This window comes from Cinclus cinclus, chromosome 3 (genome assembly GCF_963662255.1).
Source record: "Cinclus cinclus chromosome 3, bCinCin1.1, whole genome shotgun sequence".
Lineage (NCBI taxonomy): Eukaryota > Metazoa > Chordata > Aves > Passeriformes > Cinclidae > Cinclus > Cinclus cinclus.
In genome coordinates, this window is record NC_085048.1 from 80389516 (window position 1) to 80461604 (window position 72089).

Genomic DNA, 72089 nt, shown 5'->3' on the forward strand with positions numbered 1-72089 from the left:
CCAAGTGAAGGACATCTGGGATACAGTAACTACTGAAAAAAAAATGGAGTACTTTTTCAGATCACAGGGCAGATCAATGACCTGTCTCACCTGCTGCTTGTGCTGACAGCCACAGGTCCATGAGAGCAAGGTACAAGAATTCCATTTGGGCAATTTTTGGGAAATATATGGCTCACAGGGGACATTTCCCCCCGAGGTTTAGTTGGCTTACTTACAAAAGCATGATTTATAGCCTATTATACATACAAATATGTATTTTTTTCTAGATTCTGTAACCCTTATATGCTCTTCCAAGAACAGGTATCTTGTGCCACAAGATATGGGTATATTACCCATGCTTGGAGAAAATTTTCTAGTGTTTATGTGTCAGTACATAGAAGTTACAGTCTCTCTCAGAGTGAACAGAAGCACTAGCTTATCTCTGCTGTGATATTCACTGCCTTATATACCTCTAATGTGCCCCTCTTCCTTATCCTATTTCTAAATTAAACAGTCATTCTGTTTTCTACATCTCTCATTATATATAGAGGTCTTTCCATATGTCTAACATTTGTTTGAGTCTCGATACATCAGACCATGTAACATGCTGATTCACAGAAATCTCACGTTCTGTAATGACCCAGCCTTTGAAATCTGCCTGCATTTAAAAAATCTGGATCAGATTTTGACTTATCAAATTTTATCTGACCACCTCTTAATCAGAAATTGTTAGGACTGCTTTCAAGTAAGATTTGACCTCAAGCTTTCTCATTTGATTCAAATTCAAGTTTATTAAAACCAGCAACTTTGTTCAGCTCTTTAAATGGAAGATAAACACTGATGTGTTTGCAACATGGAAATGTCTTGACATTTCCCTTGATCACAGCTCATTTAAAAGCAGGCAAACTGGCCACTGCCCCTTTCAAAACACCACCTTCATATTCAAGAGCCGCTTTGCCTTCAAATGTTTACAAAGCTGCTTCAGCCTCAAAGACATCACACTTCTAAAAAAAAAACCAAAACAAACCACCTCATGGTGTTAGAAGAGCTCTTGGTAGACCCCCACTGGGAGCCTCCCACTTGCAGATGCTGAGGTGGGCAGCTGTGGTGTCCCTACTGGTATTGGGTCCACTAATTCCATCTCCAGTGCAGTTGCAGATAAGGCATTTCTGGTCCCATGCACAAACACAGCTCTCTGGAGAACTGGCCAAGAAAAATGGCATCTGTCTTGCTTAGTGTTTGCAACTGGAGAGATGCAAAAGCCGTCTGGACCTGGTTCTGGGCAGACTTCTCTGGGGAACCCTGCTTGAGCAGGGAATTGGGCCAGCTGACCTCCAGAAGCGTCTTTCAACCCTTCTGTGATCTCTGACACTGTGGTAACACATCAGCCTCCCCTCCTTGGCTGGTCACAGCATCTTAATCATCAAGCAGCACTGCAGAGCCATGGATGCTGCAGAGCCAATGTGGGTCTGCAGCACAGGTTCCCTGCAGGGAGGAGAGCTGTGGCACAGGTCCTGCTGTGGGCTCAGGCTCTGCCCCAACTGGGGCACCTCTGGCTCCTCAGGATTTACTGCAGGTCAGCATGTCTTGGCCAGAAACAACACATCTGTCACAACCTCAGCTGAAAATCAGCTACTGCTGAACCTGACACACTTTGGAGTTGCACACAGGTGAAAAAGTTGAACTGCTCTAAGGGTAGTTTGCCCGTGTCCACACATAATGAGGTGCCATGCTCGGGCATTGTTTGTACTGGGGCCACAGAGGCATTTCAGTGACACGTTCCTGCTCACCATAATGAGTGACCCCATCTCCTTCAGCATGTTGGAGTTGTAGAGGACACTGACTCACAGGCCACTCCCATCTTTTTCATTGTGCAATTCATTGAAAAATGTTACATCTCATCATCTTTACTTGTAACATTAACCATGAGGGGATGTTCCTTCCCTGAACATTCACCACCCTCTGTTCCCTGCGACCCCAGTGTTCAGATCAGCCTATGACAAAAACTATCCACACCTAGGAGGTCTCCTATGTGCTAATCTTCCAGCTACTCTGCAGTGCAACGTACCTTGACTTTCATGCTCCTTTGATGTAAAAAATGCCTTGGATCATTCCATCTTTAAGACCTGTTGGCTCTTCTTACATTTTGCATATCTATGGATTTATTTCCTGCTTGTCTTGGCCCAACATCCTACTCATACCAATAATTTCAATCTTCCTCGCACACCAGTTATCCATCCCCATTGTAGAAACCCAGTTGCTCTTTTAGAAAAAATAAATAAACTGCTTTCACTTTTACTGGTCCCAGATTGCCACAGTCACTGTCTTAGATTAGTCTTTATATTCAGGCAACTGATCTGTATGGTATTCAAAGGTTTTGATCTCTTTTCTGAGGGGCTGACCATTGAGCTCTAACACAAAGGTCTGGTTCAACACCATCCCTTTACTGTTTTTAAACAGAGCTAGGACTAGAGATGGGATGGTTCAGTGCTTGGGACACCGAGAGGCAACACAAGGGACTGTGCTGCAGTCTCTTTTCTGGCACCAGCTTCCCACAAGGTTTGGAATGATCACTTGATCTCTTTGGCTCTGAGTGCCCCAGGAAGGGCTTGCCAGCACAGTTCCACCACCCAAACACAGTTACAGACCACTGTAGCATGCAACTGCTTGTTCTCGGACATCCTCAAAAAAAAAAAAAAAACCAACAAAAAAAAAGCAAACAAAAAAAACCAACGCACCCTGCTCCCTGAGTGCAATGATCTAACCCAAGGAAGGAACGTTATACTCCTCTAAATGCCACCCCCAATTATGCTGCGATCAGGAGAGGTACTGCGACAAGGGACACACACCATTTCAAAGCTTTTCTACTGCTGTGGCTTGCCAGGTTTGCCTGGAGAAGTTTTGCTGGTGTAGCCTGGGCCAATGCATCTCCGAACCTTATGTACAGGGGACAATAGGCAATCCAGGCCTCACAGACTATTTAAGAATAAACTCCAGACTGTGAGCTGCTCAGACATCTTGGTTGTCGACTGCATATAGGTGCCATCCTAAAACTGTGAAACTGAATACCCTTAATTTAAAAATTCATGCCCAGATCTGTGCTTTGCCCTTCATCCTTGCATTTACAGAAGGCTAAATTGAGATCCCAGATTTTACATCCAAACGCCGAAATGTTCACAATTCAGGCTCCTGTGAAGGCTTACAGACAAGCACATTTTAAAACTGCATCGTGTAAACTGTTTATGTGCTGAAAGAAAGCCAGGGATTTTGCTAATGACAAAGAAATTGTTCTCTCCTCTGATAGCTGAAAGAATTCCTCTAATGACAATAAAACCCCTCTTTTGCAAATTTGCTTTGGGTAGATGGCAAGATTAAAGAACAACCAGCCCAGCTATGATTTTTCAGATTGCATAAGTACCTTAAAAAGATGTTCATTATCTAAAGTGACGCCTCTTCCCTAATTGCAATGCCACTATTATGTGAGATTAATTTTTTTCCCCCAAACCCTCGTAGACAGTAAAACCACGTTTTAGCCTCAGGAGCGAGCTTTGCTTGGAGAGGTAGTGCTTGCTAACAGAGATGGGGGCAGGTGTGGGTCCCCCCCGATGGCTGCTGCGCTGTGCTGCGAGGACCGCGCTGCTCCTGTCCTCACCTCACCCCGTCACATCCAATCTGCTGCCCCGAATCGCAAATGGGAATAAAAAGGAGTGCAAAACCCTCGACTGGGAGGCGGCTGCAGAAAAAGCTGAGGCTGACACCGAAAACCAACATCTCCGGCAACCTGCACACACCAAGAAATATTTGTTTGTTTGCCTAGACTCCCGCTCCTCGAGTCCATTCAGCCCCTGGTACCGTGCCAGGGCCTGGCCGCATGTCCCATCCCGGTGGGATAGGGCACCCCGCCGGAGGGGAGCGGCCGTGGCTCCTGCTCGCCCGTAGCCAGGCGCTGCGATAGGTCCCGGGCTGGGAAAAGCCGGGAGCTTTGCCGTCCCCGTGAGGAGTCAGGCACAAGGGAGGCTGGCAGCATCCCTGCCCCGCCACCGCGGTAGGCAGGGGAGCAGCCTGCCCGCACCGAGGCTTTTCTTCCTGGAGGGATAAAGGTGCAGACAAAGCGTCTTTCATGGCCGGGTGCGTCAGGAGGAGTTATTGCCTGGGCCAAAAGGGCACCCATCAAATCGCTGTGGGCCGGGTGGCCGCAGCGCCCCAGGGCCGCTCCCATCTCCGCGGGCGGTGCGCGGCACGGGCGAAGCCGGCACCGAGCCCCGCCGGCGGTCGTGCCTGCCCTTACCCAGGCTCCCGGCTGCCACCACCGTCAGCAAACCGGCTCCTCGGTGCCCCACAACTCACCCACATTTGCAAGCGGCCCTCTCTGGAAAGAGGCTGTAACCACCCCCCCCCCCCCCCCCCCCCCTCCAGCTTTCAGAGAACTGGTGTTATCGGCGCAATAATTTATTAAGGTTTCTGTTTCTCTTTGAAATACCAAAATATAACATATGCATCCATACATACGCTTGAAATTGCTGGGAACTCTGCAAACCTTGTCATTTTGATCCTGTTAGTTGGTTTATATTTAATTGGTTGCTAGTGAGAGAGGAAAAATTAACAGATCTCCTAAAGGAATGAATATTGTTAATCAGCTCATTTAGCAAGGGAAAAGGATGCGCGCCCGCTCTCGAAAACAGCATTTCACAGCGCTGCACAGGTTCCAGTTACTGCAGGAGTCAGTTACCCCTCAAAAGAAAGTTGAAAATTAATCCAAAGATAAATCAGTGACATGATTGTATTCCCATTACATTCCACTTAAATGCATATGTTTACAATATCCTTTAATAATAATAATTATTAAACATAGTAAAATACTTCCAAACTTGGCTTATGGCATCGTTGTACTTCTAGTGGAAAAAAAATTATTTGAAGCCCTGTCAATATGCCACTTCCTCCTCCCCCATCTTTTAACAGAAGCAGCCTCCAGTGAAATAATCCAAGCTGTGTTCAAGAAGTTGGCAAGTGGGTCCAATTAAATGTGGTTTTAGTGTATTCTGGCATTTGCATATCTAGTTTGCCAAGAAGTAATGTTTTTGAAAAAAAAAAAAAACACACCATAAAAAAACCACACAAAAACCCCCTGCGTTGGTCCAGACAGAGAGTGGATGGTGTGATGCATCAATGAACTTTGTCCCACGAATCAGTGGTTTAAATGAAATGAATAAATAAATAATTTTTGTCTCATCTATTGCCCCTTTTTGGCTAACAGGCTTTACAATAATCTGAATGTCCTGTAAAAGAAAACACGCAGAGGGAATATTAGAAAATTAATGCAGCAGAAGAAAAACCAGCTTTAATATTTAGTGAATCATTAAAAAACTTAAATCACAATGACCTTTATTTAACGGAAATATTTAATGCCTTAGCTGAGCCGTTCTCCAGATAAACAGTGATTAAATAAAGCAGTCCATCAAAACAGCGCCTGTTCTCCAGGACGCCGAACTGAGAAGTCAATCGTTGTTTGTGAATGATCGCTCACCGCTGCTGCGAGCGGCGCCTCGTTTTTTGTGGCTCCTTGTCCTCCCCTCACGAGAATAGCTACAGTCACCTCCCTGGTCTCCCAGCCCCTCTTTGTCCCTCTGCCCCTGGGTTATGTGCAGACCCTTGGGCGTGGGAGCTCTAACGTCCCTGTGCCCCCAGGCCACACCTTTGCCATCATCGTGGGATGCCATCGAGGGGCCACAGGTGCAATCCCTCACCTTATTCATCGTTTCAACCCAGAGAAAAACCTCAGCAGAGGAAGGATATCTGGAAAATAAAAACCCCACTCCAAACCCCTCGCGAACCCTAATTCTCCACAAGGCAAAGCGTAAAATGATGTTTAATGTATACTGGCCATTCCTTTCACTCATTTATTCCATAGCCAGGACAACCTTGACACAAAGCAAGGAGAGTTAATTAATAAAACGAGGCAGCGTGGGGTTATATGGAATCTTTAAAGCCTTTATCAGTTTGCCAGTCCATTAGCGGGGCTGCATTCTCCACAAACTCCCTGCTCCAATATGTGCAGCAGAGCAGTTAATTTCTTTTGGACTCAGTCTATGGCACCAAGCTGCTTTTTTTTTTTTCCATCTTTATCCAAACAAACTATTAAATAATCAACAAATAAGAATATTTAACCCAAAATAATGAGAGGAACCATCGCTCGCCTAAAAACTATAAATTAAAGCTATCCAGTCACAAAAGAAAGTTGAGTCATCCATTAAACAACAAAGGAGAAGGAAAAAATAGATCTCACTCGGATGTTTTTGTGGCATTGGTTGGCTCACAAATGTGCCCAAGCCGAGGCCCCAGGAGAATGGACGGCTGGAGATTGAAATTGCTCTGAGACCAACATCAGGCAAGAGCTTCCAAAATATTAAAGTATGTCCCAAGAACCGAGTGAACAAAAAGACAAGGGCCACTGTGTCCCTCACTCTGACCAAAGTGTAAGGTAGGACCCGTTGTTTGGAGCCAGCTGCGGAGGGAGAGCCTTCATCCAGGAGCAGCACACGACCTGGAGAAGTGCACTGTGAGGCTGTGATATGGCAAAACCCAGCTGCACTGAAGAGTCAGGCCACCCTGCATTGGTGCCACAGCATCCTCACCCTTCACCAAAAGGCTGGGGAAGGGGATGATGAAAGTACCTCCCTGCATTGCTGCCACCCCTTGGGGCCAGGAGTGCTTCCCCCTCCTTCCCCATTAGGAGAGCAGCAGAGCCATGATGCTGCCTCCAGCCTCTGTACTGGCTTGCCTGGCCTTGCTGACCTCACTGCCCTGTGTGGCTGCTGCAAGCTCAGACAGCAGCACTTTTCCAAAGGACTGCGATGCAAAGCAAACCCCAATTTTAGGAGCAAACTCTCCTCCCTGTTCCCTCCTTCTCTTCACCACCCCCCACCAGTCATGCTCAAGAGCTGTGTTTAAAAATGGGGGGGGGGGGGGGGAAAGAGATTTTGCAGTGATTTCCAACCCCCCAGCTGTGTTTCTCAGAGTAGTTTTCTTGTGGATGCTGTGCTAACAAGATGCTTGACAGGCACCAGGCTGCGCACTCACAGCCACGCTGCCGACTGCCGAAATTCACAGCCCGCTTCCACACGGCACAACGGGAGAAAGCCTCTGTCACGGTGTGTGCCCGGGATGGCTAAATGGTCTCCCAGGGAAAATGAGGCTGGGGAGGTGGGAAGGAAATGGGACAGTCACAGGACTATGCAGATAACCTGGAAAAATGCTACAGCTGAAGTAATTAGCCCTTCCTTATTTTTCTAAATAAATAGCGTAGACACAAAAGAGGGGTTGCAACCAGTTCCTACTGAAGACCAGCAAGTACCTCAGAAGGGTCTGTGGTGGAACAAACACTTCCATAATTAGCTTAATTTTTGCCCAGAACCCAGGGAGGAACTTTTGTTTAACCATACTCCTCCAGTGTTCTCCAGAGGACTTGAAAATTGTTTTCTCTTAGCAACAAATAACTCTGGGAGAACGCGTTCAAATCGGATCCGCAGACAGCAGAAAGGCGCGGAGCCAAGCCTAACATCAGGCATCAAACATGGTGCACAGAGGGGCTGGAGAGGTAGTACAGAAGATATGATGAAAACACTCTGAAATATCAAACCCTGCATCCAGCCTAAGGAAAAACATGACTTTCACTGATGACTTTCATTATCTTTTTTTTTTTTCATTCTTCTTTAATACATTCGGTGGCTTTGAATTAGCCACATCATTTCACCAAGCAGCATTGGCCACGGACTTCCCACTCCCAGTGCCTTATTCAGCAGGAGAGCAGGAGAAAACCAGGGACCTCTGCTCTAGGGATGGGGTCTTGCACTGCCCTAATGAGACTTCAAGTGTGGGCTTCAAAACAGTGATTCTGACATCTGTAAAGTTACAAGGAGGAGATTTGCCTTTCTTTGTTCAAAATAAAAAAAAAAAAAGTAGAAGGTTTTGAGATGAATTAAAAATGCTTCATCCTCCAGGACTGCACCAGGAGCAAGGCTCCCAGCCTTGCCATAGTATATTGCTTCCTTCCTAAGAGCCAGAATAAAAAAAAGGGAAAATACTCATAATGCTTTTGTCCTTAATAAGAATCAAAGTGGTGTAGAAAACAGTCTTTATACCTCCCATTCCCATAGCCTGATTAATGTGCTCTGTCTTTCAACATGTGCTTTCCCTTAAACCTCATTTTTCTGTAATTTCCTTCATTCTTTTAACAATGTGCTTATCCCTCTTCTAAAAAAAAAGAAAAAAAAGAAAAAGCCATTCTTTACAGATGTTGCCTCTCTTCTCACCACCAGTCCAAAGCACAGGCTCATCCTCCTTCTAAATAAAAGGAGATAAGATTGTTTCAAAAGGTGAGCATCAATATTAAATTTTACCAATACATGGTAAAGTGGTGCTTTTGTAAAATAATTTTTTTCTGCCCCAGACATATTCCTACCTTGTTCTGGAAGTAACAATAGCTACTCAAAGTAGCTGGGTATTTCCAAAACAAAATTTTGCCTGCCATTAACGCAGGCAGTTTTGGACTGAAAGGATCTAGCTCAGCTGTGAACAACTGTAGAACCTATCAAAGGCTCTTTGATAAAAAAAAATAAATTCTAAAACACTAAATGGTCGTGCTTTCATGTGGGGGAGCCCTGAATCTGAAGAGCGTCAACCTAAAATAGAAGGCTAACATTAGGACGAGTGCTAGTCATCTACTCACTGTCTTGAAGGTGACTCATATGTAGCTCACATCAGGTAGGTCCCAAATCTTTACACCTCCGCTCGCCCTCAGGCTCACATTCCACGAAGAAGGGTTGAGAGACCAAACCCTTACATTTGTCATACTTCTTTTTAAATAGCATTGCAGTACAGCACCAGGTATCCAGCTCCAGACCATCCAGCAGCACTCCTAGTTCAGAGTACAACACTTTAAAATCAGTTTATACTATCAAGTACTTCTGAGAATTGCACATCCATGGGCCCAGGGCAGGCAGGGAGCACTCCCGTTCTCCATTCTCTGCTGAGAAAGTGTGAGCACAGTTGTTTCAATGCCTTGTCTGAATCCACGTTATCCAGCGTCTTCCCTGAAGCAACGCTTCAGACATTTTCAATCCCTCCAGCAGAAGCGTGCCCACAAACCTGCTGGTGTTTGGGGATGAAGGTGCCATTTGCCACAAGATGCTGACCCCTGGCCCTTCTTGCTGGTGGGATCAGGGAACCCTCTGGCTCAGCCCCACAAATGACCCCAGAGTCTGCCTCAAGCCCTCACCCCGACACAACACCCTCAGGCTGCAAGGTGAATACGGCTCTGCTGTGTTTTCTCTGCTCAGCAGGAATCCCACCTTTGCTTTCACGCTGCAAACTTCATGTTACAGATTAGAGAGAATAATAGAACACATTAAAATTAGCAGTCTTCAAGGAAAAAAAAAGAAAAGAAAAAGAAACAAAGCTTGATCTACTCTCATTTTTAACTACTGGCTATGAGCATAAAAGGTTTCTTCACTGAGATTTTAAAATGCATGGGTTTCTTAATTCAAATTTAGCCTAAGAATAACAAATTTCCTGAGTGAAATACTGCTATATACCATTTGTTTCCTCACTTCTTAAGAAGTTTTATTTTTGCAGGACTTTTCCAATCATTAATGAAAAATAGTTAATGTTTATAGCAATTAATTGGGCAAAATACAACTTTGGGCTCATCTTGTGCTTCAGAAGCCTTTCCTTTTAAGTATTGAGTAGCAGTCTTGAGATAATCTTGGAAATATGTTGCAATGAGTTATCCAACACTTGCAGAGGTATGTTGGTCTTTCTGTCAACAGGGAGCCCAGTGTTCCTGTGTTCATTAAATGATATCCTCATAATTAACACAGAGACGTACAACACTTCACTTCTCCAAAAATTAAGAATTGCCTGGTTAGTCTCAGATTGTTAAACCACAGATTTTTCTTAAAAGTCACTCAGTCATTTGAAAATAATGAAATACTGGTATTTATAATGTTTTCAAGCTGTCATGTATTTAAGCCTGAAAATCATCTATGAACAGAAATCATATCCTGGATAAATGGTGCCAGTCAAACTACTTTAAAAAAGAGAGAAGAAGCTACAGAAAATTAAGACCTGGTAGCTATAGCCTATGAAGACAGAATATGTTTCATTAAGATTTTAACTATATTTTTTATCTTGGTATGAATTTCCAAAATTATCTCAACATGAATCCTCACTAAGTGTGAATACATGGCAAATGTAGTTGAAAATAAATTTTATCTTGTATGATAAACCTCTATCAGTTTCAAGGAGTTTTATTTATAGATAAAGTACATTTTTAAAATGGTAAAAAAATTGTAAAATGTATATTGGGATCACATCCAAAAGTTAAAAAAAGTAGCTTTATTGCTAAAATTGAAGACTATTTGACAAAAGCATAAAATACAGCATCGAGACTAGTTTTTATTTTCTTAATAGATATAAATAAGACTTAACCAAACTATATTTTGGGAAAGTTGTGAAAGAAATATTTAAATCCCTATCTAGATTTACATCCAGATACAGTGCATACCATGCTGTGGAGCTGTTTTGAGACAGATAATCCTTTTCATATACCTCCTATAGTACTGAGGCAGTAACATATTTCTTTACCAGTTAAATCCTTTCGGAAATCATGATGCACATGTAACTTGCTCTTTAAATACTTCACTAATTTAAAGCTGGGTTTCATGCACTAGGTTGTTATGGCTGGGGATGTGCTGTGTAAATCCCTATCTGGCATGTTCTGGACGTGGCATAAAAAATCCTTCTTGGTGCTCAGATTAGCACTGGTAACTGCAGGAATCACAAGCAAGGTTGCACAAGACCATGTCGTGTCGGCTGCTATGTAGGAACACTAAACACATCTTCTAAAGATCTTTAAGGAATTGCTCAGGCTATGATTTTGATGCACACCTAAATAAAAATTAGCAAGTTATTTTAAACTACTTCCTCACATGCACACACATATGTTCATACACAATATGCATTTTAAAGCACAACACTGAATTTAAGGATGGTGCACACTAAAATGCCCCCCAAAAATACTTGTCAGCTGTATTTTGCATTCAAACATTTACTTGTTTCCTGCAATCCCTAAAATACCCAATCACACATTAATTTCAATTCTGAGGCTAGACTGCATACCTTCCTTCTCCTTTGCAACCCCAAGCAAAATCTCACTAAAGCCAGGCTGTAATGCCTCAAAAATAAAAGAAGATTTGGCCCCCTGGAAAGAGCTGCAGTACAGGAGGGGCATGAAGTCTGTCCCAGTGAGGGGACAGTTTCACACAGGACTGAGCACTTGTGTGCCACTGCCACAAATGATGTTAAGGAGTTATCAAGAATGAAATCTGTGTCCGTTCTGCACGAAGATGATGGTGTATTAGTGGAGCTACTGTCTTCTAAGGAAAACAAGCCTGAAAAAAAGAAACTGAATTAAAATGAACCTGAGGGTAATAAGCAGACAACTTAAATGAGTTCAGTTAGTTGGGAAAACTAACTAACGTGAGAAGGTCCAATATAAGAGAAATACTCCAGCTAAAACATGGATTATGTTTTAAAACAAGAAATATGGTTTTTTTTTGTTTGTTTGTTTTTTTGCAAACATCTCTGTTACTGGAAACCTCTGCAGCATTTGCTGTCTGTGCCAGAGTCCAGCCTGTAGCACCTTTGGCTTTCCCACTGCCAGGCTGTGCAGAAGGTTCACCACTCTCCTGCTCCGGCAGCGCTGGGTAAGCGGCCGATTATTTGCACCAAGAGCATTTCAGTTTGACAACTGCTTGAAACTAATACTTCCTTTTTAGCCTACGAGAACAAAGAGGACCATTTCACTTCGGTAAGACCCATTCACAGGTTTAGCTGAATTTTATCACACTAGCAGGAGCTGCTGACTGTAGATTTCAAGAAGCAGGTCTCTTCTTCTGCCTGTCCACTTTTGCCAGCAAAAGGGAACCTTTCCATCTTCAGTTCAAAACCACTCATACAAATAAAGAACCAACTCCTGTCTTACCATCTAGAAAATACTTTTTACTACCCAAATCACTACATTTAATGACACAATGAAAATCGGAATGAAGAGTTACAAAATTTTCACAGGACTCCCCAAGTAGAATATTTTGGAAGAGCCCAAGATAATCGTGCGTTGTTTTTTCCTCCCCTTAAAAATATAAGACAACTCTGTTAAAATTCACATTTACTGTGCCAGTAAGAAAACCTTAATGCTTGGTTTAGATTTCTTTAATAAAACCCTATACTCTGGATATATTTCAGTTTGGGGATCACATGGACAAAGAGTGTTAATAATGTGTAAGTTTGAGAATCTGGCCACAGAGAGTTAGATGACAACATTTTAGCACCAGTTTTCTAGTTGTGGAGTATATTTTGTAGGATTGAAACTTATTTCACCTTCATTCTGAAGGAATTTGCATTGCTTCAAAGTGGGGGGAGGGACCAGGTAGAAATTTTCTCCCCTTGCAAGTTTGCCTCAGCTACAAATGGCTGCAGCATCGTTGATCATAGAACAGGGGGCTCAGGGTTTCATTTTTGAGTAGGCTGGAAAAATGTAATTTTGAAGTTGCTTATTAGGGATCAATTAAAAAGTTAGAGCATTTGATTATTGCAGACTCAGCTGGGGGAGGCAGGAGGTAGTCAGTCCACTGCCAACAAATCACTTGCTCCATTATCTGTAGAAGAAAAGCAGAGTTATGCTGTCGCGGGCAGCGAGAACAGCAGTGCCCTGCCTGAGCAGGTGAGCCAGCACGGGGCGAAAGGGCATCTGCAGCTTTGCAAATTAATTTTAAAATTTTATTGAGGTTTCCAACAAAGCAATGCAAGTTTTGAGGGAATATACTGGCTCCATTTAGGGTCAAGAAAAGTACATACAATTGTTTGGCGCTCATTTTCACCCTAAGGCAGGAGAGCAGGAAAAACAATGAGGAGCCCTTCCCTTCCTTGGCCAGAAAGTTTCATTTTAAAACTCCTACCAAGTTTTTCAAATTGCACCTAATACACACGGATCTCAGTAAGTAGATGGTCTGCAGAATGCTGTGCCTGGTTCAAAAGTCTCTGTCCCACCAAACTCCTAAGCTTCAGTTTAGAGAAAATACTTGTAACTACAAGAATATAAGATGCTATAGGTAGTGATTAAAAGAAAACCAGGCAAATGATATATTTAGTATTTTTCCTGTGAGTCAGCCTAGAAGTACTCACAGTTAAAAAGTGATGACTATCACTGGTCAGAGAAAGTTGTTTGAACTCATGAAGTTTAGAGTGTAGCTTCCATTCCCACGCCTTGCCTTCAACCATCATGGCAACACGAACGGTGAGGATTTTGTTACCACAATATCCTCAAGCCAAATAAAATGCTTATTCATGCTTCATTATCTAGGGACTGTATTAAAAAAAAAAAAAGAAGAAAAAAGAAATGCTACAGCTATTTAGATAAGCCAGTACATTAAACATTGTGGAGAGAAGCAACACACGGGAGTATGCTTCATCTTTTCATTGAAGAAACTCTTTGATGCCCACAAGTGTGTGCTGCACACATACAAACCATCTCTAGATAAACCACAAAGTATAAAGAATATTTTCAATTATTTTGTCATTAACAGCTAAGTTTTGTTTTCCGTTCTCTTTTGAGGAAGGACTCCTTCTAAGTCTAGTTTTATTTGGGAATCTACAATCCTCGAACATTTTAATGTTGGAGAACAAATGGTGAATCTGCCTGGAGCCACAGCCAAAGCTCATCAGCTGCACAGATTTCAGCACTGCAATATTAGCCGCCTTTCAGTCTTGACGATACTTAAAACCATCTTAACTACACATAATATTCTACCATGTGAAAGCCTACAGAAAAGGTCTGCTGCTAGAAAACAGAGAATTCTACACAACCGGAGATGCTAACACTGAAAGAAGGAAATGTTTTCAAAACATCTCTAGTAACTCAAAAAACCTACACCACAAACACAGCAAATGATGATTGAAAATTGTTATAAAGAATAAAACATTGAAAAAGATCATTTTGGCTACATACAAATTACCACCGACGCAGGAGGATAAGCAGAATAGCCCAGGCACCGATATTCACTTGGTCACTGCACAACTCGAGTTGTACTTAGGCAGATTATAAGTGTAATGAAATGTTTAAATTAAGGTATTTTTCCCCCCATCAAATTGGCCCTGCTGTCTCTGTTCCAGCTTTCTAATTTAGCTCTACTTTCATATTCCCATTGGGCTCCACAGTGCTGGTCTCGTTCCTAGGATAGAGCAGCCTCAAACAAGCATTCTGGGTATATCCTACAACAAGCATATAAACCAGGTCTTTTTCAAAGGTTTAGCTATGCTTTATTTTTTTTTTTTAGAGAAACATTTAGCCTGTAAAAGAAATACCCAAGAGATTTACGATTATTTCAATTTTCCTCTGTACCCCAGACAGCTGTGATGTGTTACCAGTAGTTTGGACATTTTGACTGCCTACTGTAACACTGACAGTCAGTCAGTACCCGGCCAATGCTTCAGATTAAGTTGTTGCCTTCTGCTCTGCTGTTCTCACAGAGACCGATATATCAAGAGAGTGAGCCCAAGAAAGCTCCTTGGAGTGAAATTAAACCTACAAAGCGAACTGTGTGCCCGCACAGATATTTGCATGGCAACAAAATTTCTGGAATTCAATAGATTGCTTCTGCAAAAGTCTTTGGGGAAGTAAAAAATAATTATTATTAAAAAAAAATATGTCTACAGAATGATCAAGAGCTACACACAGAGAAATGCTTTCAAAATGCAAGCATTTAATTTTTTAAAATGTTAAGTGAGATGTAAATATGCATGGTAGCAACAAAGTGCCCAAAAGCATACTGAAAACATATTCCATACACAGTTAGCAATAGAAGTCTGTACAAAAGTAATAAAGTTACACAATATAAAAAATACTCCATAACTATAATTTAAAAGAGGGAAAAAAGACAAGGGAATTGATTTCTCAGTTCATATAATTTATTGCAGTTAGCACACAGTTTAAAAATTCACCAACACACCAATAGTACAAAACTAAACAGCATTATAAGTTATTCCCTCCTCAGGAAAATAAAACATACTATGATTGTCAAAGCTAGATGTCAGTCTAAGTTTTAGAACAAAAGAAGAATGTGAAACTAAGGAAAGGAAAAAAGCAATCACTCACGAGGACCACAAAAAAATCCAATAGAAAGTCCATTTTCCTCAGACACTGATTGTCTTTTCTAACTTAAGAAAAGAATGTAGTTTTAAACCTAGAAACTATTCAAGTAACTAAAGATAACGCTCCAAGGCCATTTTCACAGCTTTTTTTTTTTTTGTTTTAAATGCCATTACAGCCAAATTAACACACATTTGACCAAATATTTCCAAAACAGTCCAGCAATACACAATGGAGTTTTCCATTCAGTATCTTAAGCACAAAAATAGGCTATGTTTACAGTAGTTAAGGCGATCAAATTTTAAACAAAAGCAGAGAAAAAAAAAAAGGAAAAAAAAAAAGGAAAAAACAGCAAACGTTTTCCATGCTACTCCCATAGACCTTATTTGTAAGTGCAAGACAGGAAAACAAACACTGTGCAAAATGCTTTTGACCTGCGTGTTGGTCATTAAAACCACACGTCAGGCTGCAGTCTCTGCTGCTTGGATACGCATAGTCCTTCCCCGGCCCCCCCCGGCCCCCCCTGTCACTCAGGCCTGCCCAGGCTTTTCAGCCCGGGGCTTTTTTTTGCCCTTTTTTTTTTTTTTTTTTTTTTTCAGTCCACAGCCTCTTTTCAACGGGGGGAAAAAAAAAAAAAAAAAAGAACGACCTATTGTGGTGGAGTGGTGCAGCAGGAATCCTACAAATGCTCATCTGGGGAAATGGACACACCTCAGTTGGAGCTGGCGTGGGGTCTGTGCAATTAGAAGGGGTCTGGGGTTAGTAAATGCACACCGCACATGCAAATCTCGAAGCCTGGTTGTAAACATTCAAATTTTTTCTCCTTGTTAACGTAGCTAAATCGGCAACTCGTAGCTTAAGTTCTTCTCAACTTAAAGACAGTGGGAAAGTAAATTTAAATTAGATAAAATAAAAACAGTGCATTTCTCGTCTTCATAACACTGGCATTTTCAACGGTGTCAGGATTTTTTCCTAAGGAAATTAAATAATTTTCAACTCACTCGTTAAAGTTATACAATGCAAACAAAGACAAAAATATACTGAAAATCATGCATTTCTGTAGCGTTAATATTTACTTTTCAAGACTCAACTAAGAGCATCAACACAACCTGCCAAGTTCTTTGATACCTCCCCCCCGGCCCATGTAATCAATTACAGTATACAATAACAGTAATTCACATTTTTAAACACACAGTTCATCACTGCTGAAGCTGCAATATCCTTTTTCATCCCAAGCAAACCTTCACGTAAGACAGAGTCCCAGTGATCCCAGTGTACTCTCAGGGTTTTTGTTTTATGTTTTTGTGTTGGTTTTTTTGTGTTTTTTTTTTTCCAGTGGGAACTGTCAGAAATCCAGAAGTTGCCATAGTAAGTTTTAAGTCAACCGCTTGTTTAAAAATAGATAATCCAGCATTTCAGAAATTTTCCATTTGGGTCTAAAAGCATTCAGGTTTCCAACAGCTAGAAAGGACTCATGCAATTATAGAAATGTAAAGGAACTGACAAAATTGGGAGAGGATTTCTACATTCAGATTTTAAGAGGGGAAAAAGATCAAGAGTTTAAAAGAACGCAGTGTTTTGGGGAGAATAAAGCCACATCCAAATTTTTTGAATTGGAGATTCCTTAGAAGTAAAGTATCCGCTGGCTTCTATTCCGAAAAGGGGGAAAAATACGCTCCGCAATTAGTTACTTTGTTGGATTACCTCTACAGTTCATTTTTATTGGAGTGCTAAATTAGTGAAATATTCATGCTGCCTTAAAGTGCAAAAACAAGCTAATAGCCAAACTTTCAGTTCAAGGAAACAAGATTGCTTTTAGACTGTACCACAACTATATAGATTTATATATATATTATTTATATATATAAAAATTTTATTTCCAAAGTTCTTGTGAGCTATCTTCTAAGGTCCAGTCTCTGACAGTAGGTAAGCTCAGTGCTTCGCTTTTGACAGACAATGAGTTCACCAACTCACAGTGAAACTTCCGAATGTGTCTGTAAAGGTCTCCGGACTGTGTGAACCTGCGTTCACACCACTTACAAGCATGAGGCTTCTCCCGCGTGTGAACCACTGCGTGGCGGCTCAGGTTGTGGGAGTACTGGAAGCTCTTCCCACACTGGGTGCAAGTGTAGGGCTTTTCACCTGAATGAGTCCTCTCATGACGTTTCAAGGTGTACATGCAAGAAAAAGTCTTACCACACAACGAGCAGGTCGGGACATTGACATCGGTAGCAGGCTTGCTGCGGATCCCGTCCTGCTCTCGAAAGTGCGTGCTTAAATGAATTTGCAGGATGTGGGGGCTAGGAAAGACCTTGTTGCAGAGAGGACACATGAAAATTTGGCCAGCGGGGCTAAGTATGTTTGACACGTAAGGGAGCAAGCTGCTGTCCATGTTTCCTTCCACCTGGACTCTCTCATTCTCTGGAGTTATCATTTCATCATCGCTTGCCTTGTCCTCTCTATCTAGCTCCCTCAAGACCGAATCTTCCCTCATCGGAGCCAGGTGGGCCGGCTCGTACTGTACCCTGTTATTAGTGCTCACACTTTCTTTCACAGTGCTATGTTCCATATCATAGTCATTAGTGCCAACATCACTCTCATCACAGGAAGCCTCTTTCTCCACCTTCACCTGAACCAGGCTGTTTCTAAGCATGTCCTGTGAAGAGAAATAAGAACTGTTCAAATTTTCAACTCCTGAAAGGCTGGACTTGACAGACAGGTCCAGCACGCAGTCAACATCTGCTGAATCCCTCACGGAGGTGACAGACCTCTGGGACAAAGACTCTGTTGAGCTGCAGGGGCTGGCTACTGTTTTTCCAGCTGCTGCTGTGTGCGTCTCTGCCTCTCCGCCAGTCTGGGGAATGCCTGCTGAGTCTGAGGGCAATCTCATCCACATGTTCCCAGGCTCAGCCGCCAAGTCCCTTTTGCTAGGCAGGATGTTCAATTTTTCATCTTCTCCGTCGTCTTCATCGCTGGGCAAGTCTCCTGGCATGTGGCTGCTGCCGTCGGAGAGGCTCTCCACTTTGTCTGAACAACTTGAGGCGTCTTCCTCCTTTTTTGTACTGTCTGCCTCTGTGGTTGCTTTCTCTTTCAGCTTCTTTTTGCAGACTTTGACAATGTCATACATGTGGAGATAACTGGCAGCTGCTAGCACGTCTTCAATGGGCAAGTCTTTGAACTGGAGCTTTCCTTCGTACATGAATTCAAGCAGGAGAGCGAAAGCTGGGGCTGTAACAATGTCGCTGTTCAGATGAACAATGTCCCTTTTGTCCAGCTGGTCCTTGTAAAAGAGGTGGAAATACATGCTGCATGAAGCCAGTACAGCTCTGTGCGCTCGGAACTGGGCATCTCCTACCAGAACAGTGCAATCACAAAGAAAACCCTGATGTCTCTGCTCACTCAGACACTGTAGCAAATGTCTACTGTGGTCAGGAAACTCCATACTGTCTTCATAACCTATAAGCAACAGAATTTTTAAAAATTAAATGTAGGTCAGAATCACAGAACTTATAAATCCAAGTAATTCCACGTAAAAACCTGGTATTTATATTGCCAGAATTCTGGTACTGACACTACACAAACATTATTTAACACAAATGTATGATGGCAACTCTTTCCCTGACTGACCACTACAGTTATGATTTCCTTTCTGTGGTAAATAAGCTGGTCTAGTGAGCGCATAGGTACATCTGCTTTTTTTTTTTTTTTAAGTATCACTGCTGTTCATAAAATCTGTTCAAAAGTTTGGGTTTCCTTTTTTTAGAGAACTTCTTCCAGATTGTGTCCCTATGATGGCAGACCCACCCCCCCCCAAAAAAAAAAAAATTTTTTTTTTAAACACAAAGTTTGAGACATCACAGTAGCAGCAGAAAAAATATACCAGATCATCCACCTTCTTTTTAAAGTCAAATTGTAGCAAGAGAAGAGGTTCTCACATGAAAAAATGTCAATGCACCCAAATCTGAAAGTCTAACATTCATAAACTACAAAAATTATTTACGTGTGTCAATTTATACAAACAGCAAAATGGACATTTTCACAAATTTAGTTCATGTGGTTTTCTTCTTGTTCTAAGTACAGTTTTTTAAGGTTTTAAACCTTTTCCATACTGTACAATACAACATGAACATTTTTTGCCAACATGCAGAATATACAAAAGAAAGCGAACAACCAAAATGCCAACGAGCACCACTTCCCCAGTGCACAAGGACAGAAATTTCCCTCCCCTCCCACACCAGGCAGAGTTTGCAGTACCAAGCTTTAAAAAAAAACAAAACAAAAAAAAGTCATTCAGCCATTCAACGTGAGCGTGTGTCCACGTTTAAAAAGACTATCCCAAGTACTGTTCTTACCCAAGTGTTTTTTTTGCCTTTCTCGATGATAAAGACAAAATAAACTTAAAAAAATAAGTGAAGATGTCAAAAATCAAATGGAAAGTAAAATCTTTTGAAAACCTATGTTAATCCATTCTTCTGTGATTGATAGCAATGGTCTCCCAAACCATCTAAGCACATCATGACTCTCCAGGCTGGCAGATATTATTGAAAAACCCTCATCCCTCGCAGACCAAGATGTACTAAAACTTACAACACAACCCCTACTATATTCTGTAAAATACCATTGCTAGAGTAAAGCATGAAGATTTACAATACAATCACTTTAAGTGCCCCACAGCCAACATCAATCCTAATCCTTAAGAGGGCTAAAAATAAAGATTGGAGGGCAGCTCACAAGGTAGCTGTGATCAAATTAGGAGGCTGAAAGGACAGAGAGGGACGAAGAAGGAAGCTTATAAACATCTGATCCAGCTGACTGTGGCCATATGGCAGCTGCTGCCCAGATAAAGAGATTAAGAATAGAGGAGTGCGATTACAGCTGTCTGGCCAATTCAGGCAGCTCAAATCTACAAGTTCTAAATTAGTCGCAAATACAAAAACTCCTTCAAATAATTATTGTTGCACTAAATAAAAGATTTCAAATGGTACATGCAAGGAAGAAAAGAGGAAACCAGTCAAGCCATTCTCCCGGGTACAAAAGTTTTTAAACACATAACTGATTTCAATCTTTCAGAAGCACTACAGCTGTATGCTACTATATTTCTGAGCTGCTGGATATTTAACCATGTAACGAAAGACTTCCCTACAAACACATTTTAGCCAGGAAGGTCCTTTTGTAAAAACACACACTCCTGTATATTTCACTAAAACCCCTGTAAAGTAACTTAAAAGATGCAAGACAAGAACATTAAGCAAAACTCTGTTTAGGCTTGCCTCTAAATCCATTGCAGTTTTGGTCTCAGAAATTAAGGATGAACTTGCTCTCTCCTTCTTCCAAACCAAGATATTCCCACAATACGCATTAAAGTTAATGCTAACAATGTGTCCAAGAACTGATACTCTCCAATTGTAGCCCAAGCCTTTTGACTAATTCCACTTATCTATTTAATACTCAATTTCATATATTACCTCTAAACTTGGTTAGAAAAGTAATGTGATTTTTTTTTCTAAAATTCAATAATCAACACACCAAAACAGAAATATGCTGTATCTAATCTATTGCTACTCCTACCTTTAGTACACATAAACCTGATTAAGTCCTTTCCTCTGAGTCCTGCTGGCTCCAGGTCTGTTAGATCGGTGGAAAAAAAGCAGACTAGGAGAGACAGATGCAAAGTGGAGATGATGTTAGAGAGGAATGAGATACCTTCTCCACACACAGATCTGCACACACTAACTCCCTGTCTGTGTGTTAGAATAAAAGGCTGAGGGATGGCAGGCTGTCAGCTGCTCTGACATCATGTTCAGATGGAAATGCTACCTCCAGCTGTGCTCCTTTTAATGCCATATGCTACTCCTCTACACTCCTGCCACCAGCTTTTTCTTAGGAGAACTTTTCTCTTCTGTTAGTATAAACAAAATACTTCAAAGTCTCTTTTTTTCAAACTTTCTAACAGGGAGAAAAAAAAAAAAAGAAAATCCTAAACATATGGGGCTCTACTGTACGTGCAGCATAGCAACACTTCTGCCTTAACTTGGAGGACCGCTTTATGTGCTGACAGCGTACCCCAGCCACAGGGTTACCCCAGAAAGCCACACCAGCTCGGTTTTACTGAGCCCAGGGGTTAATTTAAAAGCAGAAATTAACCGGACCTATTTACCACCTCACAGCTCCCCGCTCCGCCGCCGGTCCTTTCAGTTCCAGCGTTTAAGGTAGCGCAAGTGACACCGAGCACCAACTCCGGCTCCTTTCGAGCAGCGGAGGAGCTCCCCTGACCGGGGCGCTACTGCGAGCGCTCGGCACGGCTCCTACGCCGCTCTTGCCCCGCGGGGCTGGGGCTGCCCAGCTATCCGACCGCGGCGGCCCTGGGACGTGGGTCCCCGGCCCGGCAGGCTCCGAGCGGTCCCCCCGCCCGAGCGGGAGCCCCAAGCCGCGCCGGCCCCCCTGGTGACACTCACGCGTGTACCCAGCGGGGCGGGTCACCTGCCCGCTGCCGGGCGGGGACAGCCCGCCGCCCCCCGGGACGGGACGAGACGGGCGGGGAGGTGGCGGCGGCGGCGCGCAGCAAGTTCCCGGTGGGCCCGGCCCCACCATCCCCGCCGGGCGGCGACAACTTTTGGCCGGGGCTGTGCGTGTCCCCCCCGACCCGACTCTCCCGTCCGGGGCCCCGGTCCCGTGGGCAGCGCCGCCCCCGCCCGGGGCCGGGCGCGCCGGCAGCCGCCCCGCGGGGAAGGAAGCAGCTGCCCGGCGCGCAGGAAAAGCCGCCCCCGGGTCACGGCGGCAACAAAAGAAAAGTAACCGGGAGCGTCGCCGGGGCGGCCGGTCCCGCCGCCCGGGGAGCGCTGCCCCCGCCCCTCCGCCCACCCCCCAGCTGGACCCGCCGCCAACTCCGCCCGCCCCGCGGGGCCGCAGCGGCCCCGGCCCCGGCGCGGCGGGTGTGTGGGGATGGGGGCAGCGGGACTCACACTGCGCGGCGGCCCGAAGTCCCCGCGCTCCCGCCGCCGCCCGCCGGCTCCTCTTCGCTCACTTGCCGCTCCGGGATCGCGCCTCGCCCCCCGCCCGCCCCCCGCGCCCGCTGGCCGCCGCCCCCCCCCGGGCTCCCCCCTGCCGGCGGCTGAGGAGCGAGCGGGGCAGCCGGCGGAGCGAAGCGGGCCCCGCGCTCAGCGGCTCCCCATGGCACCGGCGGGGCGCGGGGGCGGGCGGGGGCCGGGGGCGGGCGGGGGCGCGGGGCGCTCGCGCGGTGGCGGCGGCGGCGGCACAGCCGGGCCCGGCTGCGGCAGACAGATGTTCGCCCCCTCCCTCCCCGCTCCCCACTTCGGACTCCGCTCCCTGACTGACAGCGCGGCCCGCCCGCGCCGCCGCCGCCGCCAACCGCCGCGGCGCCCCGCGGCTGAGTGACGGGCCGCCTCGGCCGCCGATTGGAGGAGGGCGGCCCGGGAAGGCCGGCGGTGCCGCCAATCGCGGCGCGCGGACGGGCAGAGGAGGCGTGACCCGGCGGGGAGCCGAGGCGGAAGGGGGCGTGGCCGAGCGGGCCCGGGGCGGGGCGAGCGGCGCGGGGCGGGGCCCGCGGCGCGGTGCATGGCGGGATGGCGGCAGGTGCGGTGCGGCGCGGCGCGGCCCGGCCCGGCCCGGGCGGGAGCTCGGCCGGAGCGTGTTCCTGTTTCCCGGTGTGCTCCTGCAGCCTCGAGTGCTCCTGCAGGCTCGTCCGGCCGCTGCTGGGTGCCGCGGGGCCGGCCGGCGTGGAGAGCGTGCCGTGAAGTGCTGAGACCATGCAGTCATTAGGGGCAAGAGCATTGTTAGTGTATTGTGGATGACTATATGTGCGCTAGGTATGTATATGTGTACAGCGCGTATTCCAAGAGGCGTAATCTGCCCCTACTAAGAGCACGCAGTCGGCTAAGATAAGGAAACATTTTGCCAAAATTCACCAAGGGATCCGTCTCTAAGAGAAGCTCAAGTTACTGATGCTCAGTAACTTTGCAGAAGTTGCATGCAGGAACATCTGGATTAGCAGAAATCACAAGGATGCTGCCGCAAGATGTACAAAAATAGAGGAGCTTATCCCTGGCGCATTTATGATTGGATAATTAGAAATGAGCACCAGCGGGTAATTCATGGCATACCGTTGTGTAAAACTCCTAAAGCAAAATCTCAGGGGTGTGCCCAGTTTGGCTGGGGCACTTCGGATGCAAGAATAAATATTTACATTTGTAATTCTGTGGTTTGTGTCCTAGCCTCTCTCCTTGATTGGCACCAGCCATCTGTGAATTCATAATAAAGAGTGCAAGTGCTGTGGCTTCTCTCTTCCAAGGAAGTGCTTTGCCCTGAGCTTCCACCCCAAGCGTTGGGTTACTGTGGGTGATTTCTGTGCTCCCCGCCGTGGCAGCAGTGCCAGCAGGCTGGCATGGTTTGGGCTGGGTGTGTGCCCAGGTCTGGTGCTCCCAGGCAGCGCTGGGAAGGCCGGTGCCCGAAGGGATGCGAACTCTCTGGACCTCGCCGTGGTTCACGGGCAGATTGAGGTCAGCGGCTTTGGAGAATACCATGGCTTAATGGTGGGTTAGGGCAGGGCAGTGGAGGCCAGGTTTGAAGGGCTAAGGCCTTCCTTAGCAAAGAACTAATCCAAAGAGATTTGGGTATTTTCCCATCTCCCCTTCAGTTTCAGGTAATACAGGGAAGCATTTAAAAGAAAACAAGGATCACCAACAGAGACTTTAAAGAGAAAGAACTCAGTTATGCATTAATAACCAAAATTGATTGAGTAGATATAAAAGCTGAAAGCCATGTACTTTGTCTCTTCAGTAATATGAAACTGTTGTGAAGAAACAGACTGAATTCTAGCTGTGCCTAATTGCTTTGACAGCACTGCTATGTATATAGCACAGCAGCTAGCATCTAGCTGTCCATATGCTTCAAGCATTGCATACATATATGAATATATAAAATATGTATATGTACAAAAGAAAACACTTTTCACTCCATCCTTCAGTGAACTAATTGCTCACACTAGGTGTGGAATTTTTAATTATTAAATTTCGGTCCCTCTTAGTGATACAATTCCATCATTAAGAGTTTGGGTACTTTTTCCATTGGCACCCTGTTCCATATTTTATTATAGCTGGAACTTGATAGGATTTTGTCCTTGTCTTCAGGATACAGCAGCTAAGATGCTGACTCTTCAGGTTTCCTGATTGTTTCCTCAGTGCTAATAATCGCTTCATCTGAGAAAAATCAGTACTATATTCCCTGCTGCCTGTCATTTCTTGAACATCTTCCCTGTAGCTAATAAACTGCTTTTTCTTTCGATTGCAAAAATAAATGTTGGAAGTACTTTAACAGGAAATACTTAGGAAAATAGTTCTAAAGTTTAGTTAGTTTGGTTGGGGTTTTTTTAATGTTAAAGATATCCCTAACTTATTCAGTTATATATATTTGAACTGTCAGTGACTGTGCCTGAAATGATTACATTAACTGTGTTGTCCTAGATCCCTACACTTCATGCTGCCTCTTGCTTCCTCAAGTAAGCTGTCTCACCAGCTGCCCCGGGTTGGTTAGTAAGACCTCAGTTTGTGAATATTTACTTATACAAGTACAGATTTACTGAGGGAGGCAATTTTTGTAATAAAAAACTCTTTGAAAAATGAGTCTGCTTAATGTGAAAAAAAATCAAAGAATTTATTTGCTGAAGAGGACATTTAGCAAATGGACTTTCTCAGATATTACAGACTTTTACAGGACCTGGAATTTAAAAATAAATGTTAAATAAAATTTAATTTATTTTAATTACTGTTTGTACATTGTGTTAATTTATTATTTCCTCCTCATATGCAAGAGCTTGCCTCCTTACATTTTAAGATCTACTGAGAAAAAAATTCCTGTCCTCATCTAGTAGTTACAATGCTGACTCCTAATTAAATCAGCTTGTGTTTTCTTTTCCATTGTATCATTTGGCTATATGACCTCCAGCAAATCGCTTTTGTTGTGTGTATACTGGTTCACCATGGGGCTACAGGTTATTTCTTACTACAGTTATATTTAAGGGAGTGATCTGCAATTACCATTTATACAGCTGTTAGAATAAAACACTTCTTCTACTATTTCGAAATAGGAGATGGAGAGAACAGAGAAAAAGTGAGTGTAGGTAACGCTTTAAGATTAAAAATCTTTTTTGGCAGTGTGTAAGACTTTATTGATTTAAACCTGGAACTGTTGACATTTTTCTGTGATTTTTTTTAATGCGAAAGGACCTCTAATTTTTTTAAAAGTACTTAGAGTGGTTTAAAGACTTAGCATTATGATAAATATAGAAACAAAGATGATAGAAAGTGAATTAAGGAAAAAACCTTCAGAGGGAAAACACAAATACCCAATAGTCCAGTTGATCCTCTGTTAGAAAAAAATAATATAAGACAGGCATTCCATTGGAAGGGATGGTGAAGCCTTGTTGTAAAGGGACGTAAACATCTGGCAGTACACCTGGTCTCTACACATATTTATAAATCACCTCAGGCATCCCAAGATACTGTAAAGAACACACACAAGAAAATTGAACTAAGAACACTTATAAGCCAAGGAAAATAAAAATGATCTCAATATAGCATAGAAAGAAATTAGTCTCATTTGCTTCACAAACACAATTTGGAAAGACATGGTGCAATTTTGCACTTCTTGCACCTTTTCACTTGCTGACTTTCATTTATGTCCTCCAGGCAACAAGGAGGCCTGAAGGCCTTTGGCTCATAACCAATGCTGACATTGCAGCGTGGAGCTACAGGAGTGCCTGCAGCTCGGGTAGAGCCTCCTGGCTTTTGCCTCTGATCTGAGAACATCGAGCTTTCCTGGCGTCTTTTCTAACACAGTTTGTGTGGTGAATCTCCCAATATTGTTTGTTGCTGCTCAAGATTCATTAATACATAGTGAGCTGCTTTGCAGATGCCAGCTTTGCCTGCTAGCCTTAAAAATGTTTGCTGCATTGGTTTCTGGAGCTTGAATGGGGCTGTGTGCTCTTGGAAACTCTTCTTGAGGACAGTCCAGCAGAAGAGCCCAATCTGACAAGGGTCAAAGTGCCTGTGTGACGTTTGGGTCCAGAGCAATAGATTTAGGTGCTAACACAACACAGTTATACTGTGGAACCGGATGAAAATCTTAATACTTTCTTATACCTACTGTAACACAGTTTTCTACATTTTCTTCAAATTGTAAAGTAGTGCTGTGCTAATTACTGCGCATTCCAATTCATTGGTTTTCCATGGCAAAAAAGAAATTGACAACGGAAATGGCTGGTCTGCCACCAAATATCCCAGGTTTATGCCCTACAGGTTATTTCAAACCGTATACTGTCACCCATAGGCATTGCTCATTGCTACTGTTTTCACTGATAGAACAATGGAAAGTGGGTACCTTCTTGGTTAATTGAAACTCTCCTGGAAAGTTTTGATGAATAGGACTGGAGGTAAAGAAAGCAGAAAAAATATCTACAGTATTATATATCCCAGAGAAGTGAAAATTAGGATTTATCATCATGGCGCTCTTGTGTTTTTGGTTTTTTGGGTTTTTTTTTGGGAGGGGAGTGTTTTGTTTTGTTTTGTTTTTATTGTTTTTTGTTTTTTTTAATTGTAGTGTAATTTAATTGAAGGCAGTCTGATTTTCAGAAAAATTAAAAATTGAGTGGTTTATGAAGCTGCCATCACACTTGAGGTTCAGCTGATGTCACCGTGGAACAGAGTTGTCTCTCTGGGGAACCAGTGCTGAGGAAGTGCCAAGATAATATAATACATCCTTTGCATGAATTGGCTAGATGTGCATGTTCTTGTGCCAGAGGCTGACTGGATCAGTAATTCTTATCTGCCCTAAGTATGCTGGATAAGCATCAGGATGTACTCATCTAAGAGCTTTTCTTACCATGTGGGCCAAAACCTCCTCTCTCATCTCAGATGCTCTCACATGTAGGAGAAGGAGTGCCCTGCACTGAGGTCTATCACCAAGGGGGCTTCTAACATTCACACCACAGGCTGAGGACAGACACCACTGATAAACTTTATGTCCATGTCCAGATGTCCTTTTCTGGAGCATAGGTTTGTCTAATTTTAAGGTAAGAGATGGACTTGGTCTTGTGGGTGGAGACGTGAGCTGGAATTCAGTTGGATTTGTTTGTTGACCATTAACGAGATGCGCATCATCACTGGAAGAACTGAAATGTTTTCTCTCTAAAAATCTCTTCTTTTAGGTACAAAGGCTTCACATTACCAGCCTAGGAACACCTGGCTGCTGGAGTTCAGTCTCTCACAACCCCAGCCAACCACAAACAGATGCTTTGTTCAGAGCAGAACTACACCAGGAGCCGCTGCATGCTCACGAGAACATGTAGGTGTTATCCCAAAGATACATAACCAACACAAAACCTCAAGTTAAAGCAGAAAAGAGACACAAGGCATGATTCCCCGAAAGGAAGAGGATGGGAGTGGTGGTTTATTTGCGTTCTGAGCCCCTGCAGTGGCAGAGGTGTACTGGGTGGGACTGCTCAGAAGGCATCCAGATGAGGCTTTTCACAAAGCCTCCTGTGGTTCCTCCTGAGGTCATGTGGGTGCGACTGATTATTGTAGTTGGAGTAATTCTGAGAAAGCGAGAAGGTGTGAAGCCATTTCAGCTAGTGTGGTGGCTCACACCAATTCTGTAGGTTTGCCTTGTTCAGAAGTTAATAAATGAAAGGGCACCTTAATTTTTACAAAACTGTTGGTTTAATTTTTGTCTCTTTATATGCTGAGTGTAGGTGTATGCTTCTGTGTATATTTGTGGGGTGCCCCTTCTACATGCAATGGAAACAAAACAATAGCCGCTATACTGTTGTTTCACTATATTTAAAGCAGACCTGAAAAATACAATGTTTAGCCAAAACTCTGATAAATTTTCTTATGCTTTTTCTGTAATTTCTTTCCTATCATTACAGATTACAAAGACATTTATGCCTAAACAGAAGCTGTCTTCTTCCAATCAGCCTGCTCTTTCTGCTCAGTTCATTCACTAAATCATTTAATCACCCAAGGCCATATGTTACCATCTTGTGTAAAACGGGTGGAAGAGGAAAAAAAAATGCAAAAATCTCTGCACAAGAGTGGGTGTCAGCATCCAGCATAGCTCCCACTAGGAAGCACAAAATATAAAATGTTATCACCAGTGAATGTGACTATGAAAATAAACCGAGACAGACAAAAGAAAGAGACGAGCCAATGCAAAGGTGAAAAAGGCAAGCTTTGAATATCAATTCTGGGTGGAAAAGTTATGGACTAAATGTTGCATGTTAATCCACATACTCTTATTCTCAATATTCTGCCATTAATATAACGTTCTGCTGTAATTAACTTGAAAGCACATTAACTCATGCTTACATTCCCGTTTTTCTCATTACATGTCCCTGACCTGATTCCATCTTCTTCTGTCTCTCTCTTTCTCTTTCTGTACTGGTGTACATTTTGTCCCAGGTAATTTTGTATGGAGTCTTGTGTTTTTACCACTTGACTTCAGCTGCTGTTCATTGTCATGATTACTTTGCATGGCTTTCTCTCTTGGCACGTTTGCTGGGTGACAGACCCCCAGGAAACACATGACTCGGAGCAAGTTGTGGGGTATGTGCTCCTGTCAGGGAACAAGGAGCTTTAAAGAAATTAGAGGTCTTTTATTTTTAAAGCAAGTGGACTTACCAGTTTTATGAAATTACCTGTAATCCACCCTTTCTTCATATCTACAGGAAGCTATTGTTTTTCCTTGCCTTTGAGCTTGTGACAGTGCTGCAGTTGGAGATGGGAGAGCAGCTGATCAAAAAGCCACTCCACTTGTAAAGACTCACAGGACAGGGGCATAACACTACAGACTTCAAAAGAAACCCCTTCTCTAAAGCTGCACATACCAGTTTATCCTAAGACTATGAAAGCATAAAAGATTATATTTTCATTTGCATGGTTTGCTGGTTTTTATTTGGCAGCTACAATAACAACAGGCTACAGTGAGCCCATAAAACAAAGTGAGAACAGCAGCTCATTTTTGTGGCAGAATGTAATGGCTATGGCTAAAGGGTTTGCATAATTCATCTTAAACCCTTATGCCTCTATTTATTGACTTTTAAATGAAAATTAAACTCTTAGAGCCATAAGGAGGCTTTTGGTATCTGAAACAGGATTTTGATGGTGATATTTTTATCTGACACTACCAGATGAAAGCTCCCATCAGGAAGCATTTTGCTGGGAAGCCCCAAGGCTGAGCAGGGCTCAGTCTCCTCTCCCCAGTCTGCTCTTGGTGTAACACCAAGGCCCTTGGAGACCCAAGGTGGAGGGATTGACTCACTGTACCTGGGAGTCTGACCCGAGAGGTGACAACTATAAGCTGTGTTTCCATGATGGGAGGATGGTCTTTAGGGTGACTGGAGAGGCAATATTTACCAACTTGACTAAGTGAAAAAGTGAAGAAGAACTGAGGTATCTGATTTCCTCAAAGGCAGCTTATGGTAATACCAGGCATGATGCCTTTCCTAATACACAAGAAGACAAAAGATTCGGCTAGCCATTCTGTTAGGGTGGGAAAAGGGTTTTTACTTCCCAGAGGCTTTTAGGTTATTTTGTTTGTTTGTCAGATTTTTCTGTAACATATCATTTCTCCCTCTTCTTTATTCTTCTGAAGGTAGAGCAGACTCAGGAAGTGAATTGCTGCTTAGGGAAGTGTCCTGCCTCCAAGCTGACTTATATAGTAGGACATATGGCATAAGTTATATTTGGACAGATGTGAACTAGTAGTCAGTAGATTTGATAAGATTCTTTATTTAAACTAACTTGCACAGTGTCACTGTTCTACCGTCTTTCCTTCTTGAATCTGATCTTTTGCTGGTTTCAAGAATTTTAAATATACATTACAGCCAACTAGTCTGTAAAGCTTGAAATGCATTTAAGAGCATTCAGTCATGACAATAATGTCAGATTTTCTCCTTACTATGATTGGCAAATATCTACTTTTGATGATTAAGAAGGCACAGATGATACATTGTAAAGCAGCAAACTCCAAGTGATTAATGGGACAGCCAAACTCAACACAAATGATTCTCATTGATTTGTTTAATTTGGCCACTAATGCTCCTGTTTTACTGGTGTGGAGTTGAGGCACAAAGTAGTTCTGTATCTCCCAATGGTAATACAGAAATAAAATCTAAAACTATAGGATTGAGCTAATTTCAAGAGGTCCTGTAGTTCATCTCCCTGCCTGGATCGCTGTCTGGATCATCTTTATCCGGGCTGTTTCTGGCTAATGCTGGTCCATCCAGTTTTTGGATATCTGCAGTGAAGCAGACCCCACTATCCACCCAGGCAAATGTTCCCACTTCTCCATTAGCCTTTCCAGAGATAATATTTTTCCTGGTGTCCCCTTGTAAGTATTGTTCTGAGAAACTTCTTACTTCCATCCAGCCCAGAGTGATCATGCAGAAGAGTTTATTTCCTTTGCACATTAATAGCTAGTGTGTGGGAGGCCATACCTTGTCCAGCCTTGTCTTCTTTAGGTCAAACAGCCCTACATGTTCCTTGTAGGTTTCTCACATTGTATTTAGTATTTTTCAGCTTCTAGTTGGTCCGCATCTTTCATGGCTATGCCCCATCTATGAAGCCTGCATTTACGCAATTTATGATTCCCTCCAAAGCAGAACATTTTGCTTTCATCCTAATTGCCATGCACCCAGCTCTTTTGGTCCATTTTCCAGTATGCCAGGACCATTTTGAACACTTCTTTCCTCTAGCTGGCTTATAGCTCATTCCAAGATGGTTCATCTGCAAATTTAAGAGTTGTATTTGTAAACTGTTTATCTGTATCATTAATGAAAAAAATGAGTTGTATCAAATCTAGGTCAGCTATCTAGAGAATCGGACTCAATATAGTCCTTCATCTTGGCAGTGAATTTTTGGTAGTGATCCGTTGTGCATGGCTTTTCAGCCACTCTTGCCACCACTGATTAGTTCTGACTTGAGCATATTCCCTGGTTTAGTCACAAGCACACCAAGCAGGGCAAGGCAAACAACCTGGCTGAAGGTAAGACACTGTGCTGATTACCTCCCCTTCTTTCAAGATCTCTTAACCATTTTCAGAAAGGAACTGGTTTTGTTTAACATGCTTCATTCATGTTTAATCAGTGTGAACCGATGCTCATCTCCTTGTTGTCTTCTAGGTGGTTTTAATATGTTTAATTATTAAGTTTGGTAATTGGCCCATCATTTTCCTTTCATCCTCTTTTAAGGAAACAATACCTCAGCTGTCCTCCATAAGTTATCAAAAATGGCTCCTACTGATCAGGATATTACTTCAAACAGCCCTTTGCCATCAAGAGGGTGAAGGATAACTGCAATACAAACTAGGAAATGACGAGCACCTTATCAATGACTTAATAGAAATTCTTTGGTGGTGCAAAGGAGGGGTTGCAGTGCATGCAGCCTTTACTTTCTCACCAGCCTGAGCAGAGCCCACTCCCTCACATTAGCTCTTAAACCTCAGCTCTGCAAAATTAAACTTTCCTAGCATGTTATAACTCTCAAAAGATAGCGTGGGTGGGTGAAAAATGCATTCCTCAAGGCTTGAAAATAGATGTAAGTGGATATTTGGCATAAAACTAACAAAAAGAAAAGCCATGGAAATGTATTAATTGCTACAAAAATGGGCTTTAACTGCCAGTGGTGGTTCAGCCCACGGGTCGATAGCTTGACCTAATGCTCACCTTTTAGGTACAGGCATGTGCTGCATAAGCATATGTGCCATTTTAATTTCCAACCCCACTTTTTAATGGTTAAAAGCTAATTAAAACATACAGTGGCATTTTGAATCAATATAGCGTATGGACTGCTGCAAATTCTCTCATCAGGCGTGTTGCCCTCAGGAAGCAACATTAACTTCAACAGCAAAATAGGGCTGTGAGCTCATTAATCATCACGCTCACAGACAGTCTGGGAGGCAGTGGCAGCAGCTCTGCATCTTTCTGGTGGTGAAGATTGGATACAATGGTTAGACATGTGAAGTGTTGCACAAACATTAACTATTACAGCCAACTGTCTTTGAATTTGGCATTTATCCCCTCAGCTCTTCAGATTAAAAAGCAGAAATGGGACCATGAGGTGGATTTTTTTTTTTTTTCAGGCAGTGAATAAGAGTCAGGCTGCTATAAGAACTCAGCAACCTGGCGTCATAACTCTGAAGTCCTCTTATTGCTCTGTAACAAACAAACAAAAAAAAAACCAATCCAAACCAGCATGCCCCTCCATAGCTGCCTGGGACTATATGGGTAAGAAAAAAAAGTAAGATAAAGGAGGGAAGTGGAAAGATAGTTGAGAAGAAAGAAAAGGAAAATGGGAGTCAGAGATAAATCTAAGGTTAGAAGAAATTAGGCAGTAAAGAGGAGGAAATTGGCTGATGTGTACAAATGTAGTCTTCAGTGCCTGTGAGAAGCTTTGAGATAACCTTCAGAGCTCTCAGCTTTGGTACAAGATGCTCACTGAAACTGAAAACACATGGCCTTACAGTCCCTGTGTCCCTGCTCTCCAGCCACATCAGCACTGGTGAATGAGATAGGGCTCACAGGAACAGAGCAGAAAAGGGTTCTCACATACTCCTCTGTCCTAATCTTGCTGGTCAGTTTAGCAGATGCCCTCTGTAGAAAAGGTTCATAGACTCTTTTGTGCTAAAACCTCCTAAGCTGTGGCAGTTTTACTGCAACCACTTTTGTGTGGAGTCTGATGAGCAAATTTGGAGACATGCAGGTAACACTGGTAGTGTGACCCTGCAAATGACTTGTACCTGGTTTTTCTGGGATATGTTGAAGACTGGAAGGAGAGCTTAAATGTTGGCTCTTAGCTTTGTATAGGATTGAGTCATGCGAGTTCCAGCACAGACTCTTTTTATTGGGACTTCGTGCTTAGAAGCATTCAGATTTTTCTTTCCATCCAGTCTTTTTTGAGCTTTAGGGCTTTTTACTGGGTGTGTACACTGTAAAAGAAGTTAGTCCCCTCCTGAGTCAGTATGGATTGAGGGCGGACAGTTAAACTGGGGAGGGACATAGCACTGTTCTTTATTTTCCTCCTGCACTGTCTTCCTGCGGTCCATCAGACACCTCTCCTGCCCTGCTGAGGAGGAGGGAGAACATTTTGTGCTGGCTCTTGCTGTGTGAGCTGGCCTGTGCATAAAACTTCTTCTGGGGGCACGGTGCTGTGATTTGGGACCCATCTTCATAAAATCTGGAGACAGCATGCAGAAACATTAGTGATTGACGAGGACTGAAAAAGTGCCAGGGAAGAGAGAAGCTTCCAAATAAACCGAAGTGCTAAAGGAGTGCAGGCTGCACATGTCTGACACTGCTGCTGCCTCACGGGGCAGGGGCGTTCCCTCTGGTCATGCAGGAGGAAATATCTGCACAGCACAGCTTCTGCTTGGCATCACATCCCCTGTGTACTCCCTCATCTCTGCCCTACACAGATCCATGGGTCCCACTTCCCTGCACACCGGAGTTTATTTTTGTGCCAGGCAGCGAGTTTCATGCCTCCTGCTTTCACCTCTGGAGCCATGGAGCTTCTAAGAACCCCTGAGAGGTTTCTCCTTTTTGAGGTGCTAGGGACCTCACTTCTGCGGTCCTCTTTCTTTTTAAGCAATTTTTAATCCGACCACGGAAGAAGGATCTGGGGGTGGGGGGAGGTAGGAAAGGGGGATGCCTGTAGGACCTGGCATGGTGAATCAAAGGCACCTTTCTTTCCTCAGGCTGTTTCAACAGGTTATTGGCTTGTGCTGGGGGGGTAGATATGGCCGGAGGGCAGCTGCTCAAAGAGGTCTGTCCTGCCATGGGGAGGCTTCAACATTAACCCTAAATTAAGTTGAGCCAGTGTTCACAGGGCCATCCAGGCAGGAGAAGAAAATAAGACAGTGTAACAGAAAAGGGCACAGGAGAAGGATTTTGCTCTGTAATGGCAAATTACCCACTCAAAAATAACATAAAAAAGGGAGGAAAAAATTAACGAATAAAGTCTGCACATTATTTTAAATCACAGAAGTGTCAAAAATGGTAATGCCTATATCAAGGCTGCCCTAATGTAGATTTAATTTGCATGCCATTGGCATTGATTTGATGTGAATATTTACTCTCCTATTCAATTAAGAAAATCCATAACTGCCACCATATTTTAATGTTAATGTATTTTTACACAGCTCTGTGTTTACCTTATTTTCTCTTCTATAACATTAACACTTTTTTTTGTTAAAAATGTGTGAAAGATTAATTTGTAGAATGACGGGATATGTGGGTGTGTAGCACAGGCCAGATGGAAGGGGTGTAACATGACAGTTTTCTTCTGTGGCTTCGTTTTGTTTTTATTGTTGTAAGCGAGCAAAGTATAACTAAAATTATAATTTCTTCTCTGGGCAAAAAGAACTAAGTGGTAAGTTCCTCTTTTATTCCCCATGGCTCTCAGTGCTCCCCTGCAGCTGCAACCCTGCTCAGAATAACTGACAGGTTGATAAATATTTGTCTAAAACTTCAGTTTATGTATTTGAAAATGACTGTGATTTAAAGAAAGAAATTTGTTTGTACTCAGGGTCCATAATTCCACATCTATGGAATAGTTCTGAATTCAGATTTATTCATAAACAAGAGCAATTTTGTGAGACTTATTAGTCTTCTCTTGTCTGGTAGGGGTGAAAACAGGCACCCTTAATGTTGAAAAAAGAAAGAAAAAGGGAAAAAGTCTATCTAAGACAAAGCCTTTTAAATCTATAAATCTATCCATTCGAGAAGGCTTTTTAATTGTTGAAAGAGGGCTGTTCCAAGGCCAAATTCTAATTTACACATAAGTATTGTAGGAGTTTGGTATAGTAAATGTCCTTATTGAAGAATAAAGCAATTAGCACAGTAACTTGCTGTCATCTGGCACGTAAAGGCATTCCAAGAAAAAGTTAAGTGTTGAGGAAAGGAGAGAAATTCAGGACAGCATGTGGGAGAGGAATATGGAGGCTCCTTTTTATGCCACTCAGGAGAAAAGGAGGGGAGAGAAAACCCGCTGCAGACTTAATCTGTTCTCTTACCTCATCATGATTTGACCCAAGTTTCTTCCCTTCTTTCAAGGCAAGGGGAGAAAATGGCAACCATACCTAAGGTCTTTCTTAGAGGCTAAAATCCTGAAACCACTATACCATAAGCAATAGCTGTATGTGTTGCAGCCTTATCCACAAATGCTTATTTTGCCCTGTAAACTTGCCCTTGAGCACACATGAGCTTCATGAGCTCAGCTGATACTCGTCTTCTGTGTCACTGCTACCCACTCTTTTGTATATGGGAAATCATCCCCTTACAATGGTCATTTTTTTTACCCCACAGTATATCCACACAAATCTCTTGGCTCTGCTTTAATGTCTTGCAAGTGCACCTGATGAAACATCTGTGATCTTTAAACAGGCACCCAGCATTTTCTTCTAAGACACACACCCCACCATAAATGCTGCTATGCTTGCACATCAGAAGACCTTTTTGCTTGTCATTTCAACCACTTTTGGTGTGGGTGCAGTTATAAGTGTACCAGCAAAATTGCCTATTTTCCTCCAGTTCTCTTGACTGACAAAAAGAAAGGTTTGCTCAGGTTTCAGACAAAGTTGTTTTGGTTTAACAGTCATCACAGTCTTCATTCCAGAGCAGAAATTTCTGAGAAGTCAAAAGCAGTGGAAATGGAGTATTATAGTTCAAATAATTTAGCAATAACTTAATTTGTTTTTTTTCTGTTTCAGAAGTGAAATAGAGCTGTATTCAATCCTCCCAACCCTCTTACTTCAGATGGAGGATTACTCTGTTTTGAGTGTTTTGTCTGCTCTAAGTTGCTGGATCTTTCTTGGGCGATTTAGTAAGAAAAATAACAAGGGGTTTGCTAATGTTTCTGTGAAAATACTGCTTTCTGTTAGTGTCATAACACTAGTCTGGGACTTGCTGAATCAAGAGCCCCTTTTTTCTCTTACCCAATATATTTTCAAACATTAGCAGGTTTATGCTCTAAATTTAATTGACTGATAGCAGTTTTCTAATTTTCTTTTTAGTATTTCCTCCAAAATTAGGCTTTTCAAGCCTGTTAGCACTTATAACTTCTTCTCTGGTTTATGAGCTCTTTGCTGTTTAGCCTCACTTAGGTATGTAGAGTTACAGGAACTTAGTGCAGAGCCACCAGTGGTTTCTCTGCTCTGTTCTGGGCTTGGTGTCACTGGGATGTTTTGCTCCTATGTCACAATATGAAGTCATATCTAACACTGAGGAAGTGATGCAACTGCAAGAAACAAGTGCTCTTAGGCGAATGTGGGAGCAGACTGTGGTTGTTGGCGTTGCACATCACCCTTTTACACAACACCAGTTCAAACTTGGGTTTGTAGAGGTGCAGAGGGTTTTGGGCGCTGCTTTTACAGCTCCTTCCCAGAGCTAAGTGGTGATTGCAAGGGCATCTAGCACTGTAGCCACAAGACTCCCAATAGGCAGGTAAGATTCACCCAATTGCAGTTTATATGGCTGCTCATGCTCACCCTATGTCTTGTGAGCCCAATCCATTCACATCCAGTGAGAAATGATCATCACAGAATGGCTTGGGTTGGAATGGGCCTTAAAGATCACCTAGTTCCAGTCCCTCTGCCATGGGCAGGGGCACCTTCCACTAGACCAGGTTCCTTAGAGCCCATCCAACCTGGCCTTGAAGACTTCCACTTAGGATGGAAGAGTGAATGTCAACATAGAGGGGAAAGTGAAGCCTCAGTTGGAGACAGGGAGAAAACCAGAAAATGAGAGAAGGTGCCAACTCACTTACAATGCCTCTACAAAGACCCCTTGCTGCTTTGGGTGTCTGTCAGGAGCTGCTCGGTGTTACTTAAGTCCACATGGCAAGAGTGGTAGCAAGAATTGCTATCAGAAGGCAAAGGCTGCCTATTTGCAGATAACTGTGCATCCTGGCTCTGAAGGAGGTGCTGGAGCTGCTTCCTCTGTGCCCACTGGCTTCCACCCACTCCTGAGGATACAGCAGGTGTTGGGTGAGGAGATAACCAAGCAGGAACAAACCACATCAGCAGCCAGGAAGGTATGTTTGCCTGGGGAGACCTTTTGCAATTAAAACTCGGTAAAACAAACAAAACCCCTAACAAACAAAAGCTTCCTCAGCCAAGGGGGTTTGACATTGTCCCTGTGTCCTGGCAGGAAGCCAAGCTGCCTCACATCTTCCCAGTTGCTTTTACTTCACCCTCCCTCTCCATCCCTTTGAGGAAGAAGAAAAGCCGGAGTTGAGTCCCTGTCTAACAAAGCCATTTTATGCCATGCACTGCAGTATATGTTCTGCAGGTTCACCTTATTCTTTCACTTGGCTGTTTTGGGGTAATAATTCTTCTCCCCTTCAATCACACCCACTTTTTTGGAGACACTATAGCTTGGTTCCTGTTTAAAGGGGATGGAAACCTGGGTTCTGGGCCATGGATTTATAAACTAGCCCTGTCAATACTATTTATGTCAGTTGATGCATAATTGTCTGACTTCATATGGATAAGTAGGTTTTAGTTGACTAAACTGCTAATATTAACATTATAACATATTATTTAGTTGACTGACTGCTAATATTAACAAAAGGAATCTTCTTTTTCCTTCTTAAAAATTCCCAAGAAAACCCACATTTCATTATTAAAAACTCATTGTTGGGTTGAGTTTTGAGTTTTTGAGTTTTGTTTTATTTTTTTTGTTTGTTTGTTTGTTTTTTTTTTGTTTTTTTTTTTTTTTAAGATAGAGAGAAGAACCCAAAGTGAGAAGTCTGTTTTCAAAGCTGTTAAGATAGTCACAGTGAGGCTTTGAGGATGAACAGGTACAGGTGGGATTCAGAAGAAAAAATACGCATTTCATCATTGTAAAAATATAAACAAACTCTGCCAAAAACCAGAGTACTGGAGGAAAGCAAACAGACTAACAAGCTACATAACCTTATCCACAGCTGCCACAAGGTCAGCCTGTCTTGGAGCCAGGTGGGGACATCTTCCAGGTCTCCCATATGACCAGGGGGCTCATGTCCATCATGGCAGCTCTTAGTGGAGAAGATGGACTGTGACCCAGAGCCAGGACAAAATGCTTGATTTTAGTACTTTGTGCAGATTTGTGTGGTTGCTTTTCATTATTAGGTATTTTCTTGATAACAGAAATGATTTTCAGCCTTTTTTTCCACTGGTTGGTCTTATTTTGTCTCTAGTCATCATAAAATGCTTGAAATACCATGATGCAGAGGTTTCTTGTATGTCAGTCCTTACTAGCAGCCAGCTTTACAAGAAGTCACATACTTTTTCCAAGTATAAAAGTCAAGTTGACCGATTTTAGCATGAGGCTGAAAAAACATTGTGCGCATCTCTAAAAACTATCCCTTGCCCCAACCAAATCAACAAGCATTTCTCAAGGCTGAGAAATAGTGAGCTTTCAAGATATTCTCTGCCAAGGATTTTGTTGTCCAGATGATGGACAAAGACTTCCAGGAACTGGCCACAGCCAGAACTTTCCCTCTTCACTGAGAGCATGGGACTACTAATAATTTCAGGGAAAGGAATGAACAAGGAGACTCCACTGAAATCAACTCTAAAGAAATAGAGAATTTACCTCTGTTCCTTTATTTTAAAAACATCAGATGCTGGAACATTGCTGTTTCTTTCTTCAAGACCTTACTCACAGGGTGGGTGATTGCACCCTCACCCTGCCACTTGCCAACCCTCACTGGGGTGGGAGCCAGATCTAGCCCAGCCACCTCACTTCTGGAGAAAATATGATTCCTGTCCCGCTGGACATAGGTCATGTGGAATGTGATAATTTGTTGATATGCTCCATAAAAGTTGACAGTCTCAGAGAGCATCCTCTGTTTTCAGACTGGGTTTTGTGGGAATGGCGAGATGAGCTGCAAGGAAACAACCTGGAAGGTACTCTGCTTCAATTGTCGTGCAAAAAGGAAGGGCATGATGGAAAACATTAAGTCTACATTACTTGCCACCAGCTCACTGGCAAACCTGTGTGTTCTTCGGTGACATGGGTGTTTCCCTATAGGAACCTCAAGGAGAAAGTTCCAGTCATGGAGGTCATTGGTCTAGGACTTGGGATGTGGTCTAGGCTCTGCCCTCATCAGACACCCTGCCTCGGTAAAGGAGACTCCAGTTACCAGTGCTGTGCTCTGCAGAGCTGCTTAGGAGGTTCTCAGATCAGACAGCAATGAGCTCCACAGAAAAGCTTATAAATATATTAAATTTATGAACATTTACTGTACGCTGCACGCTGAAATCTGCCAACACTAATCCAAAAGAATTACACATTTTAGACCTGAACATAACATACTGTATGCAGTAACTCACATCAGAGCAACCCATATGCTACTGTTAATGTGCCAACTGACACATGTTAAGCCACAAACATAAGAAAGGATTGGATTTCAACTGCATTTTTTGTATTTCAGCTATTCCTCAGGTCCATTATTTTTATTCACCATTATCTTCTCTCCTCGCTCCAGACTGACTGCTCTCCCTTATACATCTTCCACTGCCCTACCAGATTTCCTGCTAGGTAGAGACTGCTCTGGAGACAAAGGGACTAGCATAAGCACATAGGTCAGGAAGCACAGAAATAGCACCCCCCGCAATAATCTAGGTCACTTAATAGCCTACTTTCAGGGTTCTCAGTGAACCCTGTACCCACTCCTGCTAGGCAAAGAGAAACCCTGAGAAGAAGTGGGTGGATGAGTAGACAGCCAGCCATCCCAAGTGTCAGATCTGACTCCTCGGGAGAGATGCATTGAGGATGCTCTGACAGAATGTGTCTGAGCTGGAGGCAAATGTTTCTGTATTACATTCATGACACAAGGGTTCTGCCGCCCTGCAATATGTGCATGCTGTTGCTACTTGATGGTAATAACTGGATTTTTCCAGGGAGTCAGTGAAAGCATCCCAATACCATGACAATAATTAGGTCTCAAGATATATTGAGCCAGGATAATCCCCCCAAAAATTGGTAAGTTTTACATAAGGCAAATCAGGAGCAACTGCAGGAGTCTTGGAGCATAAATGTGCCCCATGTAGCAGGGAAGAATCTGCTTCTCACCTTCCAGGTTTGTCAAGGTGTGATACCAGCAATCAGAATGTACAACAAAGGACCAAACTGCCACCAGCTTCAGTTCTCCTCCCCAGCAAGCCAAACCCATAGACTTGCATGGGTCTCGTACCAAAAACTGTGTGAAGGATGCAATTTCATTATGTAAGCAGGAGGGTTTAAAATAGGAAAACCAAAAAGAAGGCAAGAGCACATGTCATCACGCAGATTTAAACCACAAACTTTCAGTTACCTTATCAGATAAATACTACTTAGGGAAGCAACGAATGTATTTTATGTAGGGCAGCTACTGAAGAGGATCTGATGGAGAATTAAGTGATAGATTCCACAAATATTTGGCAATGCATCAGTAATGTACTGGAGAACTCAGGCTCCTGAGTCTCTTCTTGATTAAAGGAAGGCAGCTGCTAGAATCTCAGAACTTGAAAAAGTGGCTAAATGTGACATGTGAGAAACCAGAATTTGTCTCCCTGCTAGAGCTGACCTAGTGTGAATTGTGAAATGAAGAAAAGGAATAGCTGGCTTGTGTTTAAGGTAGGAGGTGAGACCACACAGTAAAAAATGTCTTCCAGTGCATGGGTAGAGAGAGACCGTGATGCACATAACCCCAGCCTTTACATCACCATATTCCTATGGATTATTTGCATCCTCTTTCTTTCTCTGTCCTTTCGGCCTGTGTGGGAAATGCAGCGTAACTCACAGCGGCATGTGCTGCAAAAGCTAATAATACCCTGGAGATGATGGAAATAGCATCCTTGAGGTAAGAGCTTGCACTTTAATTTCAGCACAGAGAAATCTTATGGGATTCCCTTATTCAGAGTTATATACCTCAGTCTTTTCTAGAAACTTCAAAGTCTTTTATGTTAAAGAACCCTTTCATCATGTCCTCAGACTGGCTTAATTAAATTTAGGAGACTACTGCATTTTTATAAAATAAGCAGAAAAGTGCCTGCCATTTAAGCACAGTCTAATATATAATTTTATTTTTTCGTATTACTTCAACTACTTTTATTTCAAAAATACATATAATATTTGGATGTAAGTGATTGCAGAGACTAAACCCAAAGAGATTAGGCATGTTGATAACCTTGCTCATGGAAGTCTGCAGGATCCAGGCATTTAAGACAATTCTAAATATAAGACAGAGGGCTATCCATTAGTACTAATTTTAATTTGATAAAAATATTTTCCCAAACTCTTTTTCTGTCAATAAAGAGGGAGGTACTCCCCATGAGCTTCTTCATTAGACCTGTGGTCCACAACCCTGCCCAGTTGGGGTCCAGGACAGGACATCCCTTTTTGCCATTTCCATAAGGGAAACGAAGAAGAGAGCAGCTGCTGAACAACATAGGTCTTGCAGAAGTATTTGGAATAGGCTAGAATGAATCCTCTCCACAGTGTGTTCAAAACAATGCCTGTTTTTTCTGCCTAAAGTATGTGTCTGGGGAGGTGAGACAGGAGTCACCACATGCAGTAAATATTTGAAGTTCAGTAGTTCAGGTTCAGTGATTGACAGAAAGTGTGATGGACATGAGAAGAGCCATGCTGTGTCAGAGCAAGTGACATCTCAATAAATATTCTACACTGAGCAGTGACCAAAATTTGTTGTGGGAAGACTACAAGAGCAAGAGAAGCAGGTAGTGAGACATCCCTCTGTAACAGTCACCCAGACTCCAGCAATTTGCAACTCAGTGATCTTCTGAGCCAAAGGTGGTCTCTTGGAGTCCTCAGTGGATTTTTTCCTCTATGATTTTGTCCAGTTTTTTCTTAAGCCTGCATTAACTTTCAGCTTCCTGTGGCAGACCATCTCTAGCTAAACTGCATGCCATGTGTCAGGGTGGAGAATCTTCTTGCATGTATTTTTGACCAGCCATGTAACAGGGTAGTCTTGTTTCAAAATAGACAATAAGCAATCCATCCATATTCACCCTGATTATTTTTTTTTTACTTTTGTAATCTCCCTTTCTTTTTCAGGCAGAAGGCTCCTATTCTACCTTGTCATTCCTGATATGATATGCATAAATCTACAAGTTAGATGACAGTTAAATTTTTTGTTCAAGAAATGTTAGAATGGGTAGATGGACAGAAATGCTTAAGCACAAGTAGGAAGATACAGGGAACCAGGAAAATTATTAATTGGCAGATGTGTTACTTCTAGCCTTTGGATCTCCCAGGGTAAGGCATAGCTGCTGCCTAAGACCCTCAGGTAATTCTCTTGGTCTGCTCACATCCCACCAGTATTTACTATAAAAGGTAAACCCTCATGTTTTCCACTCATCCTATTTTCCCATCAGAGCTATAGAAAACCTGTGGAGGAGAGACCTCATCCTTCATGCTCTAGTACCTGTATTGGGAAACCCTTGCTTCTCCTAAACCATGGCTCTTCCTGGCTTCTTTTGTACAGGACATAAACTGGGGGATTTCTTGCAGATTACTCTGCCCCTCCCAAAGGCTTCAGTTGATGAGGGAAGAACTCTTGCTCTTACAGAACATTATGATTAGGGCAGTGAAGGTGAGTACAGTGCCTTTGGGTTCACCCACATGTGCTGGTCTTGTGGCACTGCTTCCACCTCCAAGGAAAGCTGGGAGACACAGGCATAACAGGACACTGCTGGCACATCTGTTTGCTTGGTTAGCACTCTCAGGGAAGGTATAGCTGGCTGGGAGGCTAGATCTTTATGACAGAATCACAGAATCACTGAGATTGGAAAAAGGCCCTCAAGATCAATGAGACTAAACATCAACCCCACACTGCCAGCTCCACCACTGAACCATGTCCCTAAGTGCCATAGCTACATATCTTTTAAATACCTCCAGGGATGGTGTTCCAACCACTTCCCTAAGCACCCCCTTCCAATGCATGACAACCCTAGATGATTCCTGAAAGGAATTTTGGCTAGACAGTATCACAATCATTGCATACATGAATGTCATCATGACACCTTGAGCCCCATCCTATCGTACCCACTTTTCAACTTGCACTAAAATTAATGAAGAGTACAGCATAATGTCTGAATTTAAAGTTTTACTTTAAAGTTGCTTTAAAGCTTAATGCTGCCTTATCACACTTGGGGTCATTACAGGTGGACTGGGGACCAACATACTGAAGTGCTAGTGCTAGTGTTTCCTTAAAAATAGGTTGCATTCCTGGTGACCTTTCACTGCCACATGTTATCTGGAACTGAAGTTGAGTAAGCGAGTCAGAGATTTCATTTTTACGGTTTGAAGCAGCAGAACTGAGATGTTCGCTCTTGTCCTCCCCCCATCCAAGTAGAGACTCAGTCTTTGCAAAGCACTGATTTCATTTAGCTATACCCAGTTGGTACTTGTTGCCAAATGGAATGTGGATTTGCCTCAGAGAAGATCACTCGTAACTAATGGAATGGCAATTAGTTTATGCAACTTATTAACATTAGTATTTATTTTACTTTACAATATTACCTAAAAGCATCTCTGAGATATTTAAACTGCAGCATTATCTGTTCAATGCTGTCTTTTAAATAAATAGTCCTACTAAATGTAAAAGGCTGGCATTTGTACTGCATGCACCTATGTTATCATCGTCGCAAAGCAGATGCAGAATGTAAGGCGACTTGAACAATCAGCACTGTAATTTGCACAGTAACATTGTTTTAGATCTAATTAGTGCTTATGCAGTTCCCTTACAAAAATGTGAAAACCGCACCAGGATGTAATTGTTAATGAATTTAGTGCAAAGCACATCTGCATAAATTCCATTTCAGCAAGAAAAAAAACCCAACCTCTAAGTTCAACTGCTATTTGCTCAAGAGCCAAAACACTGTGAATTGTGCCCACTATGTTTTAGCCTTGCTCTGCTGGCTTTGATATTTCAAATAAATACTACGAAGTTAAAGCCTCCAGCTGCAGACCAACCCATCTGTAGATGTTTGTTATATTTGGCAGTATTCAAAGATGATTTGCCTTCCTGCTGAAAAATAAAATAAAAAAAGAGGTTCTCTCAGCAAAAAACCAAAATTGAAATACTTATCAGCCAAAAACTAAAGTTTAAAAATATTCTGCGTGGGTCAAGTGACAGAACTTTTGGAACAGCAGGCATGCATGTATACTGTGCCTATAGTTTGAACTCTGTACCTTGCTCTATGTATATGCATAAGTCCATCTGTAGTAACTTCTTTCTGAACTGCAGAACGTATCAGTGGCTAACAAGGGGTACCACTAATGCATGCAGTTAACTGATCTTGAACATCAAGCAACAGCTACCTTAGAAACCTCTCATCTGCCCTTCAAGAATAGTATCAAGATCTATTCCACCACCTTTGTTTCTTCAGAGATGCCTACTGAGGTTTAGGCAGGGCTCTGGAGCTGGTCTCCCAACAAAGAACTGGGCTCATGAGCTTTTTGTAACAGCATTAGAAATCTCACTCAAGAGTCTGAGGTTTGTCAGGAGTGAGTTTTGAGATGAGAATATTTTTTGCTGACTCTGGGCTTTATATGTGGCCTTTATATACAAATGTAACACAAGGTGGACCTTGCAGGTACCAAGCCTCCAGTAAACTCATGTATGGGCTTTTTTTATGGAAGCCTTAGATACATGGTTCTCCTTCCCAAATAGAGCAAGGATGGCTTTTACAAGACCACAATTTTTCTGAAAGTCATTAGCCCATAACGAGGTTGGGGGAACATCACAGCAGGAGTCAGGAACACCCAAAACAACAGCCCTGCCTGTCTTCCTGCCATGGCCTACTAAAAAATATCTTTTCACAATCTCAGGTCACTCAGAACGGCTGAGTGACCCAAATCAGTAGTTACAATGTGTGGTACTCACAGTTAGGCTCAGACTCTTTCCCTTTTGTTATTATCTGAAACACTCTTCATCTCTGTGCTTTTTTTATTTAATATAATTTTAGTTTTGCTTCCGTGAAGTTTGGCTATGACTTTTTTTCTGAGAAAGCAGAATGGATTCATGAAGGAGGTGACAGAGCAACCCAGAGAGCTGTCTCTTGCTTCAGGCCCTGTCAGAAGCTTCCTTCGGGTGATTAAATCAGGCAACAAGTTTAACCTTCCACACTTAATTCTCCATTTCTGAAGAGGAGAAATGATAGCAGCAGTTATGTCATTGAGGCATTCATGATGAATGGCTGTGTTAAAAGATGCTGAGTCATTCAGACATCATCTGATACACCTACATAAAATTCTTAATGTAATCGAGATTCTTGCATTAAAATTGATAGCTTCTCAAGTTAATAGATGAATCTAGTGAAAACCTTCATAAGATTGCTATCCATAAATCTGTTAAAAGGCAATTAGTAAGATACATCCTGGCCAGCAGGCTTCAGGTTTCTTTTGGCCAGCAAGAACACGTGCTCAGTGCCTGAGGTTCACAGCCCTTTAAATGTCAGATGATCCCATGCCAGTGACAGCTGCCGTGTCAACCCATAGAGCCCCAACCTGAGCTCCAGCTTTGGCAGCCCAAGGAAGCAACAGGAGAGGAACAGGAGGGGACCATAGCAGACCTGCACATGGTGGAACTACAGGGGGACACCTTGCAGACAGTGAGGCCCCAACAGCACAGTGGTTTGGCTGCGTTTCTCCATAAAGTTATGCACCATTTCATAAAGAAAACTCCTGTCTGAGCTCTGCACGAAGAACTCAAAGGGATCTTCTAGTGCATGTTTTTCAGTTTGAACCAACAAACAACCATTTAAACCGTGCTTTTCATCTCCCCCTCTTTTTCCCTATTCTCTAGCATAACTCAACATTTCTGTCACCAAAATGTCCCTTTCTATCAAAAAGTTACTAGTGAGGTTTTCAAAATTATGAGTTAGGTGGTACTGGTTTGTTTTGGTCTTCTTTTTGACATGATATTCACAGACGTGGGGGACTCAGGGGACTGAGGGAAAGAGAAAGACTGGTAGACAGTAGAATATGATTGATGGCAGAAATGGAGAAGAGGATGTTGAACAGAAGGAGGTGAGAGGGAGGTGTGGAGGACAGAAAGAAGTAGGTGTCATTAAAAGGAAATGAGGAGACAAAGAAAAGAGTAGACACGTGTGAACTGCACAGTAAGCTTCCTTTCGAAGAGCTCAAATCTCAGCAGTTATTTTGGTTTTCTGTTTTGTGAGGAAAACTGACACTACACAAAGATAAGGAGACAGAAATTCATGGAATGCAGCTGCTTTGTACCCACTTATGGTGACACTGAGTTTGGGTCATTTGGAAAGTTTCCATTCAGAAAGTGGAAAGACAAATGTTGTAGACACCCGATATAAACTTTGTCTCATGGCTGATAAAATTAATATTTTCTGGTTTTTTACAGATCTTTGAGGAATTCACAGTTTCCAACATCCAAAGCCTTTCTTTTACATGCTGAGAAATGAGAAGGCACACTGCTTACTGGAGTAATGGCAGTCAGCAATGAAACCAATTCCTCTTCTCCTGACCTGCTTCCTCATCACTTGCCTGACCCTTGGACATGCCACCAGAAAGAGATTTACTCACTTAAGTGGCAAATAATGCTTCTATCTTTTGTTTGCTTGTTTGCTGGTTGGCTTTGGTTTTTTGGTTGGGCTTTTTGGGGGTTTTTTGTGTGTTTTTGTTTGTTTTATTTGGTTTGGTTTAGTTTTTTTGCTTTGTAATTTTTTTTTGCTTATATTCCAGACATTTCTCTATGATCTTCATCTGTTGCTGGAGATGATCATGTGTATCTGCCTTTTTTGAGAGCTAGTCCTCCAAGCAGTTGCTCATAGAACTTGAGTAGCCATGGGAATTGCAGCTTGCTGCTGTTTTGGACCTAGGAGAAGCCAAAATGGGAATCCTGAGTAATCCCAGGAGAGAGAAAGTGTCTCTTCCAACATTGGCTGAAACCTGGCATATGGGCAGGACAAGCAGACGTTTTCTTCCTTGCTCTGCAAGCCCTCTTCATATAAACTGTGCAGAACAGAAAATTCAGCTGTTCCCTTTTCCCACAGGTTAGCATGGATAATGAAGACACTTCAGTCTTTGCTTTCAGATATTTTTCTAAACTATTTTGATCCTTGAAACATTTATACTAACAAAGAAATTCCACTGCCTTCTTGTCTCCCTCCCTCCCACCCCCACCCCAATAACTTGCTCTGTCTTGTAACTCTGACTTGATTTTTGGCATATATTTGCATACATTAGAAATGGAGAGAGGATTAAAGTTTAAGAGGAAATTGTGCCTAGTGTGAAAGGGGAACAAAAGGACATCTGTGAAGTAGCCCACAACTGGCAAGGAAAGCTATTCCACCTCCAGCACCAGCTGCAGGGGAAGTGGTGCCCACTGCCCCAACAAGACTTTCTTTGTTTCACTGCGAAAACTGGGAGTGGTGGCTTTTAAAGTGATACAATTTGAGGTGAGGAGCTTCCCTTTTTCCTGCTCTATTCTGATATTGTATGGCAACAGATGTTTTCCAAGTAAATAATTTCTCCCAAGATTACCCCAACAAAATCTTCCAAATCCAGAGGGAGTACAGATTTATGGTGCTGGGTCTCTCTGCACCCACAAGCAGGCATGCAGGAGATACTGCTGTAAATTTCTCCAGGGCTCACTAGCCCTCCTAAACCTGTCACTTCCTCCCAAGGCAGAGGAGGACATTTTCCAGCGCTGCTTGGTCCCGCAGCAGCAGAAGGAGCTGGGGACTGTGTGGAGGATGTGGCAGATGGGAGAAAGCGATGTGGGACAGGAAGCAAGCTGGAGCTGAAGGGAAAGCTTGTGAGTAAAAGAAGAGGAGGACAAAAAGATGCAAACAGGAAGAAAAAAATGTGTGCAAATCTGGCTTTTAGTAAGGTAACAGGGAACTGAGCTTTTTCAGAGAGGAAAGAGATGGGCAAACACACAGGGATGTGAACATTATCCCACTCAGTTGGGGGAGACACTTTTCAAGTCAGAAATGGTGGAAGCACTCTGGATTCATTAGAAATATCCTGTTAATACTCATTGAAAACAATACTTCAAAACCTTGCTTACCTTCTGCTCACAGATCCTCTGGAAGGTGTACTGTGTTCATCCTCTTGCTGGGGACACTAAAGAGAGAGGTGACTGGAATCAGACTGGTCAAGTCTCCCTCCTAACTTTTCGTTATCTCAAGGGTTTAGAGTGCTGCAGCCAGTCCTCCATTAATATTCCCTGAAAAGATGGGGGTTTTGCCATGAATCTGCAAGGTATTGAGATCTGAAGCTTATGTGTTTTCTTCCTGGGTGTATGAACTTGGACTGCTTGGCTCCATTTCCCCCTCTTAGCCACTTTGCTGTTCTGTTCTCCTATGCTTGGGGGCCACTGAAGACTGTAAAGCCAAAAGGAGTCCTGGGGATTTTGCCCATGTAAAATTAATGTTCTCATAGTGGTGACAACCTCCCTGTGTGTGCCCAGCCCACACAGTTTGCATGCTGTGATGAGTCTCTTCCAGAAAGACTCATCCACACTACTTTTATCAGACTGGCAGAGTCCTTCCTGACTTCCACCATCATTAAGCTTTAATTAAAAAATAAAAGTGTCCCAAACCACCAGCTTTAAATTACTTTCATGGAAAAAACAATCAGCCAAACCCCAAAAAATTCTTCATGGGCTTTCTTTTGAACATACGCAACTAAAAGTCTTCTGGAAATTCTCATGTGTGATTGGATTTTCTGTAAATCACTCAGTTACTGCCAGGTCCCTTCTTTCCTTGTGTGCACTTGGATGAGGAGGAAATCTAAGTTTACAGTATGCCCAGGAGTGGCAGAGCTGAGCTTTTTCAAAGGTTTGGGGGTTTTTGTTAGTTTTTCAATTTGTTCAATTTAAAAAGGGTGGGATCTCTTCCTAGAGATGGGAATTATAGTTGAAAGTACTGACTAACATGAGTACTAACTGCTCAGCTCAAGGTCAGGTAGTTTTAGGTGACATGTAGTAAGGAGACATGGGGGAAGATTTAGAAAAAATACTACTTTTGCACATGATTTTGAAGGGAAATTATTTTAATTCTTGAAATTGTGAGCTAATTTTTGCAGTCGTTGGCAACCCATCTTTAGGTGGATACATTTCTAGTCGGGAAGGCTGAGTGCCATTCCTAGTGCTGAGTGCCACTGAGAGGTTTACATCTCTCCCTGTCATTGTCCTCATAAGTTGCTACATGGAAACTTCTAATGAAACCTGACTAATAACATGGATATAAAAAACTCTTGTCTTCATCCATACTGGTAAAGTATACCTGATAAGATTTAAAAAAGGGTGATCATATTGTTAGCAGTCTGAAAAATAGAATATGAAAGAAGAAATAATATTTTTTTCCCCTCCTGCCTCTCACTAAATGAAATAAGCTGACTTTCTGCTTTGGCCTCTTCTGGCTCCCATGGCTTTGTGGATGCCACCAATCAGGCAGACCAAATCTCCTTGCTTCTTTCTCCCTGTGTTGGCTTCCAGTCTCTGTGGAACAGGCTGTGTGTATTTCACAGTCAGAACTGGGCATATCACATGTAGAGTTTGAGGGTTAGTGGTGGTATGGCTGGTGCACAAAAGGGAAAACCACCTGGGTTCATGAAAGCTGTCACTCTTCAGAACTTAATCCTATAAAAACCAGGAAAAATATGTTCGTTGCTAAAATGGTAGCACAACTATATCAGCAAAAGAAACAGAACTCAAGTACAAGAGGGTGCCATTTTTTCCTAGCAGTTTCAAGGCAAAGCTGTCCTAAAAGATGGTGTGGAGAGCAGCCAAATAGTGCTGAACTGAGGGACTCATCCTGAAGTTCAGAAGAGACAGTCTGAGAGGAGGTTCATCTCAGATTTACTGGACCTGAGTTACGGAAGAACAAAGTGACATTAGAATAGAATAGAATAGAATAGAATAGAATAGAATAGAATAGAATAGAATAGAATAGAATAGAATAGAATAGAATAGAATAGGAGTATTTCAGTTGGAAAAGATCTACAGCGATCATCCAGTCCAACTCCCTAATCAATTCAGGGCAGGTGAATCAGTTGTTGACGTATTTTTAATATATTGATTTTTTTTCTTCATCATGGCACAAAGATTTTGCCTTTATGTTTACTGTCTGATTGAAAAAGAAGATAATCAAAATGGAAGTATATATTTCAAAGAATTGAAAATATCATAACTTTTTTTCCATTTTCACAAGAATGAGCTCTACAGTAAGCACATTTCAATGTGGCTGTTCACTGTTCCAGCATTATTCTGTGACCTTTTTTGAAAGTACACAATCTAGTGCTGATTCAGGACAACATTTCGTGCCATGTCAGCCAATCATTGGCAGGAGAAAGAAAAGAAAGGATCCAACCCAGATGTTTCTCAGAATGTTCTGATAAACTCAAGATTTTAATGGCATTTGCTACAATAGAAAAATAATTAAAAGAGGGTGAGAAAAAGGCGAGTGGGAATGCTGGGCAGTCATGCAGAGGTGATCACTAAATGTCCTTTATGTACCCAATTTGTTCTTGATACTTAAGGACACTGTGGTGCTTGTACATGAACTGGAGCCACTTGTCACTAGAAAGGCTGCCAGGATTAAATCAGTAAGAAATTGTTTATTCAGCCTGTTTAAACAAAAAATGAATTGTTTTGATGAATGAGATTTTTTTTAATGAATTAGCACATGTCATGCCAGTAGTTTTTAAATGTAAAGCACTGAGGCGGTTTTTTTTCCTTTCATTCTGACATAACTGCCCTAAAATAACTGAAGTACCAGGGCTCCAACAGTGGCACATTACATTATGTATTGCAAAGGACATAGTTGCCACTGTAGGTAGACTAGCACCACTTAAAAAATCCCAACCAAACAAAAAAAAAAAAAAGAAGCAGAGAAATTACCCACACTCCCTTCATACATTGCATATATTCTGTAGAAGCTTTGATAAAATTGTCTTCAGTTTTCTACAACAAAAATTATTCAGAGTATCAGTTAAATGTACTTTCAGTGATGATGAATATTTCTAAGTCCCTCTAGTAGGATTATTACCTTTGGGCAAAACTCTTCAGCTTCTTTTGAGAGAGGTCTTAATAATGGTGATAATTTGCATGTATTGAACTAAGCACTAACCTTCCCTGCAGTTTTCAGAAGGGAACTAACATTCCCTTGGTGGAAATCTGAGTGCCTTATCTGAAGCTGAGCTTACCAAAGTGGGGATATGACAGCCACACGTTCACCTTGCAAAGGGTTGGAAGTATCACCAGTCCTGGCTGGTAGCTTCCATCATCCATGAGGGGTAAGTTAAACTGCACTTTTTGAGTAAAAAAGCCCCATCTAAACCAAGAAACTCAAAAATCATACATAGGTTCACCTTGTCTATGTGAATACAATATTTCCACTTCAGTTATTATTTTTAAGAATGAGATGACTCATAATTATTACATTAATACATTTCCCCTGTTAGAACTCTTATGTCATTGGCATAAACTAGTTTATGCACTGCTCACATTCAGGAATGTAGAGGTTCACCTTGGAAGACATCAGCCAAGAGGAGGTCATGCCCATTGAAACTGTGACTTTGTACCCATTCTGGTTGGAAGGGGCATGGTGTCTGGATAAGCCCTCAGTTATAATTAGCAAATTAAACTTGCTCCATGCTAAAGGCAGAGAATCTGGCATGGATAGGCTCCAAAAGCTTTTTCAACCTATCCCAAATTGGCCACCATGGTAACATAATTAAGACAATAGGGGTGTTGTATTTGGAAACGTTGCTAAAAATAGTTTTCCTTATTTGAGGAACATCTCCTCCCCTGGTAACTTTTCGAGATAACTCTAGCTGAAAGAAGGGAGAATTCACTGATACACTTGGAAAACCAGTAGCCAAAATCTAAATTATCGTTCCGTAACCATACCACTAAGTCCATTTTATTTTAGTCTTTCTCGACCACTTGCTCTTAAGAATAAACATGAAAGAAGTAATATATGCATATGTAAAAGAAATAACAAATAGAGAAATATATACTGGTTGTCTCTCCTGCTGTGTTGATTCCTTTCTGTTGAAGCTATCATTTGATGAAGCAGAAAATTTACAACCTGCTTTGATCAAGTGCCACGACATGCAGGAATGCTTCCAGAGTACCCAACTTCCTCATCTGGTTCCCTGAAGTAACATGCCCTTCCATAAATGGTGGTTGTTCCTGGCAAGGCCTTCCTGTATATTACTACTCAATAGTCTTGTTAATTAAGACAGCAAACTGAAGCTCCACATGTTAGCCATGTTTAGAAAATCTCAGGAAACTTTGCATAATCTCCATACCTTAACAGATTTATCCCTTTTAGCATTTGGATTACATTTCTTTGGCTAATCTTTTAAGACAGTAATAATTAATATTTGTAGAGCTTTCACATGAGGACATGGATTTACGTTATAGTCTCCATGTATTTACTGCATCTTGTGCCTATAGATAGAGCAGATGACCCAGTATTGGTAATTTGACTTCAGTGGCGGTGGAATGAATATGGAAAAGGTTTAGAAAATATAACCAAACTCGGGGTGCAAGTCAGTTACAACCCTGGTGCAGGAGCAGCTCTCTGAACAGCAGCCCCAAAAGATGAGCAGTACTCTGGTAAAGCTGCCCTCATGCCTTCTTAAAATGTTAAGGGCAAGAAAGCATTCTGACATAGGAATGAATAGATGGCAATGCTGACCTCCTGGTATGCTGTTTTCTGGTACCCTGAATCACTCGGAATTAGAGCGTGGTCAGTGAATTGGTCTCAGCGGAGTTGTTCACAGAGAGAGCACTAACAGGAAGGAGAGATCTGAAGGTCACTGTGTAAGCAATGTGGGTTTGGCACCTAGATTATTCAGGTTTAGCAGTTCTTATCTGCCCCCACTGCATCCCCATCCCCATCCCTCTGAGTTTCTAACTGCTTGAAATTGAAGCTCATGGATTTAGCAAGATATTAAGGCTGCTCCCTAGCACCTTGGTGACAACCATTTACTTCCCTTGCCTGCAGCTGATGCTACTTTTTGGCGCAATTTATGCACCTTACCCCACTTTTTAAACAGGGAAGTATCTGTGCTCTTACCTCAGAGACAGTTGGCCCATCCTTACCAGAACTTCACAGCCTGTAGGGAAACCTTCCCAAGCTTTATTTCCCTTATGCATGAAGTGCAGATGTTGGCCCTGCTAAAGTCAAACCCAGCATGGTGACACACCAGGAAAGGCCATACACTGTGGCAGAGGAGGCACAGGGTACCCATGTAGTGGCCCTCAGTGGAGGAGGTTTCTCTGGCTATCCTTGAGTTCACAGTGGTGGGACAAGCCAGAAAAGCAGCAGTCAGGAGAAAGCTACAAGACCCTGTACAAAATAATGTCCAGTTGTTCTATTTTCTGTCATACAACAATTAACATTCTCACCTTGATAGTGTTACACTGATAGTGAATACTTGATATCATTCTTGTATTTGATGACACTGGTCCCTTAAACCTTTGGTAAGGTACATACACACATATCTGTTTCTTACAGGAGTTTCTGCTGAGATTCCCCATCAGATGAAAAATGTTAGAGCCACCACCAAGTGTTCTAATGAATCAAAATGTACAATGGAGTTTCCACAGAGTTTGGGGCACACCTTCATAAGTGATGTGAAGGAGAAGCTGACAACATTAGGGGCAGGGTAGGTGTAATTAAAAAAGAGATCTTTTTGAGTGTCAAGGGAAGGTTGAAGAACCATTTAAGTCTAGAGAAAGATGAGTAACTACAGGAATTTTAAGGACAAAAGGAAATAATCAAGCAAAGCTGAGAAGCAGATGGGATGGGGGAAAGAGGAAGAAGAGGGTTATAATACTGCACTGTAATTTAGTTTTTCTTCCCAAGAGGAGTACATCTTGTATTCTCTGTGAGCTGAACTTCTTGAGTGTCACCTAAAAATGTAACCCCTTCTCCCACCCCTTCCTTGTGTCAGAGAATCTGCCATTTGAACAGCCAAACTAAAATCTTTCCTGTAACAGTTCTGCATCTGTTTGACCTTAGAAGTCTACATTATTCTAAGGGTAATCCCCATAGAAGTATCAAAATAGCAGCAGCCTGGGGCAATCTCCAAGGAAGATAGAAGGAACCTCAGCATCCCTGATAAACAGATTCCTTGCCTCCTCACTGTTGTCCATTGTGGCCTTTACTGGATTTCATGCTGTGAAAACTGGCTTTCATAACACTTCCTTACCTATATAACAGATACCAAATTACCTTTGCATAAACCAATCTCATATAGACTGGCTTTTCTTCCACTTAGGTTTGTTTTACTTTGTGTGACCCTTGGGTTTCAGGTCTTCCTACTGACCTTGGCTAGGATGGTTTAATGATGGCTGGTAACATGCAGGGCTGGCATAGTATCGAGCAACAACTCTGCTTTCACGGCTTTATCAGGAAAGTGAACCTCCTTTTACCAGGGATGAACCCCAGCTCAAGGTGACAGGGTTCAGCTCCTGTGAGCATTACCTCCTTTCTTCCCATCTGTCCAACCACAGACAGAATAACTAATAATACCTAAAACAAATAATTCTTATGTAGCAATACTCCATGTAGACAGAGGCATCCCTACTGACAGAAAAGGTTGGGGTGGAATGCCCCAGAGAGGATACCCACTTCTTTGCTTCTCTTCTTCTTCATCATTATGTGCTGAAGCCAGTGAGATTCCTCCAGCTTTGAACCAGTATATCTAAGAACCAAATCTGGTTCTGCACTTGGCAGAAGCACAGATACAGAAACATGATGCTCAGCCAGATCTGCAAATAAAGATCTGCTAGATTAAAGGGCAGATATACAGTAGATGTTTTGCTTTCCTGGTAGCCTGGAGAGAACCACCCAGACTTTTAACTTGTGTACGTATACTTTCAAAAGGGCAAAAATGTTGCTTTCATAAATTAATTTCACACACTTCGCAGAGATAAAAATAATCACTGTGACATTTTGTTTGTCTTCCTTTTTTCCTGTATGCAAGCAGCCAACTCCCAATTACTTACAGCCCTAAATTCGTTCCGCTCAATTGTGAAAAGCCCCCGCAATATTCAACAGGAGGGAAAGAATTCTGATCTGTGGAAAGTCATCATGTTTGCAGAGAAAGCAAATTTCCTCATCTCCCGATATGCTGTATATATCAGCCAAAACAAGACTCCTATACTGAGTGCCAACTGGTATGAATTCCAGTCATCTTATGTATTATATATTAATGTTATAAAAATATGCACCCCGATTTTTTATAGCAAGAGAATTTATTGTGGCAATATCTGACACCACTTCTGAACTGACGTAGATGTGACAGCCTAATAAAAACTTGCCTGCCAGCATGATAGCATTGGTTATGGATACTGAATTGCCTCAACAATTCATGGGGCTCTGTACTGGCTTTTCTTTGGTAACAACCATGTCAGACTTGCTGAGCTTTTCTCTAGATACTTACTACATTCTAAGCTCAACCAGGTCTAAAGAAGATTAAAGTTTGATTATGTTTCTTTGTATATATTACAAGTAACAGAAACTGTATGGACACTAGTTTGTTAATATTTATTTTGTTGATGCCTTGGGAGTCAGTACTCTGGATACTTCATCTAGTTCAGAGAAGACCCTTTCCTTTTTTTGTGAAATCTCATTGACATTTTCCTCCATGAGGGCAGATGTCTCACAGGAGACATCTTTTGTGGTTTCAGCGTGTGATGAAGGAGAGCATTACATAAACTCAGTGAGGGCTCTGGAGATTCTGTGTGTGCATCTGTGGAATATACACAGATTGCAATGAAAATCTGGGATCAGGGCACAGGTTTTTGTCAGGTTTGCTGAATAGAGAGCCAGGGTACAGCAGTGGTTGTGATCACCTGCAGAAGCTGGGAAGGAAGCTCCTGTTCTGTGAAAGCAGGCAGGAATGACAGGAGAGCATGAGTGTTATTTAATGCCAAGTGCCTCATTGATGCCATCCTTGCCTCCTGGTGTCTAAGAATATAAAAACATAGTAGAAACTTCAGCTGATAAAGTATCTGAAGATATAAAATTACGTGATCATGTATTTTTGCATGCAAATTCAATGGGTCCTGCCTTACGTTGGTGCAAATCATGACCGCTGCCTAGACTGTGGATGTGTGTGCCCTGCACTGTAAGCAGTTGATGCACCACAGGTGTGACCAGAAGAATGAGACACTTGCATGATGAGTGCAGCCTTGTCCTTCCAGTCTCACAAATTGTATTTCCGTGACCGGCGCACATAGTGGGTGGCTATGACAGAAGTAAGTTAGACGGTCTATTTACATAATTACCAAAAGGCATGACAAAACAGAACCCTACTGTCTCTGCTCATGCTGGAAGATGGTAGGAATAACTCAGCTGGGCAGTGGAAGTTTGCAGCCTGCAAACTCAGGCTGCAGGGACAAATTTTTCCTTGGGCCCACTGGAAGGGTCATGAATGCCTTTTAAATTTCCCGGTCAGCAGTAACAGGAAGCCCTGAGTGCAGCAAGGCATCCCCAGGGCCGGGGCGATGCGGGCGGCCAGCTGCTGGTGGGGATTAGGGGGATCTGCCCCTGCCAGGTGCGGGTGTCGTGCTCCTTAACCAAACATTTTTATGTGCTGATCACCTCCCACGTAGGAGACAGCTGTTCCTTCTCCTACTTATCCAAATGCTTGCTTCCCTTTAACCTCTGGTTTCTTAAGCTGCCAGCTTCTGGGTCATGGTCCTGTGAAGTAGATAGCTGTCTCCTTGATTTGTCAATCTCATTGACTTCAAAGAGTTACCCTGCAAAAACTGGTGTAAAACACATTTCTTCTTTGTTAGCAAGCTGCTTCTTCTGGTTTTCCCCTTTCACTTTTACTTTCCTCTTCCTTTCTGTTTCCTCCTTCCCTTTACCCCCTCCCTCCTCTCATCCTCCCTCTCCCTCAAAACTGGGGTGACTTCCAGCTGTTTTGTCTCAGAGCAGGGAAGGCTTCTCCCTAGACCCTCCTGTTAGATTTGAGATCACCTCAATGCCCCACTGATTTTTTTTGACCTTTTCCTTCCAGAATATCTACCATTTAATGCTCGTTACAATATCGTCACATCTACAGGAAACGAGTAGTACCATTTTCTAATACTGACAGAGTGTGGAACTCATTTTCCTTTAGCAGCGTTCTTTCAGTATGGCAATTAGTATTGCTAATAGTAACTGTGAAACGCACATTGCAGAAATATTGGACCCAGAATCAGGACCCTACTTTTAAGCTTGAATTGCTTAAAAGTGCATGAATGCTTGAAAACATACATTTGAAGCAACTCTGCAGCAGGAGGGCTACAAAAATGCTTCAAGGAGATGATTCTAATAATTTACAGACTGACTGAACAGCAACTGCTTTTAAAGAAGTATTGGAGATGAAACAAAGTATAGAGAAACCTACTGGAAAGCAGTGAAGTCTGATGTGTAGTGCTCCAGTGCTGAGGTTTTGTGGCTGAAGAGCTGAATCAAACATAATTCAACGATACCAGTGCCAGAAATCTCAATAAATTGTGCTTCATCCAAAACCCTGGTGTGCTGGGTACCAGAAAGTGAAGAAAACAATATTCCAGTGAGACAAAACAAGCATCATCAGTTTTTATCATGGTCTGCACTGTCGTTTATAATAGCAAGAACATTTTCTCATTGGAGAAGGTTCTACTTCAGGGTCCAAGGAAGAGAGGCTGTGTAAACCCTGCTCAGACTCATCAGCTGAGATGAAATACAGAGCTGTGCCTGGTATCTGAAAAGAGTGAGAGAGTGCTGTAGATGTCTTTGCAACTTCACAAGTTTGTATTCTTTGGCTACAAGTGAAAAGGACCACCTAGAATGAAAGTGGAGGCTGATCATATAGGCTTAAGATGAAAAAGATGATCCAAAGCTGAGACAAAAGTGAGGTTATTTTTCCCAGAGTGATTACAGCTACTGTAGAAACATAGTTAAACCTCTGAAGAGCCTGGACATGCAGTTCCTCTGGGTACATGGATAGATCCAATACTGAAATTTTACATTCGGCTGGGAGAAGAAGGTCCAGTCTAGTGTCTGGAAAAGATACTGTATGCTTCTTCAGTGTGCAAAGCCCAGTAAGTCCCATAGACAGAACCTGCATAGACATTTGTCCTCTCTCAGCCACAAACGCATCAGAAAAGCTGCCAAGAAAAAGCAGACAATGTAGTGAGATGACTCTCACCCAGCCCTATATATCATTACTTATTTTATCTTCCAAGGCAAATGTACAGGTATTGGGACCTAGTCCAGGAAAGCACTTAGGGCTGTATTCTGATAGCATGCAGAAGAACAGCACTTTGCTCGCCAAACAGCAGCAGTGAAGACTTTGAGGCAAATTATGGTGTTAAATTTGTGCAGTACAAAAGCAGCAGCATTTGTTTCCTGGGCATTTGCATAGTGCTAACTTCAGTGCTGCAACTCCCTGCTGTGGGTTATTCACTTGTGCAGGTGCTCTGCTAATAGACCTGATCAGGGCAAGGAAAGAGGAGGCAGACCTGCCTCTCTGAGTCCCCCTTGAAGAAAACAGTCTGCAAGGGACCTCCAGAATCTGGGAATTTTCTGCAAAAGCACGCTTGCCCTGTGGGTCAAAAGAGTGAGGTTTGGGGCACAGGCTATTAATTCCCAACTATCTAATTCCATAAACTCTTCATAGAGTAATCCAGAAGTACCTCTGGATGAGAGTTCAAATAATCTGTATTAATTTTGGACAAAGAGGAGTGAGTCACTTCCCTATTTCTAGGCTCCCAAGAAGATCCCTAATATGAAACACCTAGATGAGTCCTGGGGAAATGACATGGGAAACAGGTAATATTGAAAATGTCCTGATTCAGAGCCCAAGGAGAGACTTCCATTGACCTGACTGAGGTTTGGTTTAGAGGCTGCAAGAGAATGGTCCAGATTTGAATTTAAGATCTACATCAAATACTGCAGAAAAAAAGCCCTAACACTGGATGATTTTCTGAGGTAACAAAGAAGTTATACTGCTGTATGAAAGAGTGCACTTCATTTCAGTGAAGAGAAATCAGGTTAAAAAATAATTTAGAAAGTTGGATCAACTCCATCAACATAGGAATCGATTGAAGGTAAGGTATGGAATTGCAGGAGAAAACTAGTGCTACTCTGTTCATAAACCATCAGTCAGTGATTGTGATGGTGACTGCAGCAGCTCCCAGGCTCTGGGCACTTTACGGGTGGTAAATGAACACCACACTTAATTTTATTCTGAGGGTTGGGTTTAGTGTAGAAAATGTCTGGGTAAGAGATAGATGTAGTAAGATGGCAGTGGAGGCACAGGGCTATTTCAATTGTTTAATGAAAGCTGTGAGAGGGTTTTTTCATAAATTGGAAAGCCTGTCTCCCTGGCTGTTGAGGCAAGCAGAGTCAACCACTTGGCCAGGGTACACCATGGCTCCTTGTGGCTGCTATGCCCAGATTTCTGCTTTGCAGAGGTGCAGCAAAGACAAGAGGATGAGTGGGTGTTGGTGTCCCATCCACGTGAGTTGGGATACCCATCTAGACCCAGAAATCTAGAGGTTTCCCCAGGTTGTCTCCACAGGGAGACAAAACTCTTGCTCCAGGTTACGCAAGCAGACTTCTTGATCCTAAGCTGGTACCCAGACAGCCAGCTTGACACGCTGCTGGGAGAGCATGCCAAGCACAGGGGGCAGTGTCTGCACTGGGTGAAGGAAGCAACCATCAAGGGTAGTGCTAAGCAGACAAAGGACCATTTAGTAACTCAATTTCCAACCTGTAAATGCTGCCGCAACAGCATGTGCTTTAATCATATTAAAAAAATTGCACTTCTGCTTCCAAAATCAATTTCATGGAGATGTTGCCTCCATAATATACAGAGCTAGATCCTCAAAAATGTAATCAGCATAGTTGTGTTGGCTTTGGAGAAGATGCAATGATTCATATTTGCTGGGGAGCTGATCCTCAATCATGGAATATTGAGACAAGTGAAAATGTTGAGCTGTGATGACTGAGCAGCATCTTGACCATGATTAACAGGCTTATTTTCTGGGGAGTTGGGTGAGAGTGTCTGTGCAGAGAAGTGGTATCTGTCATAGACAGTAATTAAATCCCATGTGACCTTTATTTTGAAGGTTTAAATGAAATAAAAATGGTGAATAGAAGTTAATTTTATGAGTAAAATTTGGTATCTTTAGAACACAATGGGCTCAAATCATAAATTTGTAAAGACTAAATAAAAATGGAGCACCTACTGCAAGAGTAAAAGGTCTTTCCATATCATGAAAGGACACCTACTTCATATAAAGAGCAGAGGGAAAAAAGACAGCCATCTTTATGTTCTTTCCATTAACAAATGGCTGCATTTTACAGTAAGTCTTGCTAGGAGCAGGAAGCTCATCTCAAGGTGAATAGACATTTTCTTCAGGGTGGATCTGCTGGTGCACACAGGGAGGAATAGCTGCTGCCCCCCCAGTTGCCACTCCAGCTGGGATATCACAGCCTGGCAGAAGTTCTCCAGGGACAGCAGTGAGCCAGCATGTGCAGCAGCTGTTTGAAGGGGGGATTAAAGCACATCGTAAAAGTTTGCAGCCAGAAGCAAGAGAGGAATGTTTTCACGAGACATCCATAGGTTATGAAGCACTGGGTGTGCAGGCAGTCATTAAATAAAAGGCAGAGAGCAACGCACTCACAAAACACAGGAAAACAAATTTACTTTTTCTTGATAAGCCCAGCGAGCAGTGAGGCAGCAGCCCAGGTGAAACCCTCATCTCCCTTCCCTCACGTCAAACATTCGGATTGGCTCCTGCTGTAATTCCACCATTCCTGGGTGACAGGTAATGACAAGGCAGTGGTGGCTGACAGCTTTGAAGGGATGGCTGTGTGACCATCCGTGGGGGTTGCTCCTGGTCCCTGCTGGGAGCTGGTGGTAGTGCTGGCTGCATGGCCATATCCAGGAATCCAGGAGAGCTATGGCTATTGCTTGAAGGAAACAGAACTGGTTTAAACTGCTAGGGTCAGCTCATCCGCTTGGCAACTTAGAAAAGAAAATTTACTGCAGCTGTGCCAATATAAAGGACCTACTCCCGATTTTATGAACATTTATAGGCTGGGTTTTGTAGCAGTCTGCTTAGACCAATAGCTGTCTGTGCTTGAAACAAGGGGACAGGAAATTTGGATCTTGCTTTCAATATCACTGTTCCTTGAGGTATAGCTGGGATTACAGCTGAGCAACACATCTTTAACTTCCTCTGCTCCAAACTATTCCTTTTTTGTTTCAAGAGGGTTTAGATTGTAGTTTATCACTTGATATAAAGTGTGTCTGGCTAGCTAGTGGTTTTGTACTGTACAGCACAAGGTAGGGGAGCACATGACTAAAGAGAGGACAAAGAATTGCTCAAAATGGCTGAGTACTAAAAACCTCTCCAGCCGTGACAGTATGTACTCATTTGAGGTTTTTCAAGCTGTTAAATATTTTTCAATTCAGTATTTTTATTGGTTTGTCCTGGGTCTTGTCCTTTTTTTTTTTTTTAAATCCTCTTTCCTGTAAATTCTCTTTACTAAAAATACCGACCAACGGTCTCTTTGTGCAGTGAAATCAGGTTGGTGAAAACTGGTTTTGTGCAAGCAGCATGATAAAAGGTGCATTTAGAAATATATCCAACAAGTAACTCTGCAGGGTGTAAGTCTTCTGAAAAGGGAAGCTGAATCCTCCAAGCCCTTCTACTGCAGGCTTGTGTTGCTATTGAAGACAACCATGAATAAGGTTTTGCAGGATCAGGCCCCAGAGTTCAGCAGAATTTACTTCCTGCCTGCTTTTTATAGCATTTAACTGATGAAACAAAAGAAGGAATTAATTTCTGTTTTAAATTCTTGGCAAGCAACTTCATCTTGTTGCTTATCTTTTCACAGGAATCAAAGGATACTGCTTTGTTACATCTACTCACAGAGCAGGGGCTCGAGGGAGAGCAAGGTATTTGCTTTCTCAGATGAAAATCAGACTCTAACCGGTGGTATTTTCAATAATGTTTAACAAAGCTGCATTGCTAAAGAATAGGCAATATTGTGGCTTCTCCATTTTTTTCATTCTTGCCCTAAGTATGGTTCATTTTTCTGTTAAAGAATTAACTATTTCCAAGGTGCTTACTTGGTGCCCTACTCTTCCCAGTGGCTTCTGTCAAACTCCATTTCATTGTGAAGCATTGCACTTTTGGAAAATATAGCCCACCAATTTGGTGGTAAACAAGCCTTGGCTTTAAGACAAAGCTTGTTTTAATCTCCATGATCAGGCTACAGATCTGACCATGTTTTTTAACAAACCTCTTATGAAGAAATCCTATTCATGATTATTATCTATATGAGAATAAAAATGTCTAATTACCTTATATTAAATCTGTATTTATCAATTGTGGTTTTCTCTGGGAAATTATAATTTGCAGAAATGTTCCACATTCCAAGCTGTAACAGTTGGAGGTGGATGTCCTTAAGGATGGAAAAAAAGTTCTTTTTTAAATGGCACATTTACTAATTATAAAATGCTCTTATCTCTCTGCAGCCAAAGCCAAAATGAACATGTGCCTTGCACTAAGAAATCCCAGGATTGTCACAACTTGTGCCAGCTGTTGAGGTTATGACACCTGTGCCAGCATCGCCAGCTCTGCCCACTGTCATCTGTTCCAACTGTTCCATCTGCACTGTTTGTACCAATTCTCCCATTTCTGCATCTGTACCTTCTGCAGAAACGGGTCCAACAATGCCAGCTGTGTCATCGGTGCCAAATATGCCAGATGTTCTATTTGTCCACTCTGGGCCAAATCAATGTAGTTTTGTGCTCATTAGTTTTAGCTGGTAGATTCTATTTCACAATTTTTTGAGATGCACTTAGATCGAATCAATTCTAAATCACCCCTACAACTGCTTTACATCTATCTCACCATAAACAGAACTTTGTTGTCCCATGTTTGGTCAAAATTATTTTAACCTTATTAATTTGCATGTGGTGATTTGAGTTCTGTCTTAATGGCAAGATTATTTTTTTTTTTTTATTTTAGAGGATGTAGCTGCAGAGAGATGAATAAAAGAAGATAAGGGTCATGGTGTCCAGGCTGTAAATAATCCCCAAGGTTACAGTAAATATTGTCCACACACTGATGTTCTGACTGAGAAATCCCTGGTGCTGATCCCTTATTCCACTGCTGCAGATGAAGAGAAGACTGCTGGTGTCAGTGTATTTGCTCTGAGTACCTTAAGGTGTGAGAGACAGAGGAAAATGAAGCCCTAGGTTTGTACTGACCATGGGCAGGTTTAACAAGGGCTGTGTTGAAGGTCTCCTCTCTTCATGACTGTCCTGCTCAGGAGAGAGGGAGCCACTGTGCTTCCAGTGCCCCCCCACAACTACCCTGTGGCTGCGCCCAGTCTCAGTGGCTTTTCTGTTGGAAATTGTAACCTGAATTGATTCAGGTGACAAGTGTTCTGCCTTGTCTGTGCTACCCTAATGACATAATACTGGAATGCTAAATTTGTGAGTCACTACTTTTTCTGATTCATCATTCACTCACAGGATCGTCCCTGTTTGCATCCTTGGCCACATCCAGAAAGATACCATTGTATCCATTGAAGGTAGTGGGACTTTAGGGTGTGTGATGTCCTCTGGAATTTTGCACTCTGGGTCAGTAAAGAAAGTCAAAATTTGTTGCTGTCAGGTACCTCAGAATAGAGTTAATTCCTGCATAAGAGAACAAGCCCGGGTTTTGCATCCCTGTCTAGCACTGCTCAAAAATAGCTTTCACAATAAAATGTATGTAGGACATGGCTGGTGTGCTGTGCTGGCCCAGGGTCTGCAGCTGACCGTGTCTGCCTGGGCACTTCTTCAGCACAAAATGACAGTCCCAGACTGGATCCCTGTGGGTCTCAGCTCTGACCCCATGCTCCAGCAGGAGCTCTTGGCACCGTGGTCCAACCTGCAAGTTGGTGCTCACGAGGAGCCAGGCGCTGTCATCACCTACAGCCCTGTGTGGGTGCGACCATGCTCCACAGCTTGGGAGCCATATGCGGCATCCCCGCGTCCTGGACCCGCGGTGCTGGATGTGCCACCTGTGGTCCCATCCGTGACCCTTCTCCTGCTCCGTGGCAGAATTATTCATCCCCATCACAGACAGCAGCGTGGCACCGGAGAGACGCAGCTCTGCCATGTGGGGAGCCAGAAAACGGGTTTGCATAAACTCAGTCTGCCACTCCGAGGTATTGAAATGCACTGAGCTGACAGCTCCTCATCAAAGGAAGGTACAGTTTAAAAAATAGCAAGTGAGTTAATTCAGGAGAAGGGACTGAGGCAGAGGGAAAAAGAGGCATTTAATGGAGAGGAAGGCCGTGGGCGCAGAAGGAGCCTGCAAGTCCAGCAGTGCCCTGGGGATGCACATGATGGGGACCTCTCTCCCTGGCAGGGGAACCCATGAGGGAGAGGATTCCAGTGAGGCTGAAGACCACTTTGATCCTGTCCTGAAGCTGTCACAACATATTTAACCTTAAAAAATACCTGACCTTGAGGAGTTTGCTGTACACAAAGGTTCCAAAGCGCAGTCCCATTTGATATGTTTGTCCCTTTCTTCCACAGGATTAAGAAATAGGGAGTAAACTGAGAGAGAAAAAAAAAAGAGAAATGTTTTTTGTGTCTGGCTTGTGTAACTGAATTGGCAGTCAATGAGAGGGACAGATTTCTAATTAAGAAATAGCTCCTGTAGTTTCTCAGGCAAAACTCTGGCTGAAATCTGTGAGTCATTACTTTAAAAATTCCTTGGATTTCCAAATTGCGCAGCTGGAGGACACCCCGTGCCCCAGCCTGTGAGCTCTGCCACTGTGGTCAGCAGCCACCTGCCAGGCATTGTCTTTACTCATACGGCAAATGCCTCAAGTTGGGAACTATTTATTTCTGTGGTGTTTGCAACAGTAGGTCCCTTCACTCTGCAGAAAACAGGCCTGAGAGTAATAACCAAATGATCCTTTCTCTGCTCCACAGTCCCCTGCATGGCCCATCCCATCACTTCACTGCTGTGGAGCAATGGACAGGCTGCAGCTCACCGCTCCCTCCCTCCATAGCAGGGCTTATGGAGGTGTCCTTGGAAAGCATTTCTGAGGCTGTCTTCCTCAACAGCTGAGCTGAAAAAATTTAAAAGGCATCAAAAGGATATTCTCCAAGGCAGGTTGGCTAGGAAAATTGGGGTATTTTTTGCCTCTTTCTGTCACACTTTGTGCTTCCTGCAGCTGTCCAGGAGATTTGCTTGTAGCCCAGAAGTTAGAACAGTTGATCTGCTGTGTTGGCCTGCTGCTGGAGTTTTGGTGGCTACTGCAGGTCCTGGGTTTGTTATAGGGCCATGGGGTGCATTTGGTGAACACTGCTGTGTGGCGGCAGGAGCTGGGTAATTCCTTACTGGTTCTTGTGGCTGGAACCAGCAGCACAGGTAGTCCCAGCCAGCAGCACCATCCCACCAGCTGTCTCAGACATTTTCACTGCCCTCTGTGACCTGTGGGAACAGGGAAGGGCAATGAAGAGAACTTGTCAGCCCTGCATTGTTTCAAGAATCCTGATGTGTTGTACAGAATTCTTTCCTAATTTCACTGTAAAAAGAATAAATTTTGGAGGCCAAGGAGATGGAGAACCAGTCCTTCCTTTAAGAGAAGGCATTGTGGCAGAGTCCTGGGGATATTCTCAGCCATCAGTTTTGTCCTGAAGAGATTTTTTTTTTCCCTAAGGGCCATTGCTTTCTCCCCTTTGAGTTTTCTTGAATTACATGGATCTCCCCCTCTGTGTCCCAAGGAGAACAGCTGACCCTTTAATCACTCTGTTTGCCACCTAGCTAGGAAATGTAGATCACCTTTATAAAATAAAATAAAATAAAATAAAATAAAATAAAATAAAATAAAATAAAATAAAATAAAATAAAATACTGGGAACACAAAGCAACTTCCAGTTTGGTTTGTATGCTTAAAACAGAAAAAGAATGTGGTGAGAAGGATGTATGTTAAAACCTGGCATTGGGGAGCACTACCGAATTAGAAATCCTCACTTTGACCCTTGCCACCACTGCCAATAACACAGATATCAATGTGCACACATTCACATATCCCCAGATGACTGTGTCTTTACTACCATGTTTGTAGCTAGCACAGGTCAGTTTCCATTAAAGTCCAGCTCTTGAATTCACAGGGCATAAAGTACATTCAGGTTACATATTTTTAATAGCATTTTATAAATAACCAAAAAAAAAAGGAGATAAAAGTATGAAGAATTGAAAGTATTTTATTTTCCATTCTTTCAATAGGCGGACAGCTTGACTTAGAGGGAGGGTTTGCACACAAGGTAAAAGCAGTGTGCTCTGTCTCAATTAGCTTCTCTGGCTTGCCTGATCTTGGGATTGGCCAAAGGTCAAAAACAGTTCTCATCCCGCATCCACCCTTGGCAGCTCATCCTATGGAGAGAGATGCTTCATCAAGAGCCTCTCCTACTCTGGCTACCCCTACAGGGAAAAGCTTCAGTTAGCAGAGCTCAACAGAACAGTGGAAAAGGAACAGTGTAGAAGAATTTTATAGGGCTCCTGTTCTTTCTCAGCTTTTTTGCACCTTTCTGGTTTCATCTGGGTGATGGCAACAAAGACATAGACATCCTCTTTAAAAGCTTCCAGAAGAATTTCTAAAAAAAAATTAATTTCCACAGCAAACTCTGCACATGAACAGCCCAAAAGGTGTGACTGAAAAGGATCCTTTTCTTGCAGCAGCAAACACCCAGGCTTTCAAAAAGAATGAACTCACTTCAGTATTTTTAGGTTTTATTGCGTTCATTTAATGAATGTCATTACTTGCAGCTTATAAAATGACAGTGAGCTTGTGTGAGCTCTCCTGATGCTTTTTTGCGTTATCCTGGTGGGCAACAGAAATAGGCAGGGGAGAGAGGAGTGAAGCAGCTGAAGACTGCCAAAAACCAGTTAATATCTATGCAGCAAAAAACGTTGAGGTGGTACTGAAAAATATGCGACATTGAGCAGTGGTATTGGATTGCCTGTAGAAACTTTTTTAAAAATATGAGAATAGCCCATTTGCTGGGTTTTAAAAAAAAAAATCAAATTTCACACTGGGATGCTATGAAGGGTGGAAATTTTCTTGAAAAATTGTCATTTTATACAACTCTAATTAGCAAACTGTTCATATAAACCCACAAGCTGTGCAGCAGATTTCACTTCCAACATCTCTACAGACAAGACAGAATTTCACCTACTTATTTACTGATCATGTTGCAGCATCCTTTTTCTACTCGCTGATGACTGTTCAGTGGCTTATGTAAAATGTGCTGGTGATTTCACAGCATTTCCATTGGACAAGTGTCCACGTGCTAAAGCAAATCACCATCACTGGCATGCTCCTGTTGGCATTCTCGTTAGGCAGGAACCAAGGAGCAAAAGATTGAATTATCTTTTCAACCCAAGACATGGTGCAACGAAAAGTAATTGAAAAATGTGGATGGGGGTCTTTGGGGTGTCACATACTGCACTTTCCCTCTTGGTATACCTTTCAGCAGCATGAATATTTATGACTATACTTTTGTTGCAGACAAAATAAGAGAAGCCCAAGGGGATTCAGTCAATGCAAATAAAAGCAATGTTTGCAAGCATGAGTAAATCTCAGTCACAGTACTTGGCATTTTATGTCAAACACAGCTAAAGCGCAAAATTGCAAGAGATAGAAATGATTTCAGGACAGAACTGTTGTTGGGAGGTCACTGGAAAGAAGTAGAGCCTTGAGCAATGAGTCTTCCCTCTTTCAGGCCAAGGGTCAGGCAGGGTTGCCTGTGTTTTGTATAGAGCCACTTGAGGATCCTTTATCTTAACTGAATCCCCTGTTTAATGAGGTGGTAAAATCACAAATACTGGTTGGATGTCTCATTCCTCCTACAGCCAAGTTGTAGCTTCTGCTAGTTTCTTAAATGTTTCATGCTGGTAAAAATCCTATTGGACACCATGGCAGAGGTTAATGAGGAAAGATAACACCTGATTAAACCAAGAAAATTTATTTCATTCTTACTTTATTTGAAGCCCTTCAGTAATGAAAAAAACCAGAAAGATTGTGCAACAATGCTCATACTCTACAAGTATCTGCTCAGTATTTCAAATAAAAGACTTGTCCCTGTAACTCTATTAGTTTAATTCCACCACTTTTCCCAATACTTAGAGATAATATACTGGTAATTTTTATTTTCCTTCCCATTCCCCTAATAGACACAAATCAAGCAAAAGTCTCTTTGTGCTCTTCACATGTGTCTGTAAACTTAAAGCATTCTCAGACATGGCTTCTTGGATTTCAAGAGGTAGAAAAATGTATAATGATACTACTTTTTGTTCATTTTGCCTATAGTCATCGTAACTTCCAGTTTAAACTACACAGAAAAATAAAATTAAACCTATATATTATATGTCTTTCAAGTTGTATTTATCTGTGCATCTCTTATTTATTTGTTCATGTGTATATACATTTACTTGTAGATTGTGACCACCTCCAAGTAGGCTTTTCCAGATGCTCTGATCTTAGACTTTGGTGTTTGCAATTTGTAGAAGATTTAAAAACTGTTTTAAAGCTTTTCATGGTGAATAGTTATAATTTGGCTTAAATATAGAACATGTACAAATACATTTTGGTTTATCTTTCTCTGTACTCAACGAATACTAATCCAATAGCTTTCTTTTGTTTAATATATACTTATGAAGGCTTGGATTTTCTAAGATGTGCAAGATAAAGTCCCCCTCAAGACTCACCAGCTCCCTTTGGACATCCAATTTATTTTAAATCCCAAGCTTCTTTTAAATACCAGTATAACTCAATTTCTGAGCATAACTCAAATCATGGGCATAACATTTCTGTTTAAATTTATAAGCATTTATTTATTTTTCTATACTTTTCATTCCTTGAAGCTGCTATAAACTGAAATAATAAAACAATAAATAAGTGTAAAACCAATGGTTCTCTTTGAAACATAATAGCTTCAGGTTTTCATTATTTAAAGCTCTGTGAAGCCTGATCACAGGTGTATTGAATTCACAGATCTTTTCTGATGTGGCTTTGAGTCTGTGCTTTTATAAATTGGTGAGAAAAATTTTACTGTCTTTGCCAGATTATTAATCTGCCTTGCCTGGTTATTCCTCTTCCTTGCAAAGCACTGCAGCTGTTTTATGTAAAAATAAGGACTTCCGTCCCCCCAGCTGACTTTTCTTTCTGTTTGACTTTACAATAAAAAGTCATAATGATGAACCAATGACTCTTCAATTTTATCATCTCAGCAAGTCATGTAAAATTAGAAATACAGATTCACTTCATAATGAAATAGAAAGAAAAAATGGTTTGGAGAATGATCTTCTCAAAGACCATTATTTTAGAAGTTATAAATTAAAATGCCTGTATTTGTTTTCACCCAGTGTTTTTCCTTCACATTTGTTTCTGTATAGTGCCTGTCAGCACTAAGTGGGTTATTAGAGGCTCTTGTTCAACTTGAGTAATGTTGATCCTCTTTTGCTCTTTAACCCATTGTCTGATACACTGTGGAGCTCTGGTATGTGATGCGGTGTTCGGTCAAGACCCTTCTCTCTTGCCATTGCTCATGGTGAGCTGCCAGGGTGGAAAGCCAAGGTGCCTTTTGGAAGGAAATCCCTTTGCAGTGAGAGCACATTTATCTGCCCTGTTTCCAGTTATTCTGGGGTAAATGCCTAGGCTGGTACTCAGGGTGAGCAGTGATTTACTGACTCGATGGCACTTACATGGGAGGATCATGCAACACTTGGTGCACATTGCTGAATACAGTAACAAAGAAGAAAGAAACTATTTGCACATTGGATTTGCTGTCCTACTTGAGACGCTTAATATCTCTAGACTTGTGCTGTCACTGATGCAGTGACATTATTTGGACATCCACTGAAGTCAAAGTATGAGAGAAGTTGATAAGAGAGGAGCAAGCGTAATGGTGAGAGGAGAAGCCTGCCAACATTTAAAGCACAAATTTGCAGCCACATCTAAATTGCTCCTTCTAACATATTTCAACTGTAAGGGTGGTTATCTCTAAGGGCAGAAATCTGAAATGAGTTTAAATCCTTCACTCAGATATAAGTAAGGTAAGGTACATGGCAAGACAAATTCAGTGCTAGTATTGGGTCTTCTCCATTTAGGCAGAAAATTAAAGGCATGATTGCTTAATAAGGGCATAACCAGAGGCATTTTTTGAATTCCTTAATCCATTCAAAGACATGCTTTCGTACAGATCTAGAGAAGAGACTTTATCTCCTGATTTAAATGTCGTCTTTGTAATGACAAAACTCGTGAAAGATCAAGAAAGATTCTGACATCAAAACTATTCATCACCAAAGAAATTTCTGAAGGCTGAAACACTGAAGCAGTGTATAATTATGCACTGTCACAGAAAGCTATCCCCATGCAGAAGACCTGCACAAGTCAAATGGAGTTTAAAGTCCTTAATCGTTTTATCAGCAGGGTTGTCATGGTACATAGGATTCATGCTGTTCATCTTATACAGGGATGATTTTTCATCCTAAATGAAAGAAATATTGGGTCAGAAGTACATATTTATGACTATATTTAATAAGATGGTTTTTCAAAGAATGCATAGATTTTGTTCTATTCTCATCACAAGTTCTAAAAATACTGTATTCTGTTCTTCAGTTTTCCACTGTTTTTAAAAATCATTTTAATATGCAAGCACCAACTTCAATAAAACTTGTAACATGAACAGCAATTACAGGAAAAAATTGCAGCAACTCTTTGGAAGCCAGGCTGTGTCACCTGATTTTTACAAATAGGAGTTTCTTTGAAATGTTTCTTGAAATACACCATTCTGCTTACTATGAGGTGCCAATGATATTGTCATTTATCAGTAATCATGAACCTCTTTGAAGCTGAATATAAATACTCACTAACATCAGATATATCCTGTAGTTCCTGTTGAATGCTTCTTCTTCCCTCATAGGGAAGAACTGTTCAAAACTTCAAATCAGGAGTGATATCTAATCAAATTGCCTTTAAGAAAAGGAGAGCCTGTGTGGTCTGGATTTGCAAGAAGGAAAATAATGTGAAAGTATACTCTGGAGAAATGCTGGCAGAAGGCTTGGACCTTTAGAGGCTTGAAATATGACCAGTGAAGTTCACAGCTTGTCATCTGATGAGAGGGTAAAGAGAACATGAAGGAGTCAAGGAGGGGACATAAGAAACTGAGTTTCACAGGACTGACTGTATCAATGCACTGGAGAGATATCCCCATTTCTCCACAGGGAAATTGAAAGGGACTTACATTGACAACATAATCATAGGTACCACGTTAGTATTTGTATACAGGACAGCTGGTCTATCATTTTACTTCCTTTTGCTGAAATACTGCTCTCACACTGCTTGTTGTGGTGAGGACTGCCCCTCTGGTGCAAAGGATAGGTTGTCTGTGGCAGGAAATGTTATGGAAGCACAGATGCAAAGGAAGGGGTAATGACACAAACACTTCTTTTTTAGTAGCTCCAAGTTCAGAACCAATTTGCTAGAAATTTACCAGATGCCTAACACATATAATCTTTCTTTGCATAGCTCTGCTAGAGGAAAAATACTATCACAATTACTTCCATGAATACAATAGGATTTTGTAAAGTGCAGCAATTTCTTGATCTTGGTATTGGTCATTACCCTTAATGTCTGTGATGTATGGTTTTGAGGAAAGTTTGCAGCAAGCAGATTAGACTCATTTTCTTCTCTCTGGTTTCTGTGGTGATGCCTGGAGCCAAGACAGACCATGCACAAACCTAAAATGCCTCAGCACCTCCCAGGCTGTGCCCACCTTATGCTGAGG

At 42.3% G+C, this 72089-nt stretch overlaps 1 protein-coding gene across 1 annotated transcript; it reads right to left on the reverse strand.

The window, feature by feature from the left end:
* Nucleotides 1–15813: 15813 nt before the first annotated feature.
* On the reverse strand, nt 15814–20762 carry ZBTB18 (zinc finger and BTB domain containing 18). The gene is made up of 2 exons (XM_062489203.1): nt 20750–20762; nt 15814–18637 (listed from the first exon to the last, which is right to left on the reverse strand). The coding sequence occupies exons 1-2, from the start codon at nt 20760–20762 to the stop codon at nt 17055–17057; spliced, it is 1596 nt and encodes a 531-aa protein (XP_062345187.1). The 3' UTR covers nt 15814–17054.
* Between the last annotated feature and the right edge of the window lie 51327 nt (nt 20763–72089).